Source organism: Cavia porcellus, unplaced genomic scaffold (genome assembly GCF_034190915.1).
Source record: "Cavia porcellus strain 051 isolate PalLab524CR breed Dunkin Hartley unplaced genomic scaffold, mCavPor4.1 scaffold_29, whole genome shotgun sequence".
Classification (NCBI taxonomy): domain Eukaryota; kingdom Metazoa; phylum Chordata; class Mammalia; order Rodentia; family Caviidae; genus Cavia; species Cavia porcellus.
Genome location: NW_026947512.1, coordinates 24547435 through 24619523, shown reverse-complemented (window position 1 = coordinate 24619523; position 72089 = coordinate 24547435). Strand labels below are relative to the sequence as shown.

At 36.8% G+C, this 72089-nt stretch overlaps 1 long non-coding RNA gene across 1 annotated transcript; it reads right to left on the bottom strand.

The window, feature by feature from the left end:
* Positions 1-21177: 21177 nt before the first annotated feature.
* On the bottom strand, positions 21178-50411 carry LOC134473874 (uncharacterized). Its single transcript, XR_010044354.1, has 2 exons — positions 50324-50411; positions 21178-44023 (listed from the first exon to the last, which is right to left on the bottom strand). It is a non-coding gene; the product is annotated as an uncharacterized LOC134473874 (long non-coding RNA).
* Positions 50412-72089: the final 21678 nt, after the last annotated feature.

The following is a 72089-nucleotide window of genomic DNA, read 5'->3' as shown; positions in this document are numbered from 1 at the left end:
CAAGAATTCTTCTTGATCTTTCAGTGTACAATATCCTTACTAAATTTAGATATCTTGATTTGGAGAACTGTCTTCAACTCACATCACTGGTCCCATTCATTCATTCATTCATTCACTTAACAGATCAGTCAACAAGTTTTACTAAGCATCTGTCACATGCTTTAATGACTGTAATACAGCTTTGTCACAAAAAGGGGTAAAATAATCCTAAAGGAACTCACCATCTAGGGTACAAATATAAAAGCTTTAATAAAGTACTTTTAGGCAGTCAAGGAAAGAATAAAGAATTCCTTTGGCCAGTGCTCCAGGTTTCACAGAGGACATAACAGTTACCCTGGGATTTAAAGAATAAAAATTCTATGAAAAGAAATATCAGTATATTTTATAGTGTGTTCTTTATGATGCCAATGAGGCCTTTCCTTGTCCCCTGTAAAAAAATAAATAAAATAAAATAAAATCATGATTATAAACTAATAACAGTGCTTTGATGTTTGGTGTCAAGAAATTCTATCTCCACTAAGTCCCTATTAAGCAGTAAAGGAAGTTAGCTCATTAACTTTTATAGGAGTCTCCTGTTACATCCCACACCTGGTATGAAGTTTGAATTAAACAATCACCTTCTTTAGAGTCTGAAGTACAATTCAAATGTCAGTGATTTGTGATCTGTTGCTATAAATCCTGGTAATATATTAATAACATCATTATTTATAGGGATTATTTTATCAATTTTCTGGTCTAGACAATATAACATGGAGAAAAGTGAAAAACATAAGTGGTTCAAAAACTATTATGTAACATCATGGTGGGTACTCTCTCAGAAAATCTTATTAAAGGAAATGGGCTTAAAGCTTGGCATGAAGAAAGACCCCTTTTGCACTTTTAGAGAACTAGCAAATATAGTCTAGGTTTATGATGTAGTTTAGAAATTTAATGGCTTTCTACCTGTTGTTGTACACTAGAATCGGGGGCTCCATCTTACACATGTATAAAAGTGTCATCTTATCCAAGACAGCTAATTTTTCCTTCTTCTTTCTTCTAAAACCATGTGTCAGCTACCATGCATGGAGTGATTCAGTGACTATTTTAAACACATAATCAGAATGCCAGTAATCTAAGGACCCAAAATTTTTCAAGAACTATATTCAAAATTTCAATTAGAAATGTCAAAGTAGTTATTTTTTAAAGTCTCTATTCAGCTACCTTTTATATCTTAGAATTGTTTTGTTTTAAACTACATATGAGAAGGGTGACACTAGAAATTTTTTCAGTGGGTTAAGCTCCACCGTACTATTCTATGCAGCCTGCATTCAGCTGGCTCTGGCAACAAGGAGCTTTCTCCTCAAGCTGTTAATGTCTCCTGATAAAATTTCCCACAACTACAAAGTGTTTAGCTCCAAGTCTTCCTGTCTCCCCATGTCACAAAGAAGATCAGAAAACTGGCCTCATGTTTTGAGGCATCCTAAGGGTTCCCAGATTGTATAAAAATCACTCTTTATTCTGGTGTAGAAGTTCTCCTAACAGAGCCACTGGTGCAGCGGACAGTAAAGCCCTCCATATATGGGAACAGAGTAACCACAGGTGAGGTGAGAGGAGTGCATTCAACAAGCACATCCTCCACAAAACCAGAAATAGCTAGAGTTCATCAGAATTTGCTTGGTTGCAAACCTTAGTCAGGAAATAACTGGAGGTGGAGTTGCAAGCAAACAACAGTGAGTGCAAAATTAAGGTTCCTGTCACATTTTTCTAACTATTCCCTGCCGCATTCAAGAGTTCCCCCAACCCCTGTCCTTTCACAGATCTTTCTTTTGCATCCACAAATGCTCCTTACCTTTGCTTCAAATCCTCTTAGTCATGCTCATGGCTCTTACCTCTATAAGCACTTCCCTTTTCTACTTTTTGGAGTTCCCTTTCTGGATCTTCCTTAATTTCAATATTGTGTCACAAAGGTCAAACAAGAAAGAATTGGTATTGACACAGCAGATACTTCCTTTGAGAGTATAGAGGAGCAACCCAAATGTTAAAATGTAAATGTTCAGTATTTTATTTTTTACAAGAAGTGATCTTTGTCTCAGCCTAGTTGTCAGGCTCTGAGAAGGCTAACTGTAAACAGGACATGACAAATTTTATTTGGATTTGGGTGATGCTGAGACTCTGTGACACTACCCAGAAAAGGCACCCACAGGACAGTTTTGAATCTAAGAATTACCAGTGTTCAGAGCTAACAATATGCCAGAGAGATGTGCAAGTATGATTTCATTTTTTCTCAGAGCAGTGTTACAAGATATATTTTGTGGCCCTTGCTTCATAGGTGAAGAAATAAGGGAAACTAAGGAGGGCTAAGTAATTTGCCAACTAATTATAACTGATGTAACATAAATATTCACATCCTGTAGTTTGCAAGCCAAAAGTACTCACCTTAAAGTCACATTATTTCCATGCTAGAAGAACTAACTCAAACCAGGAGGTCACATTAGAAACTGCAGTAGATCCTTGAATAAGCTGAAACTTCGCCAAATGCATTATTCACACATCTCCTCCCTTGTGCTAGAACTCACACAGGTGCTCCCCAGATTCCAGGACTATGTTAACATCAACAGAACTTTAAACAGTTCCTAGGAAAACAAAAGCTCTCTTAAGCTGCAAAAAAGCAATGACTATTCACTCCAGCTTTTAGATAGTTCAAGGCTACTCAAAGAAAGCAAATGCTATGTCTTATATCAAAAATATACCCTCAAGTGTCTCATATTTGGAGTTCAGAGCTGGTTACAAGAGATAGGTACCTGGGAATATGATCTAGAATGGTATATTTTTGCCCTGTCTCTTCTCTTCTCTCTCTGCTTCCTGCCTACCATACGGTAAACAGATTCTTTGAAATGGAGCCAACAATCATGGACTGAATAGTCTGTGAAATCACCCAAATAAGTCTCTCCTCCTTCCAGTTGTAGGGATTTTTGTCCCTAGTAGGAAAATACAGAAATAGGTGACAGAGAAGTGTGGCCATTGCTGCAAATGAACTGAAAATGTAGTTTAGAAGTCTTTGGAAAGAGTCAGGAATGATTTCAAAATGCTGACAGATATCCTCTATAATTCAGTAAGTCAAGCTTGTTGGGAGATTCTGGTCAAAGTTTAAAATACCAGAATGATGATAAGACTGTGTACAGTAAAGGACAGGCTCAGGTTTCATTTGGGAACAAAGATTCTAATGGCATTTGAACTACAGGCCATGTATATTCTGGCAGATATTTTGCCTTTTTGCCCATGTTCTGAGACTTTGCAGGAGAGTTATAGACTAATTAATCTAATGAAAGAAATTTGAATGCAATTCAATATTCAGGCTACAGCAAATCTACTGTGGGCTACTGTTGGCCAGATCTATCAAGACAACAAGGCTCAAAGGGCAGTTCCAAACTATATAATGTTTCCACGTTTGCTGCAAAGACAGTGCTTGCAAAATTGGAGACATGGAGATCATGGCCACTAGGATGATTAGAATGAAAAAGATTTCAAGTGTTTTGCATCAGGACAATAGAATAGAAAAAATGGTTTGAAGACATCTCAGGAATCAATGAGACTCCACCCATCACAGATCCAAAGGTACAAAAGTGTCAACTTTTCATGAAAAAAAAACACCCAGACACTTTACTCAAAGAACTTCTTAGGGAATTGGTTTCCCAGGATTTACTTCACAATACTCTGCCATCCAGGTGCTTAGAGGCCACAGTAGCTATGGTCCAAGGAGATTCAGGTACTGCTTGAGCTGGTGACAGACTTTAGTGTTATCCACATAGTGTTGTTTATATAGACATGCAGCATGCAATAGTTATGGGATCATGGAGGCCTCCTCCCTGATTTCAAAGGAGGTCCTGCAAGGCCAGGCAATGTGCCTCTGAGTTTCACAGTGTGTGACACTTTGAGTGTGAAGACTCCAAAACATTGGAGATATCAAGTGTAGAGAACCTTTTCCTGTCCTATCAGGTTCCAGAAAGGTTTATAATTGTAATACCAAGAAAAAGTTATTGGAATTCGAGTGAGTTAATTCCAATCTACCACTTCTAGTACAACCCATGGCAAGAAGAAAGACACTGAGACATTTATACAATTCTGGGAGCCAAGGTATCCTAAGTCCAGCCAATATGGTGGTTCACCAAAACAAAGGCCTCAATCCAGACTCTTTCCAGGTTTTATTAATTCCCCCTGAGAGGAATGGCTCAGGGATGAGTGACAGTGAGAGTGGCAGGAAATACTGTGACTGTGAGCTAGGCTAAGTAGGAGGTCTGAGATCACCTCTGTGATAAGCAGAGGGCAAGAAATGCAGAGAGAAATTTTGCATAACACAACTGAGGTAGCATCTAATAATTTGAGATCAGTGTTTCAGTTGTGATGCACAATCTTGTTTGCCCTTAGAAGTCATAGCCTCTTCCTCAAGGCTCGGTCCCAGCCAACAGTGTGGAACATGGCTCTCCATCCCATCCACCTCAATCACATATTTGGGGAGTCTCTGGGTGGGGTAACACTGACTTGTCACTTTGCTTTAGAGATTATACATCAGCTGCTCAGCCAGCCCAGTTCACATTTCTAAAGCCAACTGAAGGAACAAAGAGAGAACCTAGCCAGCTCTGTACATATCAATGCATGGATATAGCACCAAGTTTATCCAAAATGGAGATAGTTGCTCCGCTTTTCAAGGAGAAATGTCTCTGTGGCTCCCCACAGTCATGTACATGCTAAGTAACGCTACAGGCAGTGGAACAGTCAACTCAAGAAGAGATCATAATAGCTGCAATTGGCAATTCCAAAAGGGTGTCACCGCCCAAGTCCTTTGGAGCTCATGTCTCACCACAACTTGCCCCAAGTGCTGATAAGCAATACAGTATTTAATGTTGCCCTGTTGGTTTTTTGGCCAGATTCATTTCCATTCCACTATTCTTCCATTTTGGAATGAGAATATTTACCTTAAGCTTAAGTTTAATATTGAAAATATTAAACTTTCTTTTTTATTTTTACAGGGCCTCAGAGCTAAGAGTTTGCCTTGAGTCTCAGAGGAGACTTTGGACTTGGCCTTTGAAGCAATGCTAGAATTATTAATTAAGACCTTGGTGACTGTTAGAGCTGAACAGTATACATTTCACATAATGAAATGAACATGGGTCTTTTGGGGGTCAAGGGAGGATATTATGGGTTAGCTAAAAAAATATCTCCCCAAAGTGTTGTGTTTAAGAATGAAGCCTGGTTGGAAAAGGTGGGTCACAAAAGGCAAGGAAATGTAAAAGTGAATTCTTGTTTCTGGCTCCTCCTTTCTCTTTCTGCCTGCCATGAGATAAGCAGTTGTCCGGTGGCATGCCCTTCTACCATGTCATTTCTGACTTGGAGCAAGCTAAACATGGACTGAATTATTTGAACTGTGAGTCAAAATAAACTTCCCCGTCTTTCAATTATGGGTGTTGTTATGGATTAAAAACTGGTGGTCAACTTAATGCCAGCAAAATTATATCAGCCTGGTGCTGAGCATAGATGTTCTACCTGAGGAAAGATGCCAGCATAAATAGAAACATGGATCAGGAGAAGTGAGGCATTGTGGAAAACCCACAACGCCTTACTTGTTGCTGTTTTGAGCCACTGGTTCTCCTGGAGAAGCTCATCATGATTAGTTTCCCCCAGGTGAGTTCAACCATTGTCATCAGAGGGGCTCAGGACCTTGTTGGTGACAGTGGCTGTAGTTCACTTTGGTGAAGCTCTGATCCTTACATCAAACATTGCTTTCTGGCTCTGGAGAGGAAGACAAGTGCTGTTTAATCTCCAGGAGAAACACTGGCTTTCTGGCATGTGCTCCACTGTTCTTACCATAGGAGAAGCTGGGAACCTTTGTGTTGTTGAGGATGGCTGTGGTACTTTTCAGGACAGTTCTGGTCTTTATTATGAGCATGACGTTGGAGCTCCAGTATAGAACCCTCAGTCTTCCAGCACAGCTTCTTCTCTCCACTGGCGTAGACTTTCTAGCTTCTATCACTGATCTTTGGACCATTCTAGCATGAATCTGTAAAACAGACTGGCATGAGTCCTCGTGGGCTCTAGACCTTCAGATGGACTCATGGGAGGCATTGTCATAGGCTCTAGGTTTTCATCTTGACTCACATAGGATATTGCTTTGGTATTCAGGACTTCGGCTGAATATTCTATGTCTTTAGTGTTGTGGATACATTTCTTGCACTTTCTTGTTTTAACTCTCAGTGATCATCATAAAATAATACAATAAATTCTGTGTCCTGATTCTAATTGTTCTCCTCACGACCCCAATTGTTCTCCCTACAACAACAAGTATTAAGAAAGTGACTAATATAGTGATCTTTCTGTTTCTGCTTTTCCTTATTTCCTTAATTCAGATGGGAAGGTTCATTGTTTGCCTGGGGATAATGGGGGTTAAATCTCAATAGGCCTCCTGACAGCTTTAAACCAAAACAATAAAAAAGCTCCATAAGCCCTAACACCTTTTATATATTTTGCAGTTAAAAGAGAAGAAAAACAATAATGTGCCCTAGCAAGGCATATATATATATATATATATATATATATATATATATATATACCTTCTATTTCAATATTTCATTCTGCCCATATTTTCTCTATACAGACTGCTAGCATACCATTAAGAGTCACTATTTCTTTCATTTTAACATAAGAAATAGTATTAAGCCTCTCGTGCCCCATTTTTATAGAAGGGACAAAAAAATAATTAGTTAAAAAGCAGTGTGCATTGTTTTCCATACTGACATGATCCTTATAAAATCCAATTCACTGTATAATTAATGACCCTTTTCTCATGCTTTAGGGCATAAGCTGATTACCAGTCTGGGTCAGAGCAAACATTTCCTGGGTGTAGGATTGCACAATTAAATATGCTGTGAGGAATCTGTGCTTTCCTTTGATGCTTTGGTCTCTGCCACAGTAGGGGTCAGGATGCAGGGATGGGTGGGCAGTTGCTGCATTACAGTGTGCCATATCCTCTGTTTCTCCACACACGCTGCAAAATGAGCTGAGACCACCTGAAACACTCATCACATGGCCCTTCTCATGTCCCCACAGGGAAGCAGTTGTCTATAAGGCAGTAGTCAGGATGCAGCCAACTGAAACAATTTTTTATACTATGTGAAAGTTGATCTTTCTGGGAAAAAAAAAAAGGAATCCCTCCTGACTACATTTGTTTTCATTAAGAAGTTGCTGATGTTTCATTTCTTATATAGATTAAAACCTGTTTCTTTTTTAAACTCAAGCAAAAGAAAGTCAAATGTTCCCTGAAACAAAGAGAAAAACTATAAGGCTAGTACAAGTTACACAGGGAATTAAAATATTAAAGTGGATATGACTTGATGTTTATAAAAAGTTGGCCAAATTTTATTTCCCAGAGCATGACTGTCAGTATAATTTTCTGAGATCGTGGAAAGTCGTCTCTAGTTTTGCTGTTCTGTATGGAAGCCACTGGCCACATGCAGCTATTAGTCACTGGAAATAAAGCTGGTCTGTCCAAGAAACTGAAATTTCAAAGTAATTAAATTAATTTGATTAAATTAAGATGCTCATTTATTTACAGTTAAATAATCTCATCTGATTTGTGACTGTCGCATTGACAGTATAGTTCTGTGTGGCACAAATATTTACATTTCATGTAAAGAGCGTTTTGAAAGAATGCTAATAAGTCAATGTGATTTTCCCAATTTTGGTAAACATATTTTGTCTCACAAAGTCCTGGATTCTGCTTGTGCTGATGTGCAAGAAGAGGCACTGTATTTGGCTTTTTCTCTATCTGTGTCCTTGTCTTGAGGTGACTAAAACAGGGCCCATGAATGTTAAGAAATACTGATGTAGTCACTCTTTACCCATCTTCATTTTTCTATTTCTTTGTTAAACTAAGAAAACAAGTGCTACTTAGTATAGGAACTGTCTAACTGATTAAAAAAAGTCCCTATCATTCATTTCTACTATTCATGTTATCTTTTAAAAAATTAATGATATAAAGCACTTTTCAGGATAAAATAATTCCTCTCAATTTCTCCTTTTGTTAACTTTACTTTTCTTCATCTCTCTCTTCTGGAAAACTTTTCTTTTTTCTGGTTTGAGCCAGAAGTTGTTGCAGGACTGGCATAACAAAACTCCTCTGGCTAAGAGTCATACACAACAGAGATTCCTTCTCTTGCATCAAGGTACCAGCCAGATGGGGTCACTCTGAGGCCTCTCTCCTTGGCTTGGAGGTCATCACTCTTTTACTGCCTCTCTGTGGGGACTTTCTATGTGACCAGGCATCCTTAATGTTTCTCTGTCTGTTCTCATCCCTTCTTATATGATTGGGGGAGGACCCACCCTAATTGCTTGTTTTAATTTAATTACTTTTCTAAAGGTCCTATCTCCAAATATTTGGTCACATTTTGAAAGGATCTGAGTATGAGAACTTCAGTGTATGAATTTGAAGAGAAACACATTTCAATCCAAAACAGTGATTTAAGCCATATTGCATTTTTAAGGGTTGTCTATTTCTTAGTTTATGGGCATGGATGTTTCAATTAACAATCAAGAATCATCTCTCTTAGAGCATGATCTTTCTGACTACACATGAGCATATAGACTTTTAAAAACTCATAAAACTGAAAATTCTCTTGTTTTGTCTAATTTATTAATCTGGAAGTAGAGTTCTGTGTATCTTCCACATTGCTTTTGTAGCTACTTCATCTAATTCAAAAGTAAAGAGAAATAGCAAAGAGAGACAGCTTTTAAAAATATGCCTAATATGCTCAGGCTGGGCATAGTGGCACACACCCATAATCACAGCACCCTACGACGGTGAAGCTGGATCAGAAATTTGTGCCCAGCCTGGGCTACTTATGATTTGGCAAAACCCTATCTCAAAATTTAAAAATAAAGTCTGCTTTGTATAATCTTAATATTCATAATGGAAATACTTCTTTCTGTACACACATAATGTTTCAGTAGTGCAGGTTTATAAGCTGTGAATATGCTTAAAGATATAAACTATTTTTTTAATTGCCTAGTTAATTCTGTTTTGACATTGCTAAATATTGATTATGAAATATAAGAGTGAAACATTTTCTAACTGTAAGAATTACTATTTTTAGTTTCCAAAATAGGTATCATGACAGAATTGAGATAGTTAACTAATTTTTCAAAAGTAGTCCAAGAGGGCCGGGCATTTAGCTCAGTGGTGTAAGTGCTTGCCTAGCAAGCACAAAGTCGTGAGTTCAATCCTCAATACCTCCCAAAAAAATTGTCCAAGAAATTGTCAAAATTCAAACAATTATACTGAACATATAATATTTTTCATTAAAATACATACAAATCCATGAGAGGTTTTTTTTTTTTTAAACTGGGAAGCAGTGTAAATTAAAAGTGAAAAAGAAAAAAATCAAAATTATTTTAATAACCTCTACTGAAGCAATTTTTGGTAGTCAACTTACTCAGAATTATTTGCATATGTTGATATAATTTACAAGAATTGAAGTTCTCAACTTTACTCAATCTCATATCTTAAATGAACATCTACTTGACAACCCAGGAACATATGTTGCTATTTTACTAATCATTGTTCTTGGTTTCACATAGCTTTCCATCTCATCTGTTTTCAACTCTTAATCATCTAAAAGTAGAAGCTAGTCAGATATGGTCTTGCTATTATTACAATATGATACTAAAGCTACAATTTTTCTGAAGAATATATTTCTGAGGCACATGTCCTCTGTCACATGCAAGAGATATATGCCAAGATTCCCAGTGGTTGAAACCACAAATAGTACTAAACTCTGTATATGTATACTATACTATGCTTTTCCATGTACGTAGGTGTAGGTGTACACATCTACACCTACAATACAGTTTAATTTATAAAGTAGTCACAGTAATAGAGTTATTATAAAATAGAAGAATAGTAACAAATACTGTAATAAAAGATATGCATATATAATCTAGCTCTCAGAATATCTTCTTGCACTCTGTTCATCTTTCCTCTTCTTGTGATGGTGCAATATGATACAATGCCTACTGATAAGAAATGAGAGGAACAATGTAGTTGTTAAGATGTAATACTTGGCTCCTACTTGAGGGTACTGTGAACACACTGGTGCAATGTTGCAATAATTAATCTGCTCATCTAGGTGACTACTATGGGGCTAACAGGTACAGCATGGAGATGCTGGACAAAAGGATGACTCACAGCCAAGCAGGACAGAAAGAGATATTGCAAGATCTCAACATGTAACTCAACAAAGTAACAGAAAAGTGACTAACACAGTGGCACAGATGAGGACTACACAGCTATGAATTTTTCAAATGAGTACATACTGCTCAATAAATTTATCAACTATATTTTTAAGTGTTCAGTTTTCAGTGAATAAGTCACAAATTAAAACCACAGTATGACGATATTTTATATCCATCCACTTAGATGCCCTAAAGTGTAGAATTCTGGGGGTGAAGCTCAGTAGTAGAGTACTTACTTGCAAATCACAGGGTCCTTGGGTTCAATTTTTTAAAAAGTATACAAGAGTAAGTCATGTGCCAAAAGTTGATGAGGATGAGGGCTGAACTCTCATGTCCTGATGCTAGGAATGCAACTACCCTAAGTAATTATTTTGCATTTCCTTATTAACCTAACTATCAACTCTATGACCTGACTTAGTGATGATTTAACTTTTCAAAGACATTTGTGCAGTTTCTGTGATAAACGGATGGAGAACATGCTATTCACCAACTCCTGAAGTCCTGTCAGGTTTCAATAAAGCTACTCACAGAGGAGTGGTAGACTCTGGACTTCCTTTTAAGATTATTCTGTATTCCATACTATGGAACAAATACATGACTCCAGTAGGAGAAATCCTTCATTTGGCAGATGGAGCAGTTACTACAATTAAGGATCTTTGGAGAATGAACTAATGAAGATTTTGGACCTGATTTTGTTATCTTCATTTGAATGCTGGCTTTGATAAAAGTGAAATATCTAAAGAAGTAAGATTATCTTTTGTGTAATTGTGCATGACATAAAATATACTTCCCTGCTGGTTTCTATTCTAAGATAACTCAGCATTATAATATTAAATCTGACTTCCGGGAGAACATGGCGGATAGATAACAGCAACTACTGGAGGCTTTCTGAAAGGCTCGGCTCAGAAATCAGGAATGATGCGGACTAAGGAGACATGAGCCGGTAGAGATATGCTCTGCTGACTCAGGAATGAACTGGGCTGAGAGAAACCAACTTGGAATGCAGTCCTGGCGCTAAAAAAGGAACAGAAAAGACTCGGTGTGGAGGCTGGACCCCGCACCATTGGAAACCGCGGTTTGGATTTCCCGCTGCTCGGCGGCTGGCTGCCTCCACAGCGGCTTGGCAAGGAGAGATGCGCAGAAGCTCTGGGAACGGGAGTCTGCGAACGGAGTCGAAAACAGGACGGACAAGGAGGCGTACACGAAAACTGACTGGTGGCGAGGTGAGTGAGAGAAACTGACACTCTACCACAGTTTGACTCCAGCGGAGGACTTTCTGGGCTTGGGCAGTCCTGTAAGAGCAGGGCGCGGTGGCAACTCCAGCCACACATTCCTCTCTCGGATGGGATTGGTGAAAAGTGCCTGGCCTGCGTGACGCTGCGGGCGGACTTGGTAGGCTGGCCTAACCCAGATCCCAGAGCCTGACGGTGGCCCGGAGGTGTGACTAACTCCCGTGTAGGCAGCCTAGTCCATAACTCCCTGGTGCGCAGCGGTGGGCAGAAACACCTAGCTAGCGCAATTTGATCAGGCTGTGGCTGACAGGCAGGGAAGCTGGGCCTCCTATGTAAGCTTGCATTTTATAAGGAACAGAGAATATGGGGAAGGCAAGCAACAAGAAAGGCTCCTCGGCCCCCAATTTTGAGAAACAGGCAATAGCGGACACCACACCAATAGACATTAAGTGCCATATAGAGAGCCTCATAGACCAATTCAGGAATGAAGTTATCAACGACCTGAAGCTAGAAGTATGCAGAATAGTTAGAGAAATGCTAAGCACCACCCAGGAAAAAACAGATGGTGGAATGGAAGAACAGAAAAAGAGGGGAGAATTGTTTGATGGAGAAAACAGAGAAAGCATAGAGTACGTGAAGCAGGTTCAAAGGGACTATCAAGAAATTAAAAAGTCTATCCAAGACTGGCATAACAGTTGAAAGAAACTAAGGACAGACTATCTGAGCTGGAGGGCAGACTTGTAATATGGGAGAATGAAATGAAAAACTTCTTAAAAATAACAAAGAAACAAACAGCAATAATACAAAGACAAGAAGATGATAAGAGGAGCCATAACTTAAGGATTAAGAACATAAAAGAAGAAGTAGGGACACAAACAAGTGAACTACAAAAGCTACTCACAGAAATAATCCAGGAGCAAAAGGTAAAGATACTCAGATGTACGAGGCGTACAGGACCCCAGCTACCTATAACCCTAACAGAGAAACACCCAGGCATATAATAATAAAAATTCCAGAAATTCAATACAAGAACAGAATATTAAAAGCTGTCAGAGACAAGAAACAGACCACGTACAAGGGAACACCCATCAGAAGTACAGCAGATTTCTCTGCGCAAACCATCAAATCACGAAGAGCATGGGGGGAAATAATTCAAGCTTTGAAAGATAATAATCTCCAGCCAAGTTTGAGATATCCTGCACAACTGTCCCTGGAAATTGATGGAAAAACAAGGTGCTTTCAGGATAAAGAGGAACTGGGGGAATTTGCAACCACCAATTCAACCCTACAGAAAGTATTGCAGGATATTCTAAAAAAAGAAAAATACAAAGAACCCAGAAATAGTGGCGGGGAGGCCACAATGAATGGAGCAGAGAACAAAATGAAGAAGACAAACTGACAGCTACTGACAGAAATGAGACAGAGAAGATTGGATGATAGGAACAGCTATTTTAGAGAAAATGACATCTTAATAGGTAATACTGATTTAGTATCATCTTGTTTTCAAGTCTCATCTAGCTTTTGTTCTTCTGTCTCCAATGGAGAGAGGTTGTATCTTATTGGATTTTATTATGTACGATAGTATAAGCAAAAACCTTTTAAAGACAAAGAGATTGTACAGAAACCATTGTTCATTTTCTGTTAGTCGATTCTAAATACTCTGTAATGCTGTCATTCTCTTAAATGGTTTTACATTGTTTTGATATACTTAATGCTACAGTATACGAAGTTGTACTCAAGGACTTCAAGGAAAGAGTCAATATGGTAACTACTTTTAGGTCGGAATTATCTGGTGGTGAAACACTATTCTGCTTAAATGGTTATGTTTTGATCTGCGCTGTTTTGCTGTTATACCCTCTTTTTTCTCAATCTCCACTCCATTATTTACTTTTTTAATTTTTATCCGTTTAATTAAAGGGAAAAAATAGCAGGATATAATATAGTAACCCACTTTGACTTTCTATTATCTTGATTTGAAGCCCTGTATTACTCTCACCATCTTGTTTTTGACTGATGTTCCCCTATTCTGTTTTGATGGATAGTATCAGGTTCGAAAGTTTAGGCATCAGCTGAGAAGATAATGAGATTCATTATAACGCCCATCCTCGTTGACTTTTATCTACTTTTGAAGACCTACAATGTCTCCAATGTTTTGGTTTTGTCGGTTTTGTTCTTTACTATTTTGTTCAATTGTATTATAACTAATGATATAGGCAATTCTATTAGAGATAGCGGGAGGCATTATCATAACCATTGTTGATCACCTTGTATTATGTTTTTATATTATCTATTATGTCCACCCTTTTGACTTGACCGATTCTGTTCTGTTATGTCTCATTTGGTTTTACTCTCTTCCAAAAAAGCAATAAGAACCGTGGGAGCAATGAAACCCAAAATGTGTAATAGTCATTGTACAAAAGAGAGGAAAAGAAAGTGCTCTAAACTATATAACTGCATGTATATTTAAGTGTATAAGATAGAAAATGATATCACAGAGTTTTATTGGATCATTGAACAGAACTGTTTGCAGTATCATTGTTGGAATGTCCACTCTACAAGCTTTAATTTTGTGACTTGAACAATTATTTCTAAGATGGCAATATGTAATCCATTAACTAGTGATTTCCTACTGTTCATTTTTTTCTTCTGTAAATCTGTATAACTTTTACCCTTTCACTTTTTTTTCTTTTCTCCTTAAAGAAAAAAAAAGAATATTAAATCTTCAGTTTGTATTACTTACTGTATCAAATTCATTGAATAAAACTGTTTGCTTATATCATTGTCTTTATTGACACTGACCTGCTTAATAAATAATAAACAAAAATATGTTCTTGTATAATTTACATAATAGTTATATGATCTATAATTAAGTCGTATATAATTATATATTTCTGTTATATGTTTAATTTATACAAATTGTGTTCCATAATAAATCTGAACAATTTGTTGTTTATTCTTACAAGAATAAACAATTTGTTGTTTATTCTTGTAAGAGATGGTATGGAGTAGAGCAAACTGCATAGATTTAATAGCTTGCCAATACAGATTCACATGTAGCTATCTTTCCTAGCCATGGAACTATGAACACCTTTTTGATACTATTTAGGCTCTAATTTCCTCTGCAGTAAAATATAGACCATAATAATTAATAGCTACTTCAAAAAATTACTAATAGAATGGATGAAAATTGCTTATAAAAAGTATCAGGAAAACACTTTATGTAACTACTCTTTACTAGTTATTAGACCAATTGTATTTTTTTCTGTGTCCCAATTTTATATTTGTAATAGGGCTACCAAAAGTAATTGTAAGTTCCCAAATTATGGTGACACAAAGATTTCATGTTACATCTGTTACCCATCAATGATACTTAAGCTCTAGAACAGCTCAAGACCCAAATAAGTATTTGATGGACTGATACCTTAACCTTTACAACAAAGAAATATTACAATGGCTGACATTTATTGTACGTCATTAATGTACAAAATACAGCGCTATTTTACATGAAGCATATTATTTAATCCTTACAAGAGCCAATAGTATTGATTATATTAGTATCTCCATTATATAGATAAAAATTTAAAGATTTAAATAACTCATCCATAAAAAGATAGTAGGGTAGTAGAGAGAACTAAGACTAACTCAAGGCTCTTTGATTCCAGGATCTGAGAACATAGTCAAAATGCAGCAGAATTCCACAGGAAGACTATTTGACCCCAGGGAGAGAGGAGTGTACAGTACTGAACTCAGAGAGTTGGAGAGCAAGTAGTCATCTTAATTGAAGGAGAGTTCCAGTATTTCTGAATCCAGTATTCTGATTGCAGGAGCACTGCCTTATTCTGATCCTCAATGCCAATGTTTTATATAATTATTCACTATAATTTTATTATATAATAAGCCTGAAGACAATTTGTATTTTATTCCCATAAGAGACAGAATGAAATAAAGGAAATTTTGCAACTTTGGTAACTTACCTGACTCAATGCTAAAGAGATCTTGGTACACACTGTGTGCTCCTGTCTGCTTTCTGAACTGAGCATCCTGTTCTAATTTTCTGACCTGAGAGAGCTTCACTAAATCTCCCTGTGAGGACTAAACAAACCTAAATAGCAGTAGATTTGCATTGATAATCTTTTAGTTCATCTACTTTAATCTAATAATTCCTCCTCTCAGAATACACTCTAAAGAGAAATCAGTTGTGAGCCAAATTTGTTGTAAAAGAATATTTAATGCACAATTAAATTATAGTACACAACTGAGAATATGAAACTCAATAAAATGAGCTACAAAAATTGTGGGAAAACCTTAACTTGGAATACTACAGACATACACGTAATCATGCTACAATAGTTTATTTGATAACTGAAAAAAAAAACTTACAAAAAAGCCATTAAGTGAAAACCACTGTATGTGTGTTATAGGCAGTTGAGTTAAGTTGAGTTAGAAATATTATTGACAATCAGACAGTATGAGACCCTCGAAGGAGCCAGTGCAGAAGACCAGATACCTTGCAACTGTGGGGGAAACAGACACTTCCACTGTGGGCCAGACCTCAAGACAAAAGATTAAACAAATGCACCCACATACTTCATATGGATAAATATCATGGATTGATAATCTAAGTAGATCTCTATCACCCTAGGGAAACCAGAAGTCAATAACTCACCCTCCTGCAGGAAGAGCTCCTGCTCTATATGCATGCTTACCTGCTATGTGACTCACTTTCCCATTTGCCCCCAAATTAATTAATTTTATGCATGCAATTAACATTATTAATTGACCATAATATTCTGTCCCAATTCATGCTCATCTTGAGAGTTCCCATGTTTCTCCACCTTAGATCTACCTAACTTTATGGATTTGCCCTACAAAATTTCTTGGAAAAAAGTGACAACCCACTTAGAACCCCTTTTGTCTCTCTTAGAGAGAAGCTTTCTTTCCCTCAATAAATATATTCTGCCCTTAACCTCCATTGTTCCTAAAATTCATTCTTTGATTTTAGAGACTGTGAACTGGTACCAGACATCTAGTAGGTTGGGAATTTCTTTCCCCTATATCATGTGCAATGTGCCAGAGGGCCATTGCCAAAATGTAATATCACATATACAAAAATAAACAAGTATATAATTATAGATACAAACCTACATTTATAAATACAACAATAATTTGTTCTGAAATGTTGTCTTTCTTTTATTTTCTAATATTCTGAAATAAATTTATTTGCTTTGTAAATCACAAAAACAATCAAAATCACAAAATAATACCTTAGGCCCAGACTTTCCTTTCTTGCCATATAAACACAAGCTATTTGCCCTCTGGCTCATAATTTGCATTTCTGCATCCATTGGACACAATAATTCCTACTGTTCAGTATTGTTTATAAAATCAGAGATATCTCATATGAAGCATCTCAACTATTATAATTGCCCAGTGAATTACATGTATTCACATTGCCATTTATATTTGGCCTTAAATTATTATAGTTTAACCTTCGATGTCTATATTAATTAATTATAATGTCCATGGAAGGATGAGTATTATTTATACTCCCCCAACACCAAGCATAGATTAAACTCACAGAAGTGTAGCAAAGTAAAAATCAAGCAATTATCAAGTACTTGAAAAGCACTTTCCCTTTAAATATGGTCGATATCTACCTATGAGAGGAAGCTAATTTTCATCACTTAGCTCTAGCACACCCTCTGTTAGTGCCCTCTGACTTCACATTCCACTCCGCAGTAGATCTCCGACCTTTTAATGCTGGACAGCCCCAGATTTACATTCTTGGGTTTTCTCCTTGCTTTAACAAACTCATCCATTTTCATGGCATTAAATGTCTTTTAGATATGCTGATGAAACTCAAATTTTATCTCACAGACATTATTTCAAGCTCCATACTCCTTTTTCCAATTCTTTACCATCATATTGGCTTAAATGTCCAGCAAATGTCTTAACTCCAACGTGCACACATTTGACCTTCTATTCCACCTACTTGCCTACCTTAGCTCATAGCAATTTCATTTTTCAGTTGCTCAGGGCAAAAAGCTGAATGTCATTCTTGATCTTCCTTTTTAACATGTCATACCATCATCCAATCCTTTAGGAAACCTGTTGGCTCTGTACTCAGATGCAGAATCCAATAACTTCTCACATCTTTACCCAAGTCATTGTGTCTCTCCTTGAACTGAAATAGTCTCCTTACTAGTTACACTTCCATCAGTGTCCATTTTTATAATCCTTGCTAACAAATCCTTTGGCTCTATTATTGTCTACTTTTGTAGTCTTCTCTATCAAATCTGTATGGTCAAAATTCAGCAAAAGCTCCACATTTCACAAATATAAAAGCAAAAACTGTCATGGTGGTTACAATGCCCCAACATCATTTGGCTCCACACCAATTTGCCTTTCTGACCTTGTCACTCAACTCTCCCCCGCCAACAGGCCACTTTGTCACTGCTATACACCTGGCATGTTCTTGCTATACATCACTGCCCTGGCTATCTCATTTCATAGGTCACTTTTCTTTCAGATACTCGTGGTTCTCACTGCTTCTCCATTTTCAAATATTTGCCCAAATGCCTACTTAGACTTCCTTATTTAACTTAAAACTTCCCTACCTCCTTTCTCCTGTCACGTCTATTTATTTTCTTAACCTGTTATATCTACTCTTCAATGCTGTGGGATTTTCATCTTTTAACATGCTTTGTAATATGCTTGTCATGTCCAATGCCTGTCTCTCCCTGCTAAAATACAAAGTCTGTGAGGCAATCACTTTTAACTATTTTGAATCACTAGAACCTTGAGCAGTCTCTGCCACTTGGTTGGTAGCCTCACAGGAATTATTTGTCAAATGAACGGGAAGAGAAGAGATAGAACCACTTTAGGAACAACCTGCTCCACGCACAGCACCATACTGTGTCTCAAGATTTTCTGTCTCTATCATCACTTTTGTTTTCGTTCTTTAGCCTTATTCTCTCTTGCTACATAAAAATTTCTTCTACTTCATGGGGAAGGGTAGGTAGGGATAAAACCATGTAGTGTTACATTTATACTTCCCTAATTGTTGATTCAAAAGTGAAAAAGTGAGATTTTTTTTCTGTAAGAGATCTGATCCAGTTGGTCAGTTGATGAAACAATTGACAAGTCTAGGTCACAAAGTCATTCCTCTTGGAGGTGAAATTCTATCATTGGCAGCCTCTTAGCAGTTATAGGCACGAGCTATCTAAAGGACTAAAACTGCAAAAGATAATCACCATATTATCTTGTTCCACTAAATTTTTCTTTTTCTTTTTAACTTTTCCTAATGTCATTTTGTTCCTTCTCCTACAATGGCATATGTTGTTTATTAAAAGCATGTCTCTAATTGGAATATTAAAAATCTGGAAAATATCACCTCAAACTTTTAGAAGTAGGAAAGAAAGAAAAGATGTGAAGTTGAAAACTAGAAAAAGAATTACACATTCATTAATAGTGCATGCCTAATAAATTCCTCATGGCAATCACAACTATAACTTATCTCTATGTGACAGTGTATAAAATATATGCACATACTAATTATATAGCATGTCCCTTTAAGATAAGTCATTATTAACTAGAATTTATAGATGGCATATATAAGAGATGAAATGTTTCAAGGTTAGAAAGCAATGAAATGACATCTTAGAGGGCTGGGGATAGTGCTCAGTGGAACAAGTTCGTGCCTGCAAGCACAAGGTCATGAGTTTGATCTCTGGTACCAAAAAGAGAGGAAAAAATGACATCCTATATTCAAGTTGTGGTCCTCAGAACCCAAAGGTCATTAACTTCTTACTATATAGCACTGCTGCTCATAAACATTTTACTTGCAAGTAGCATTTTATCTGTCCCTTTAGGGTTTTCCCCTATTCTTATCTAGCACTCACCTGCATCATCAACAGTAGATAATATAGAAAATAAATTCTATAGAGTTCTCTCCATGCCAGACCAAGTTCAGTTCTTGGGTTACAGGGTCCAGTGAGGCTTTAATTACTTCCGTATCATTTATATGGGAGAGATTGAGGTGCTGGAAATCCATGGGTAATCCATGCTTTCTACTCAAGTGTTAAGAACAGTGTCCCTAGAAATATCTTCTTTGCTGTGCTGAATCAGTTCAAAATCATTAAGAAATGGAAATTCTTTCAAAGGTGAAGTAAGGATGGGAACGTTTAGTCACACTGTCCTATTTTTGTCCTCTCAGCTGCAATGATTCATCATAGTTTTAAGAAAGTGTTTCATGAAATGCTTTTATAAACAGCTTCATCCTGGCTTGGTGTATGAATGAACACCTCCCACAGATTCTGGGCAAGAAAACAAATTTCATGCAAAATTATACACTAGTTTCTAGATAACACTTCTTCCTACACAACAGTGAAAACACAGTCACTCAGGTACTGGAAAAATTATCAGATAATGGTTGATAATACATAGTCTAAGAGCACAATACTGGAGAAAAAATTTCAGTCTGTTGCATACTAACTGTGGGACTCTGAGCAAGTTGCTTGTCTTGGCATTGCCTCTCTTAATCTTAATGGTAATACATGCTACTCTGTAGGATTGCTGTAAGTTTTCAATGAATTATATTTAAAAGCATTTTTTAAGCACTTAAAACAACGTCATGAAACAAAACTGGCAATAAGGATTTGCTATCATGATTTTACCCAACTTGTTATTTTACAGATGAGGAAATAGAGACAACTAGGATAAATAACTTGCCCAAGGTCACAAATCTAGTATGCAAACATGTGCCATCACTTAATCTATTTGTTGTTTTTCACATCACCCTACCCTTTAAATACTGTTTTTAATACACCAAAAATGTCATTTATTCAGAACAGATGCTTAAATTAATTATTACATGAGAACTAATTTCATCTGGCTGGAATACATACCACAGTTTAGGTGGTAACTATTTCCAGTTATATAGGTGAAGGATTCTGAGAACATTCACAAGGCAAGTGATGTTTTAAAATGCTATTAGCCATCTTGATGAGGACAATGAGGGACATGTGTCTTGTGTTTCTGGAATGATGATTTCATTGCTTTGCATGAGTGAAGACATTTCTTTCCTATCCATTTCAGTTAATTTGTTCTGCAAATGGGTACCATCAGAGATACACTTAATAAAACATGGAAAACAAAAGTGGAAAACTCTGTTTCAACAGAATATATGTGAGAAAAACAGAGCACTCACTAGCTCTGGCCACGCATTCATCAAGGCGCAGTGACAAAGTCAATGTGCGTTAGAGTGAAAGATGTAGCATACAGATGCTGGCCTTGCCATATAAAGCAGGACATAGGAGAGTCCAGCGAACCATTTTGGCTATGAATTACTTTCCCCTTTTCTATTCACCACCTCCTTCCTTTTTACTGTAATAATAATAAAACTCTGAATTAGGTATTACATGTCAACCTAAGGCACAGGTCATCAGTGTCCTTGCATTTATCACCAAATACAATGCATACCACCCCAGTGCACATTTACAGACTGGGCTGCATTCCTGCCTGGTGCTATGCACAAGGACAGAGCAGAGGCTGACAATAAGGTACACTGATATAATGTGTATACTGTGTGACAGTGAATAAATTATGTGATAGAATGTAAGAAATCCTAAATTGAGAAGTTTGTTGTGTTAGACCGGTGTCGCGAGGAAGACTCCAAGGGCCTCGCTCTCATGTAAAAACAATGGGGTTTTTATTATTCCGTGTACACGGGGTCCTCCAAACAGGTGGAAACGGAGAACCCTGAGTTGGGGCAAGGCTGGTGTTTTTAAGGATGAAAACCGCAAAGCAAGCAAGCATTGTTACAGAAGCCAATCATAGCAGTTAGAGCAGAACAGTTGGTGATTTGTCCATTTGTGATTGGTCAGATCATGAGGGGCGACCAGTGGGTCAGAGTTGATTAACTGTCTTGTTTTGCACAGCTTATTTTTAGGTCACCTAGCTCCTGTGTGGCTTGGTTCTGACATACTTCCCAATCTTGATTAGCATAGTCAGCAGACTTTATCTCTGAGTTTCCTGACATAATTACCTTACTTTAGCACCACAACCTTTCTATTTGTAGAGGGCAACAATGGTTAACATATCAATTGGGTAAGATTTTACAATTCTTTACAGAAGAGAACATTGATTAACATATCAATCTTTTACCCAGGGAAAAAGGAAGACACACATTTACAGTTACAGGTATTACTATGATATAAACGAAGCTATTTCTGTGAAGAATGTACAATCTAATACAATCTGATGCAATTAACACAATTTGTGATGGGGCTACCAGATAGGGAAGACCCAGGATGTCAGGAGCTAGTACCTCAGGCCTTTGTTTTATGGCCTTTAGGAAGTTAAAACTTAACCTTGTTGGATTTGAAGGGAGAAGGGGAGGGGAAGCAGCAGATGGAACGAGCTTTCTTCGTCTCTTCATTCCCCCCCCCTTTTTTTTTGGATGACCTCTAATCTTAGAGGTTTGTTGTAGCTAGGGGTTCATATTGGTGACGTATGACCATTAATTTGACCTGAGAGACTTGTCCCCTTATGAATTGGGTAATCCAGTTAATGAGGCAAGGGACAATGGCTAGGATTAGGATTAAGGTCACTAATGGTCTTATCAAGGGAAGGAGATAGGGGAGAATTCCGTTTTACATTTTTTAAAGGGGGCTCCCATACAAAGATCTTTAACAATTGTTTTTTTTTGCTTACAGGGGGACCAAAGCCGCCATGTAAGGTCGGCATTAATGTTATTAAAATCAAAACAAGCAAGCTAAAACAGTTCATGACCAGCATAATCTAACTATGCTTTAGTCAATTTTTAACTTTAAGGGTTACCAGTCTGTTGTGTAGTCCACTGAGTATGTCCCTCGTTGTCTGCTGTTTTCAGTGGCTTTACATGAGTGTAGTGAATCCGCGCAGTTTTTCCTGCTACCTTGATGGCAGTGGGGGTACTGAGCACCACGGTGAAAGGTCTTTCCCAGTGGGGTTCGAGGGAGTCATGGTGATGACATCGAACCAAGACTGGAGTCCTTGAGGCCTTGGTCTTTGAAGGCAGGTCCAAGTGTTTTTGTCTAAACAGCTGGTGGATCCAGGCCAACACAGGTTGGAGTGTCTGCAGGGACTTAAGATCTCAATTAGTAGTTTTAGCTAATTTGTCTTCTGACAATCTTGGAACCAATGGCGGGGGCCTCCCAAACATGGCTTTAAAGGGGGAAATTTTGGAAACATATGGGGTATATCTAGCTCTTAACAGTGCAAAGGGAAGAAGGCTCATCCAATTATTGCCAGTTTTTGAAGACAGCTTAGCTAAAATGTCCTTGAGACTTTGGTTCATACGTTTTACTTGTCCTGAGCTTTGTGGCTGATAGGCACAGTGGAGTTTTAATTAATCTTTAATGCCTGGGCTAACTTTTGGGTGACTCGGGCTATGAAAGCCAGGCCATTATCGGACCCCATTGATAGTGGGAGGCCAAATCAAGGTAAGATCTCATGTAATAGCCTTTTAACTACCACTAAGGCTGACTCAGATTTAGTAGGGAAAGCCTCTACCCAGCCAGTAAAAGTGTTTATTAATACCAAGAGATAGCGGTGTCCCTGTAAATTAAGTTTTACCATGTCTATGAAGTTTATTTCCCAATGTTCTCCTGGAACAATTTCTTGATGTTGGGTGGTCTCCAACGCAGAGCTCTTGGCTGAGTTGACTAACAAACACTGTGGGCATCTGGAGCTCGAAGAGGTGGTCAGTTTGTAGAGTTTTGGAATAAAATATTGAGTTCTGAACAATTCTGCAAGGTGAAACAGCTCCCACCCTAGTGCCTCTAGTAACAGTACTTGTTTATCAGGTAACTGGTATTAGCCCCTTGGGGTGGGAGACTTTATTCTAAGTTGAGATGCCAACTGTAGGTCTTTCTTTGTGTAGACTAGTTCTGACAAGGTCAGAGGACTAGTATCAGAGCAGTTACTTTTTTGGTTGACCCCTCTGATGTGGTTGCTATTTTTCATCTCTGGTTGGGTGAGCCTTGTGAGGAATAGCAACCCATTGAGGCAGCCAGACAGCTGCCAGCAAATCTAGAATCTGTGGAGCATTTTTAGATGGCTTCCCCGTATATGTACAGTAGCAAAGGGATGTCTTCAGTAAAAAAAAATGTTTACCCTCTTTTCCGTGGCTAGTTTTAACCTCTCAGTCAAAGCAACAAGCTCCGCCTTTTGGGCAGAAGTGCCAGACTCTACCCGCTTAACCCAGAGTACCTCCTTTTTGGCGGTCACTGTTGCCCCAGCCACTCGTTTGCCGTTTTGGATGAAGCTGCTTTCATCGAACAGTTGTCGGCATTTCCCAAAAGCTGGTCAGTAAGATCAGCCTGTAGGTTCTGCTGCAGTTCGAGGATGTCAGCGCACTCATGGAGAGAGGTGTCCTTTGTTCCTCCGGATCATCATCAGGCATAAGGGTGGCTGGGTTTAAAGCTGAAGAAGTCTTGGATATCATTAACTCTGGGTCTAGAAGCAGGGCTTGACAGTAGAATTCTGGCATTTGAGAGCCTTTTTTTAGGAGGGGTTTTGATAAGAGTCTCTAAACTGTGAGAGGTTACCACAGAAATCACTTGCCCAAAGCGAGTTTTTTTGTCTCCTTAAGTAACATTGTCACAGTAGCTAGTATTCTTAGGCAGGGGGCCATACTCCTGTTACTGGATCAAGTCTTTTGGAGAGGTAGGCTATAGGCCTTTTTCAAGGGCCAATGTCCTGAGTTAGGACTCTTTTGGCAATGTCCCTGAGTTTATCTATGAACAAGATGAAAGGCTTGGTAACGTCAGGGAGTCCCAGGGCTGGGGCCTCTGTCAAGGCCCGCTTGAGCTGTTGGAAGGCCTGTTTACATTTATCAGTCCAGTTCAGCGAATTTTGAGTTTCTCCCTTATGGGAGTCAGTCATATAGAGGCAAGCTTTTCAGTAAAATTTAGCCTACAGTATCCAACTGCCCCCAGAAACTCTCGTCTGTTTTTTAAAAGTTTTTTTTCTCATAGAGCAATTTTAACACCTTGGCTATCTTTTTGTAAATTTTTTAGTTCTCAAAGACCTTTTTGTGCTATCTCTATTAACTGGCTGAGGGGCATTTTTTTAAACCTCTCAAACCTTTGTAATTTTTGTCTAACATGTGGGGCCGACTGAGTTACAAAGAGAACAACTGGCAATATTGGGAAACCTCCTTACCTCTGGACGTCCAGTCAGGGTGGCACAAAAGGAGAACATGGTTTTGGCATTCCGGATCAGAGAGCCGGCTTCATCTGGATGGCACACTGTTTTTTTGTCCAAGGGTGTCACGTGACAGGCCATTATTTTATTAAAATTATATTTTTAACAAGGGCTTTTTCATAGGTAACAAAATTGTGCTGTATAATCTCCCAGATGTTCACAGCACATGTAAGAACTTGTATCTTATTTTTAATATCACCTATAATCTCATTTTAATGAAAACATTTTGCAGCAAAGTACAATCTTATGTATACTTTTACCAAAACTGATCTAATACTGTCAAATTCTGAACACATTTACTTTTTGTCAAACCTGTTATTTGTAGTACTATAAACCAAGACAAATAAAATTTACATCCTCTTGAGCCTTCTACAACTTACAATAATACCTCTCAAACTAAGCTTTAATCTTTTTTTACATTCTGGCATAGCCAGACACCTTTACTTGAAGACCACTCTCTTTGTCCCTCTTTTTACTATTACCAGTCAATTACCTTTTTTCTCACTTCTCAGACAACATCAAAACTCTCAACAAAACCCTTGAAGTCACCTTTTAGTAGTCTAAAACATGCTTATTTTATATCTTTTTACCACATAAAAATGTTGTATTTTAAAAACAAAACTGTAACCTTTTAACTGGCTCAAATATAGTACCGCCTGGTTTTTACTTGGCAAAGTTGACATGACTCTTAACAACCATAGATATACATATATATGTGCACATGTTTACATTTTCACCAGAGAGAAAAAAATACTCCTTTTAAAAGGCATGCCGAGGTTGCAAGCAATCAATTGAAGTCTTACATATTAAACAAGGCGCCACAACATTAAAGACACAAACGAAGGGAGCTTCTTGCACAGTTTGGTCAGCTAAAGGAAATAATTTTTCTTATCATGAACCTTGAATCTAATAAGCCATATGGATCCTGCAACAGAAATGGGCAACAAGCCCCTAAGTTAGTAACAAGTTTAAACAGGCAACCAAGGAGAGGGCGGAGGAAGGAAGGGTTTTACCCACGGTGGGGGCTCCTCCCTGAGGTCCTGCCATACCAAGATGTAGGTGACCCAGTCGGGGTGGCTCTCTCGTCCAGGGCGGAAGATGATGTTCTTAACTGCTAAGATGAGGGGAAGGTGGAAAGTCCCCTCCGGTGGCCAATCCACGGAGAATGTGGGCCACTCAGACGAGCAGAAAGTCTGCCATTTACTTTTTTTAACCTGAAAGGAGAGATTGTGAGCCCTCTCTCGAACCTCCGACCAATGGTCGAGGGTGAGGGACAATGGGGACGATGTCGTTTGTCCCATGGTGTTCTGAAGACAAAGAGTGGTTAGCGTACGCGCGACACAACAAATAACGGATCACAACAGTCACAACACACAGGACAAACAGGCCGGCCACCTCACTCTCACGCATTAGTTTCACATCAAACGAGTCACCTTAGGGGGTGCCTCCAGATTGGCCTGGACGGACCACAGATTGGGAATGAAATTCCCCAGATTGGCCCAGACGGACCACAGATTGGGAATGAAATTCCCCAGATTGGCCCAGACGGACCACAGATTGGGAATGAAATTCCCCAGATTGGCCCAGACGGACCACAGATTGGGAATGAAATTCCCCAGATCGATAGGAAAATCCTATCGCAGACGGTGAGTCACGGAAAACCGTGTGGGGCGTCCCCCGATCACCCAAGAACAGAATTTGCCCGTGAAGTAGAGCCGGAGTTCGGCCTGGGGCGAAAGGAAATGGCGGATCGATCCAAAATGAAAGTAAACAAAAACTGGCCGTACTACTTACCCCAGAGAGGTGCCGTTGGGGTCTCCCTCTGCGAGGAGGTCTCTTCTCAGTTTGATCTCGCTAGGGCCTCCAAAATGTTAGACCGGTGTCGCGAGGAAGACTCCAAGGGCCTCGCTCTCATGTAAAAACAATGGGGTTTTTATTATTCCGTGTACACGGGGTCCTCCAAACAGGTGGAAACGGAGAACCCTGAGTTGGGGCAAGGCTGGTGTTTTTAAGGATGAAAACCGCAAAGCAAGCAAGCATTGTTACAGAAGCCAATCATAGCAGTTAGAGCAGAACAGTTGGTGATTTGTCCATTTGTGATTGGTCAGATCATGAGGGGCGACCAGTGGGTCAGAGTTGATTAACTGTCTTGTTTTGCACAGCTTATTTTTAGGTCACCTAGCTCCTGTGTGGCTTGGTTCTGACATACTTCCCAATCTTGATTAGCATAGTCAGCAGACTTTATCTCTGAGTTTCCTGACATAATTACCTTACTTTAGTACCACAACCTTTCTATTTGTAGAGGGCAACAATGGTTAACATATCAATTGGGTAAGATTTTACAATTCTTTACAGAAGAGAGCATTGATTAACATATCAATCTTTTACCCAGGGAAAAAGGAAGACACACATTTACAGTTACAGGTATTACTATGATATAAACGAAGCTATTTCTGTGAAGAATGTACAATCTAATACAATCTGATGCAATTAACACAATTTGTGATGGGGCTACCAGATAGGGAAGACCCAGGATGTCAGGAGCTAGTACCTCAGGCCTTTGTTTTATGGCCTTTAGGAAGTTAAAACTTAACCTAGTTGGATTTGAAGGGAGAAGGGGAGGGGAAGCAGCAGATGGAACGAGCTTTCTTCGTCTCTTCAGTTGTGGATATCTATGTGGTGGTATTGACCAAAAGATTTTTAGCAACAATGAACTTTTCCTGTCACTTGATATTTATTCATTCCTTTCATGATTCATCAAATGTTTACTTAGACCTCTGTATTGATTAGAGTTCTGTAGAGGGAATAAATAAAAACAATGTAAAAATATATATGTACATATGAAGGGGGATTTTTTAGATTGGCTTTATTTGTTAGCTAAGATCAGAATCCAGTTGGTCAGATAGCCATCTGCATTCAGGAGAACCAGAGGTTCCAGCAGCTATTTAGTCCAAGAAGCAAGAGACCTTTGAACAAAAGGAATGATGCAAGAACAAGAAGAATGCAGGGCCAGTCCAAAACTGAAGACCAGCTGCTCCGTGGAGAGGCCCTGGTGAGAGTCCATACTGAAAGGCTAAAGAAGCTGGAACCTGATATCCTCAGAGGATGGCAGTAACAAAAGATGTGCCAATTTAAGAAGAATGGAGCTGTTTAAGTGCATGCTGATTTCCTCGTACCTCAACTTTCTGTTCCATCTGGGTTATGAGGCTATTGGATGGTGCCACCCACCAACCCAGATGGGTCATCCCCCTTTAGCCTGTTGGCCCGCAGGCCAATTATCTGTGGAAGCACCCCTATGGATACTCTCAGAAGTGTGTCTTTACTAATCTGTGAGGCACCTCTTAATCTGATCAAGTTAGCAATGACAGTCTCTTGTCAATGTGAAAGGCCCTAGAGGATGGGGGGAGGCCACTATTCACCCCATGAGGTTCAATGACTAGTGAGGATAAATATAAGCAGAAAATTACAGTATACTGTTCCTGGAACACAGTGAGTTCAATGCACATGTCTGAATGACTGGCCACCTACGAATGATTAATACAGCTTCATATTTTATAGAACAGTAGCATAGAAATAGTAGAAAGGAAGGAAAAACTACCTCTGCCCTGAGGGTGTGAGAAAATGCTGGAAAGAGAAGCTATAAACAATAGGTCCTGGAGGATTGTTAGGGAGTCAAAAGGGAAGATAAAGAACGTTTAGTATACACAGGGAAAAAGGGCCTACAAGAGTATGTGACGTGTTTGGGGCTTAGTGAGAAACTCATAGTGTGTGTCTGAGTATATCATGGATAAGGGAAAGCTGGAAGAAAACACAGCCAATGGGATAGATTACAGACAGATTTTATTCCATTCAAAATTGTTTTTCCTTTCTTATGATCACTGGAAGATTAACAAATTTTTTAAGGAACAGTGTGTGATGTGGCATCAGGAGGAATGTTACCAGGTAAAAATATAGTCTTAAACTAGAGTCAGCTTAAAGCAGCATCGGGAAGCCACAAGTTAGGAGATGTTCCGAGCCAAAAGAATCCCAAAGTAAAGTGGAGCAAATGAATGTAAATGATAGATTTAGAAAGCAAAATCATTTTCCAAAAGTATATTTCCCTCTTTCAACTGAAGACATTATTATAATAGTATAGTAATGGGCTCAAGTAGTCTTTGTTTAGGGACTAAAAAAGACAGGTAGACAGAGATACTTAAAAAGACTGAGCACAGGGAGATTTTAAATAAAAGTGTTAACCAAGGAGGCATACATCAATAGCATCTGATGGAGCCGAATAAATCAGACATCTCAAAACAAAGTCTATGAGGTAGAATGTCAGTAGTAACAATCACATGTTTCTAAATTGCTTAGTAATGAATGAGGGGGCGGGTGTGACATGTTTCCAAGTCTCCAAGGAATTACTAAGGCTAGGCAGCTTGTTGTTTCCTATGGTAATGGCAAGATTGAAGCAGATTTCAGACACAAAAGACAAAACAAGTAGAATATTGTAAGAACACTAAGTCAATACGGCAGACAAGCAGATCAGAAAAAAGGGGTGCGTGAAGCAGCCAGTTGCCATAGACAGAGCTGACTGTCAGATCCTGTCATGAGTCTGATAGGTTCCTTGAACACGCAGTCACAATAGGTTGAAGTTAGAGGGTAAATAACATAAATTCCTGTGTTTATACATACAGAATCCTCTGTCTTCCCAAGCCCTTTCAGATAGGATAATGATCAAATTTGAAGGTATTCACTAGGAAAGTGAATAAATTTTGTCAAATAGTGGTGCACCTAAAAGATTTGTCTTCCCAAAACCTACGAATATGATGCTAGTTCTATAAAGGGTCTTTGCAGATCTGATTAAGAATTTCAAGGTCACACTGGATTATGGGAGGTACTAACTCCAATGACAGTTCTCCTTATAAAGGAAAAATAAAGGAGAAGACATACAAGGAAAAGAAAAAATGTGAAGATAGAGGCAGAGATTAGAGCGATACAACTATAAGCAAAGAGATGTCGAGGATTGTAGCTGACCACCAAAAACCAGGAAAGAGGCAACAACAGGTTCTTCTCCAGAGTCTTCAGAAGAAACTAGCCTTGCCAAAATGTGCATTTCAACTGAAGACATTATTATAATAGTGGCCTCCACACCTGAGAGAGAGAGAATAAATTTCTGTCATTTTAAGCCTCCTACTTTAAGGTGATCTTTTCAGTAGCCATAGGAAACTAACACCAGGGGGACTTGTTCTAATGCTTGAATTAGCAATTCCCAATTGAGCAGACATCGTATGCTCCACATTTGGGACTTTAATCTACCTGACTTACTCTAATGTGCAACTGCTGCTTTTAATTTGAGGGCATAATTAAAAGATTCAAAGAGCAAATGAATATTTTAAATGCCATGTGCAATTTTTTTTTCAGTATGTCCAATACAAATTCTGCCAGAGGTCTCTCCTGATTTCTCAGAAGTTCTGGTTGAACTAAGGTGCAGTCTCCAGGGAAGGAGAAGCAGAAAGGGAATAAACTCCTGGTCCCATCAGTGTCTGAGGAAGCCACAGCAGACCCTTCTTGTGTCAAGGTTGCCCTCGATTTTACTATTACATTTATAATGACTCTCATTACCCTTTCCACTTGTGACATTCCTATTTACCACTAATTGACCAAATTAATCAGTGGGACGGGAAATAATCACTCACTAGCTGTCAAGCAAACCTTGTCACTTTGTAACTTCCAAGAGCTCAAAGCCATTCAATTCAATTAGCTTCAGTGTTTTACACACAGTGTTATATAGCCATTTGCAAGATCCTTTCATATTTTGTTCTTTCTTTCTCTCTGACAGATAATGGCATATATTAATAAATATGCTAAAAAGAGATTCAGAACTGACCATGGTAAAAGTACTGCTTTTGAAGTATTTGGTATTCTCTGATTCAGAATTATCCAGTGCAAAAGTTCCGTCTCTCCTGAGTGCTCTTTTAATGTCTGGGGGGTGAGAGAAGCACAGATTTTCTGGTTGTCCAAAAAGATCAGTGGCTAATTACATCTAATTGCAGTCAACTTTCACCTCTTTGTGCTAATGGAAGGAAGCACTGATGCAGGCAATCCCCAAATGGCAACTCTTCCATTAGATTTCAGCAAGTAAAAGCACACAAGACACTTACGCCTAAAGGTTTTTCTCATAGGTCTTTGAGAAAACTCTCTGTCAAGTCAGAGCTTGACTTTCGATTGTCTAACAGTAACAACATGTTGTAACCACCTCTTTGTAGTCATACTTAGGATTAGAATGTTATCCACTGCTTGGTAGGTATTGGAAGGTAGGAGAATGAGAGAAATTCAAATGGCTGATGTGATTAGGTCATACACCTGTATGATGAACTTGGATTATTAAAAGTAAGTAATACCAGAACTACTAATGATAATTCTCATGGCTAAGTAAACTCAGTTACATGATAACCTACAATTCTGGTAACAATCCTGCAAGATATTGCTTTCTTCATTTTATGAAAAAAGAACTGAGGTTCAGAGAAGTTATGTGCCTAGCTTTGTGGTATCCAATTTGTAAATGACCAAATGTCTTACTCCATTGAGGCTCTATAACAAAATGTCCTGGTAGCTTACAGACAACAGAGGTGTCTTTCTCAGTTTTGGAGTCTAGGCAGTCCAAGATGAAGGTGCTGACAAATGCTATCTGTCGAGGATCTACTCCTCGGTATCAGCGACTTCTTCCTGCATGGTCACATGGTGGACTGGGTAACTGAGATGGGCCTACCTTCCACATGGTTTTCACTCGCATGAGTTAAACAACTCTCCCAAGCCATCACCTTGGTGATTAGGTTTCAACATATAAATTGGCAGACAACAGAAATATTAAGAACATGCACTGATGTGGACAATATTTGTGGATCATTTTTAAATTTTCTTGTTACAGTTTCAGGTGTCTGCTGAATGTAAAGATACTACTAGACTTATGATGGGGTGAATGTCCCAATAAACCTGGTGTGATTTAAATATGAAAAATCCCCTAAAGTCTCAAGTATGAGAGCACTAATTTCATCTATTGGGTGAATCTATGGATGAGTTCATAGATCAATGAGCCACGAAGAGGCAGGGCTCAGTTGGAGGAAGTAGGTCACTGAGGACACATCTCTGAAGGATGTGACTCCTCCTGACTCCTTCCTCACTACGGTTGTTTCTTTTCTGTTTTCTGGGTTCCATGAAGGGAGCTTCTTTTCTCTACCTTACCCTTTTCTCCATGATACTACTGTGCTGGAGCCAGCCAAGCATGAGATAAAACTTCTGAAATCATAAACCAAAATAAAACAAGTAGTGAGACATTTCTCCTAGCAACAGAAAGTTGGCTATATAAAACCGCCTCTTAGCTGAAAACATCATAAGTCAGAAATACACTTACCGCACCTAACCTACCAAGCATCACAGTTTAGCATACGCAGAACTGCAGTGGTTTGCCCTCAGGATTGCCTGGCTGGCTGGGAGCTGTGGTTTGCTGACACTGCTCAGTATCAAGAGAGATTATCAAAACATATATTAATGCTTAGGAAAATACCAGAACTCAAAATTCAAAGTGTGAGTTCTACCAAAGGCATCCGTTTTCACCATCACAATGTCAAAAAATCATAAATTAAACTGTGGTAAATCAGAAACTGCCTGAATGGATTAAATCAGTGTACAAAATTAGATGCTTGACTAATAAAAATACACTGACATCTCTCTAAAAGATAGGATTTATTGTATGACAGATGGAGCTGGAGGGCTTAGTTACTGAAATTTTTAAGGAATCTCATTAAAGATTTATTTAGAAGGCAACAGACAGAAAAGACCCTGGAAGGACTATTATATCAAGATTTTAGTATATAAGAGTGCCCGAATCTTACTGCCACGTTAGTTTAACCCACTGCCTGACTGAGTTTATGTCAAAATTCTCATCAAACTTAATTCATGAGTTTTTACTTGATATTTTTTCAAAAGTGGACTTTTAGGATGAGTTTCAGCTGAAGTTCTAGGGGGAAAGGTAAGTATAGAAATACTCAAGAGAAATAACAGATTTGCAAAATGAAATTATGATGACGTATTATAAAAAGTTTATATTCTCTAATAAGATCATTATTCTGAATAATATTGACACAACTGATAATATCATGGTACTATGGCCATGCTTAGATTATTTTCAGTAAAAGCCATTCTGATTTACAAACCAATTATGCCAGGTACTATGTTAAGTGCTACATTGAGGAAGTAATCAATAGCCTCAGACCACATTCTGATGGAGGAGATACATACTTACACAATTAATTATTTTGTAAGTATAGTTGCTGTTAGTGGCATGAATCACAATGTAGCCCCAAATATAATCCTGGAGTTCTTATCATTCCTCATTGTCTACAACCTCTATTTTCATTCATTCTCAATGTCTTGATAATTTAACATGTCTTCTCAACTTCTTCTCATTCTCACTTTCATTGACCAGACCAGACACCAGCATCTCTCACACCAGCTTCTCTGACAACCTTCCACAGAAACTTACCTACCAGCATGTCCACTTTCATATTTCTCCCATATAATTATCTATCTACAATGAACATTAAATCATTTGATGTTCATCCTCCCCTCTCAGATAAAGAATGTGTTCTTTATAAAAAATGGAAGGTAAAGCCAAGCTTAAATTTGGGAATTTCATTATTGAATAATAATAATTTCCATCATCCAGCATTAAATGTATGATCTTCTACATTACTTAGACTCTTTGAGCCTCGTTCTTGATGTGTAAATTGTTGATAATGCTATCTTGGAAAATCTTACAGATAAAATATAATAATGTGTATAACATACAAGTCATGTAGAAATCACTCAACAAAGAGCAAATTATCAAAATTCCAAGCTCTTTAATTCTGTATACACAGTCCTTTAAGCTTTAGCTACACAGAAATTCTTAGTTACCTGCAAATTGTGATTTACTGTGCCACCATGGTTTTACTTTTCAACTTGGAATGCTGTTTCTTTTTTGAAAGAACAGTCACCAGAAAGTCACCTCACTTGAGATCAGTCTTTCTGATGCAAGCTGTATGTACACATAAGATATTTGGGCATATAAGGGCCCTACCATTTTGGACCTCCTTATATTCCGTGACACATATCTTGTAATCTAAACTCTCTTAGCATCTTTGCAGAAAATTCAACCTGCAATGGCTAATTCCAGAAGTGGAACTTTGGTCCTGGGCCATTAGAATTCAATCATGGAAGTTCCAACATAATGTTCTTACCTCATCTAATCATTCCCAAAGTCCTATGTTTAATATTGGAGTGTAACTAATTTTCTACCCTCCTAATATCATTAATGTAAGACTTTAAGGATTAAATGCCTGAATGAGTTCCAAAATAACAACTACATGCAAACCATAGCAATCACTATATATCAGCTATTACTGGGCTTTTTCTCAATTTACATACAATAAAATTTTCTTTGTATTTTTGACATAAACCTCTATGAGTTTTAAGTAATATATAGAATTGTCTGACCACTTCTACAATCTGGTTACAAAACATACTCTCATCCCCAAAACTCCTTTTTTTACTAACCATTTGCAAAATAAAATTAAAATATAAAATACTTTTAAAGTCACTCCTGGATCCTAGATGTTAAAAAACACTAATTTACTTTCCATCCCTACAGATTTGCCTTTTATGAAATGATATTCAAATAGAACCTTACACTGTGTAACCTTTTACTGACTTCCTTTACATGTTTTTGATGTACATAAGTGTTGCTTCACGTGTAATTTCTTTTTATTCTTGAGTTGTATAATGCTCATGTTAACCAGTTATTAGTCAAAGATTATTAAAATCATCTCCAGTTTAAGGTAGTTATGAAGAATCCTTTTATAAAGGTTAACACACAGGATTTTATATGAATGTAAAATTTCATATTGCTGACAAAAATAGCTGGGAGTAGTATTGCTACATCACACACGGTGTATTTATCTGCATAAGAAAATGCCAACCAATTTGCAGGATGCTTCCTCTGTTCTCCATTCACACCAGCAAGGCATGCAGTTTCTAGCTTCTCAGCTTTATTTTCAGGACCACACAAAAGGGTGCTTATCATTAACAGTGTGTATGTTCTGTTGGTGTTTTCATCAACATGCTCTGCATCTTCTCATGTTCATATTTGTCAGCTCTAAATCTCCTGTAGGAAAGTGTCTTTTTCAAAACTTTGCTCCATTTTTAATTGGGTTCTGGCACTTTATATTCTTTCAGTTGTTTAGATAATTCTTTGTCAGATGTTAGTTTGTAGCTTGTTTTTTTTTTTCTTTATTTCTCTCAGTATTTTACAGAAAGCAAAAGGTTTTAGTTTTGATGAATTCAACTTATCAATTTTTCTTTCATGGAGCATGATTTTAGTGTCAAATTTAAAAATCTTTTGTATAGCTTTAAGAGTATGAAAAGTTCATCCCATATTTTCTTATATGCTTTTTAGTTTGGCATTTATCTCTGTGATATATTTTTGAGTTAATATTTGTAGAAGACATAAAGTATAGATTGATATTAATTTTTGGTCATGTTACAGACATCCAATTGTTTCAGTAATATTTGTTGAAGATCTTATCATTGGTTGATGCATATTTGGGTTGATTCCAAGATTTAATTATTACAAACTGTACTGCTATAAACACGGATGTACATATATTACTGTGGCATGATGCTTTTAATATTTTTGGGAAGATACCATGGTGGATTGATAACTGGTGATCAACATGTAGCACCAGCTGAACTGAATCAGCATGGTGCTGAGCACAGATGACCCAGTTGAAGACAATTGCCAAGATAAGAAGGAGACCTGGAGAGGAAGAGTGCAGTGTTGTTAGTTCTCCTGGAGGAGTATGTTGGGCTGCTTTTCTGATATGAAGTTGGCAGTTTTCATCATCAAAAGAGTTTGGAACCTTGTTGCTGAGAATAAGTGTGGTTCACTTTGAGGGAGCTCTATTCCTTTGAGCATTGTTTCCTGGCTCTGGAGGGGAAAAAGTGTGCTGTTCAGTCTTCTAGAGAAGCTTGTCATGTCGGCTTCCTGATATGAACTCAGTTGTTCTCGTCATCAGCTTGGGACCTCACTGTTGCTGAGCATGGCTGTGGTACTTTCCAAGGGAGCTCTGGTCCTTTGAATGTCACATCCTGGCTCCAATGCAGATCCTTCAGCCTACTGACACAGATCCTTTACCCTGTACTGACCTTTGGCCCTTCCCAGCACAGATCCATAAAACATACTTGTGTGAGTCATTGTCATGGGCTCTAGGATGTCAGGGGACTTGTGATCTGCAATGTCATGGGCTCTAGGTCTTCAGCTGAACTTATGCAGGACATTGCCATGAGATCCAGTCCTTGGGATGGACTCTCTCGGTCTTTAGTGTGTGGACAGATTTCCTGCACTTTCTTTGTATTTGACTCTTCAGGTGATATCATAAAATAATACTACAAATTATGTGTCCTGAATTGTCTTGTTCTTGCAAAACTTGATTACAACAGATACCAAGAAGAGGGATACCTGGATTAAATGGAATCTTTAGTCCTAGTTTTTGAGGAGTCTCTGTATTTATTTCCACAGTGGTAGCACCAGTCTATACTCCCACTGAGTGGAAATGTGTTTGTTTTTCTCCATAACCCCATCCAGCATCTGTTATTGGTTGATTTCTTGATAGCCATCATTCTTTCTAGGATACGATGAAATCTTAGTGTTGTATTATTTTCGTTTCTTGAATTACCAATATGCTGAACTTTTTTTCATACATTTATTTGCTGTTTCTATGTCTTCATCTAAGAAGGTTCTATTCATTTTAGGTGACCTTTTTCTGATTTGGCCTTAAGTATGGGGGGGGGGTTGTTTGAGTTCTTTACTGATTCTAGATTTTAGGCCTTCATCTGAGGAATAGCAGGAAAAACATTTTTCCTACATTGTGATTTCTCTTTACTCTGTTATCAGTTTCTCTTGCTGTGCAAAAGCTTTGTAAGGAGATGAAATACCAGTTATTGATGGTTTGTAATAGTAACTATGCAGTTGGGGTTTTGCTCGTAAACTCTTTGCTTACAGCAGCACCTTCAAGAACTATACCTATTCTATCTCCCAGCAGATTTAGTGTTTCTGTTTTAATATTTAGATCTTTGACCCATACGAATTTTAGTTTTGTACATGATGAAAAATATGAGTCTATTTACAATCTTTGACATTTGGAGCACCAGTTTTTCCAGCACCATTTATTAAATGTGCTATTTTTCATCCACTGAACATGTTTGACACCTTTGTCAAAGATAAGGTGGCTAAGTATCTAGAGTTGTTTCTGTGTCTTCTAATCTGTTCCATTGATCCTTAGGCTTTTTTTTTTCTGCCAATATCATGCTAGTTTTATCACAGTAGCTTTGTATTATTATTTGAAGCCAAGAATCGTGATGCATCTTGTGTTGTCTTTGTTGCCCAGAGTTGTCTTCACTATACTAGGTCTTTTATGTTTCCAAATTAATTTTAGGATTATTTTGTCTAATTCTGTAAGATACGCTTTTGGAATTTTGATTGAGATTACATTAAATCTGCATAACAATTTTGGAAGTATGATCGTTTTCACTATATTAATTCTTTCTACCCAAGAGTCAGGGATATTTTTTAATTTTCTGATAGTCTCTGCGGTACTCTTTTTCAAAGTATTGTACTTTTCAGTATAGAGATTGATGCCTAGATATTTCAATTTTTTGAATGTGTTGTGAAAGTTGTTGTTTCCCTAATTTCTCTGTCAGTGAGTGTTATTCATGAGTTAATTATTCCATGCTTTTTCTTTTTCAGGAAAGCTATTGATTTTTAAGTCTTGACATATCCAGCTACATGAGTGACTTTGATATTTAAATCTAAAGGTCTTTTGATGGAGTTTTTGATATCTTCAATGTAGAATACCATGCTGTCCTCAAATAATGTCAGTTTAAATTCTTCTTTTCTTATCCTTATTCCTTTTATTTCTTTCTCTTTTTGAATTTGCTTAGCTGTATTTCCAGAACTATATTGAATTGAAGTGACAAAAGTGGGCATTCTTAACTTGTTCCTGATTTTAGAGTGAAAGATTTCAGTTTTTGATCATTTAGTATAATGTTGACCATTGATTTGTCATAGATGGCTTTTATCAGATTGAGATAAAAATCACCGGTTCCAATTTTCTGTAGGATTTTTATCATGAGTTTGTGATGGACTTTGTCAAATGCTTTTTCTGCATCTATTGAGATGACCATATAGTTTTTATCCTTGTTTCTCCTAATATGGTGTATTATTTTTATTGATTTGTGTATGTTGAACCATCCATCCCTGGGAAGGATGCTAGTTGGTTATAATATGTACACTTCTCAGTGAAATGCTGCTTTCTGTTTGTCAATATCCTATTGAAGATTTTTGCATCTATGCTCACTAGGGAGATTGGCCTGTAGTAGTTCTCTTTCTTGGTTGAGTCCTTCTCTGGTTTTGGTACCAGGGTGGTGCTTGTTTCCAAGAATGAATTTGGTAGTATTGCTTCCCTTTCAATTTTATTAAAGAGTCTGAGAAGTAGCAGCATTAGATCTTCTCTACATTTCTTGTAGAACTTAGCAGTGAATCCGTCAAGGCCTGGGTTTTCCTTTGTTGGAAAGTTCTTAATTACATCTTCAATTCATTGACTGATACTGGTTTATTTATATTTTTTAAGAAGTTTCTCCTTTCATGCTCCCACATTACAAATCTGTCCTCCAGTTCACATAATCTATCCTGAGTTTCTTTCAAGCTGTTATGCCAGCTTTCAACAGAGTTTTTAGTTTCCTGGTAGTCTCTTTAAACCTGCTTCATGTATTCTATGTTTTCTCTATTTTCTCCATCAAACAATTCTCCCTTTTTTTTCTGTTCTTCCATTCCACTATCTGTTTTTTCTTGGGAGGTGCTTAGCATTTCTTTAACTATTCTACTTATATCTTGCTTTACTTCATTAAATACTTCACTTTTGAACTCGTCTATGAGGCTCCGGAGATATTGCTTTATGTCTATTAGTGCCGTGTCTGATATTGCATGTTTTCTGTCCTCATTCTCCTTTGCATTTACCTTTCCTGGATCAGTGTTCTCAGGATTGGGGACCGAGGACCTTTTCTTGTTGCCTCCTCTTCTCATATTTTTTGTTCCTTCCATACAGGCATATATAGGAGGCCCAGTTTCTTTCTTTGTGGGTTTCAATTTGTTTGAATTGTGCTGGCTAGGTGTTCCCACCTAGTACATTGCAGTGTACTAGAGAGACACAGACCTGGGCAGCCTATGCTGGGCCCACCCCTTCAGGTCAACCTACTGAAGACTTCACTGCTAGGGTGCACCACCAGATGCAGGGACCTGGTTTGGGCTAGCCTACTGGCTCTTAGTCCGCAGCATCACCCAGGTCAAGCACTCCCCACCAGTCTCGCTTGAGAGGGGAATATGTGACTGAAGTCATTGTAGTGTCCTGTTTCGGCTAGTTTGCCCAGTCCCAGTATGTCCTCTGTTGGAGCCTCCTACTCTATGGACGGGTCCCCATTCCTCTCACTCACCGCAGGTCGAAGCAGGACTCCCCGCCAGTTCTGCTCTCAATTCAGTTCACCGATTCCTGCTCTCAGAGCTTTCCATCTCTATCTCTGCTATGCCGATTCAGATGCAGCAGTGGTGGCAGGAAATTCAAATTGCAGTTTGCAGAGGCGTGGGTTCCAGCTTCTGTGCTGAGACTTTATCTGTTCCAGTCGTAGCACCAGGATTGCATTTTCAGTTGGTTTCTCTCAGCTTAGTTCGTTCCTGAGTCGGCAGGGAGTATCACTCCTGCTTAGGACTCCCCACACCGCACCATTGCTAGATTCTAAGCTGGCTAACTCAGAGAGCGTCCATAGTTGTTGTTATCTATCCACCATGTTCTCAATGAATCCCAGTTTACTGATATTTTTATATCATCTTGATCCAGCTTTACTAATTCATTAGTATCCAAGAATCTGTCCATTTCTTCTGCAGTATCTATCTTATCAGAATACAAATTATCAAAGTATGTAGAGACAGCCTTCTGGATTTTTGCAGGTGATTTCATCCTTTTCATTCCTAATGACACAAATTTTCGTCTTTTCCTTTTTTCTTGATAAGGTTGGCTAAAGATTTGTCAATTTTATTTAATCTTTAAACGAAGCAGCTTCTCAATTCATTCTTTATATTGTTTTCTTAGTCTTCAGCGCACTGATTTCTGCTCTAACCATAATAATTTCCTCCTTGTTACAAATTTTAGGCTTGCCTTGCTTCTTTTCTTTTTCTTTTTATTGTAAAGAAAATAAAACCCCAAAACACAAAGCAGAATAAAGCAAATCAAAACAAAGCAGTGAAAGTGGTACAGAACTTCAACACAGCACAATAGGTCATAAAAATGGCTACTATAATATATCTTGTAAACTTCACAACAGTTTCCATTCCCATAGAAAAATCAAATTTTTAAAAAAGCAACGAAACCAACCAAAATAGAGCATCAAATAAAACAAAACAATTAATTGGAACAAATCAAAACAGAACAATATTTGGATTTAAAATACATGATGGAAGAAAATTCCCCATTTTTGCAATATTGTATACTATTTCCCTCCCAATAGATGCTCAGTCCTTCAAAATCAATCAAACAACAAAAGCATTTAGTTGTTTTTATGCCTCGGTTGCTATCAACTCAGCCTGTGCTCTGAACCAGTCAGTTACTTATGGGAGCGGAGGATCTTGATATTCAGACCATATACCATTTGGCTCACAGATAAGGCAATGTGGCTTTTGTCTTCCTGGGCCCTCCCTGATCTGCAGGGCTTGTGGGAAGCTCAAACTAGTTTCTTGATGTGCTGGTCTCAAACCCAGCATGGGCTCTGCTAACTGATGGGAAAAGTGAACTGGCTTCTATTTTCCTACATGGTCTGCCTCTTTTTTTTTTTCTAGAAGCTTGAGGTTCAACATTAAGTTATTTGAGATTGCTCTGTTTTCCTGGTATTAGTATTTACCACTACAAATTTCACTTGTAGAATTACTTCATTGTGCCCCATAAATTCTGTTATGTTTCATAGGCATTATTAATTGTAAAAAAACTGTCTAATTTTTTCTTTAATTTCATCTGTGACTTATTAGTTGTTCAAAAGGGTATTACTTAATCTTCTTGTGTTTATAACATTGTCATGGTTTCCTTTGCCTTTGATTTCCAATTTCATTGCACTATGATCTGATAATATGCATGGAATAATTTCAGCTCCTTTGCATTTATTTAGGTATGTCCTATGATCTAGTTTGTAGTGTATTTGGAGAATGTCCTGTGTGCATGTAAGAAGAATGTTTATTGTGACACTGTAGGGTAGAATACTATGTAAACCTCTACTAAGTACATTTGTCAGAAATTTGGGGCAGTTCTAATATATCATTATTTTTTTTTCTAGTTGGTCTCTTTGTGACAGTGGGGTATTAAGGCCCTCCATTACAATTGTATTACTTTTTATTTGATTTTTCATGTCCATTAAAATTTGTTTTATATAGTTTGGTGTATTGCAGTTTGTTGCATGTATATTTATAACTGTTATCTCTTCCTTTTGTATTGCTCCTTTTGCAAGGATATAGTGACATTCTTTGAATCAGTCTTGACTTGAAATCCACTTTATCTGCAAATAGAATAGTTACCCCTGCTTTTTTCTGGGTTCGTGTTGCATGGAGTGCTGTTTTCCATCCCCTGACTTTCATTCTGTGGATTTTTTTCAATTAAATGTGTTTCTTGTATGTAACATATTGCTGGATCTTCCTTCCTGATCCATTCTACCAGTTTCCTTCTTTTGATTGGTGTATTCAGTCCATTAATATTCATGGATATACAGGATATGTATCAACTTGTCCTTGTCATGTTATTTTCCCCTTGTTGGCTTCCTTTTTCTCCCTCTGCTTAATTAGTTGCCTTGTCTGGTGAATTAATTCTGTTGGGTGTTCATGTAGTTGTAGTCCTGCTTCTCCCTTTCTAGAATGTCCTTCAGCACATTTCAGAGTGCTGGTTTGGTGTTCATTAATTAATCTTCTTTGTCATGGAAGTATTGGATTTCTCCATCAATTTTGAAAGGTGTGGCATACGTCAGTCTGGGTTAGAGACTGTTTTCCTTTATAGCTTGAAATATTTTACTCCAAGCTTTCCTTGACTTGAGGGTTTGTATTTAGAAATCTGCCATGATTCTGAGCGGTTTTCTTTTTAGATGATTTGCTTATTTTCTCTAACAGCTTTTAATATTCTGTTCTTGTGTTGGATTTCTAGAATCCAACCTGGCTATAGATTTATTTTTGATCATGGGTAACTAAAGTTCTGTATGCTTCATTTATCTGTACATCAAATTCTTTTACCCTGCCAGGGAAGTTTTTTGCCATGATATCTGTGAACAGATTTTTTTGTATGTCATTTGTGCTATCTCCTGCTTTTTCAGTGACTTGAATCAATCTTATGTTATTCTTCTTTGCATAATCTAGCAGTTGCTAGATTGATTTCTCATGGCTCTTTGCTATGTTTAGGGCATCTTTCTTTTCATGATCACTAACTGCAATCCTGTATTCTATATATGAGATTCTATCTTCCATTGGCTCATTCTGCTGTGGGTATTTTCAATGCAATTTTTAATCTCCTGGATATCTGTTTAAATCTATGTTATGAATTCCGCTGCTGTCCTATGTTGGGCATGCATGCTTTCCATCATTTTCCTAAGCTTCTCTCTCTCTCTCTCTCTCTCTCTCTCTCTCTCTCTCTCTCTCTCTTTAATCTGTGTCTGCTTTAGAGTTATAAAACGTGTCTTTCATTATGGTCACCATCACAGTAATTATCTGAGAAATTATTTCTGATTTCATTTTTTCTAAAATCTTTTTCATCTGCTTAGTAACTTCTTCTATTACCACTTTAGAGAGTCCAGGTGAGTGGCTTTCAAACTACCTGTCCTCATTGTCCCTTGGTTTTGCCTTTGGTGAACTGGAAATCTAGGGTTGCATCTTATTTAAATGTCTTCTCATTCTGTAAATTTTTTTAGTTAATTCATGGCTTGATGCTTACAAATTTGCCTCTAGTGAGTAACTTTATTGCTAGTATTTATAGACTTTACAAAATGACTACTTCTCAGAGGTATCTTCCAGGTGTTGCTGACTTTTGGGTTTAGAATCTATTTCAAGATCCTATCTCTTTAATTTATTGGGAATGAGAAGTTGCTGCCTACTTGGCCCAGCCTCTGATTCTTTGGTACTAGCCTAACGTATTTTTTATGATCCTTAAGCAATCTCAGTCTTAGTATACCAGGAAGAACAACTGATTAGAACAACTACATCACTTTAGTTAAAGTGATACAATCAGCAATAACAATATCATCAAACACAGATTGTAAATTGAGGTAACTATTAATTTGCCACATTTAACCATATGAATTAGATTTGTGGTTGTATAAAAAAATTTAAAATGAACCAGAAAATTGCACTCAGTAAATAAGCAACTATATAGTCAGTATATCAATTTTTCCATCAGGAGGAAAATTTAAAAGGGATTGCGAGAAAATAGAGAAAGAAGAAAAAGCAGGAGGAGAAGATGAAGAAATTAGAAGCAAGGCTGGAGAACAAAGTAGCATCATACAAACTTTGTGAAATTGTTGTAGAAGACAGGGGGTATCTGGGTCCTGAGCATACATGAGTTGAACTCCAGCACACAGGGAAGCCTGGGAATATCACTCTCAGGCAGGAAGACCATATACCACATCTGAAATCACCAGAGGATGCACGGGCCCTAACTGGCCCATGCCCAGTGAACTGCAAGTGGATGGCAAGGACTGGAATTGAGTCTCGGGCCCTGAACATGCACAGATTGAATCCCAGCACATAGGGAAGACTCAGAACTTTGCACCCAGATGATAAGACCAGGCCCCACATCTGAAATCCCCAGAGGACATACAGGAGGTCCTTGCAGGCCTAACTGTGCTATGCCCAGGGATCACCAAGCAGCTAGCAGGGGCCTGAATTCATTCCCAGGAGCTGAAGGTGCATGGGTTAAATCCCAGCACACAGGGAAACCTTGGAACATCGCTCTCAGGTGATTAGACCATGTCCCATGTCTCAAATCAAAGGAGAACACACAGGAGTCCTCATGGGCCTAACTGACCCACTCCCCGTGAACTCCAAGCAGCCAGCAGTTGCCTGCCATCTTCTCCAGGAGCCAAAAGTGGGCCAGGTGATTCCCAGTGCCTGAGGGAAGCTTTGAAACATCGCCCAAAACCTGAAAATAAAGGAAAATGACAAAATGAAAGAGCAAAATACAATCTCAAACTTCCAGTCCAACCCAAGCAAGCTTAGAAGACATGGAAACAGCAGAAAATATAAGCCACACACATGAAATTTCTGAAATGATAACAACTAAAGTAAGGAAACAACGCCAGAAAGCTATAGAAGAACTCAAATCAGAAATAGTCTCCAAGTTAAAAGAAGAAATGATAAATGTAATGAAAGAAATGCTGAACATATCTGAAGAAGATATAGTTAAAAAATTAGAGGAACAATGCAAAAAGATGGAAACTCTGAATGGACAATATGAGAAACAAACAGAATTTATGAAGCAGATTCCAAGCGATATACAGGAAATTAAAAAGTCCATAGTAAGTCAGCAAAACTGCATCAATGAAAGTGAAGATAGAATTTCAGACCTCGAAGACAAGATTGCAGCTAGTGAACAGGAAAGGAAAGATCTTTGAAAAATAACAAGGAACCAGGAAATAACAATGCAACAACTACAAGATGATGCAAAGAAAAACAATATAAGATTGATAGGTATAAAAGAAAAGAAAGGTGATAAACGATATCAAGAGGCTATTTAGAGAAGTAATAGCCAAAAATTTCCCAAACATGAGAAGGAAAATTGACATACAGAACAGTGAAGCATATAGAACTCCAAATAGCTATAACCAAAATAAAATTACACCCAGACATATAATAATCAATATCCCAGAAATCCAACATAAGAACAGAATATTAAAAGCTGCTAGAGAAAAGAGACAAATAACCTATAAAGGAAAGCTATCAGAATCACAGCGGACTTCTCAACACAGTGAAGTCAAGAAGAGAATGCAATCTCTAAAATCAAATGACTTCCAATCCAGACTGATGTACCCTGCAAAACTGTCATTCAAATTGGATGGAGAAATAATATACTTCCATGACAAAGAACTACTGAAGAACGTCATGAACACCAAACCAACCCTGTAAAGAATACTGAAAGACATTCTAGACAGACATAGAAAAAACCCACTAAGCAAGGCAAACAATTAAACAGAGTGGAAAGGTAAAAAATCAACAGCAGAAAGATAACATGTGAAAAGTAAACCAATATATATTTGTTATAACCTTTAATGTAAATGGATCAAGAAACAACATCCAACCATATGCTGTATACAGGAAATCAATGTAACCCAAAAGGAAACACACGGACTGAAAATCAAATGATAGAAAACAATACTCCATGCAAAAAGATCTCCAAAAAAGGAAGGGTAGCTATTCTGTTTGCAGACAACGTGAACCTCAAACCAAGAATGATCCATAAAGTTAGAGATGGCCACTACATACTAGTTAAGGGAAAACTTCAAGAGGAAGAGATAAAAATCTGAAATATCTACGCACCAAATTTGGGAGCACCCAGCTATGCAAAAACACATATTAACAGAAATGAAAAATCAAATAAACAATAACACAATTATAACAGGAGACCTTAACATGCCTTTGACACAAAGGGACAGATCAACTAGACAGAAAATCAGCAAAGAAATAATAGAACTGAATCATACCTTGAACAAATGGACTTAGTAGATGTATACAGAGTGTTCCACCCAATGACATCAGAATATACATTCTTCTCAGCAGCATATAGAATGTTCTCTACAACAGACCATATACTAGCCCACAGGACATGGGTAAGTAAATGTAAAAGAATCGAAATTATCTCATGCATGTTATCAGATCACAGTGCCAGGAAACCAGAAATTAATGACAAAAGAAACTTCAAAAGCCCCAAAAACATATGGAAATTGAATAATACATTGCTGAGCAATCAGTGGGTCACAGGGGAAATTAAAGAAGAAATTGAAAAATATTTACAGGCAAACGAAAATATAAATACATCTTACCGAACCTATGGGATGAAATGAAAGCAGACCTCAGAGGAAAATTTATTGCGGTGAACTCCCACATCAGGAAAACAGAATGAACACAAATAAACAACCTGATGCTACACCTCAAACATCTAGATAAAGAAGAGCAAGTCAGGCCCAAAGTCAAAAGAAGGGAAGAAATTATAAAGAGCAGAGCAGAAATCAGTACAATGGAGTCTAAGAAAACAATACAATGAATCAGAGAGTTGGCTCTTCGAAAGAATAAATAACATTGACAGGCCTCTAGCCAACCTTATTTTAAAAAGGAAAGAAAAAACTCAAATTCATGCAATAAGGAATGAAAAAAATGAAATCACTACAAACCCTAAGGAAATACAGAAGATCACCAATACCTATTTTGAAAACCTCTACTCTCATAAGCTTGATAATACAGAAGAAATGGGCAGATTCTAGAAACATACTAATTACCAAAGGTGGGTCAGGAAGATATAAAAATGCTGAATAACCAAATTTCAATGAATGGAATTGAAAATGTAATTAAATCCTTACTAACAAAGAAAAACCCAGGTCCAGATGGATTCACTGCGGAATCCTACAAGAAATTGAAAGATTTAATACGGACACTTTGCAAACTTTTCAATGAAATTGAAAGGGAAACAATTCTTCCTAATTCATTTCTGGAAGCAAACATTACTCTAATACCAAAACCTGAGAAAGACTCAACCATAAAAGAGAACTACTGGTCAATCTTTCTAATGAACACAGAGACAAAAATTCTCAATAAAATTTTGGCAGAGAATGCAGCAAATCATCAAGAAGATTACACATTAACCAAGTGGGATTCATCCCAGGAATGCAGAGAACAGTTCAACGTATACAAATAGATAAATGTAATCCACCATGTCAATAGAGCCAAAAATAAGAACCACATGATCATTTCTATAGATGCATAAAAAGGTTTTGATAAGGTTCAAAGCTTATTCATGATAAAAATTTTATAGAAATTTGAATAGATGGTCTTAACCTCAATATGATAAAAGCCTTCTATAACCCAACAGCTAGCATCATAGTAAATAGCCAAAAACTGAAAGCCTTTACCCTAAAATCAGGAAGAAGACAAATATGTCCATTATCACCACTCCTATTCAATATAGTGCTAGAAATACTAACCAGAACAATTAGACAAAAGAGAGAAATAAGAGGAGTAAGGATAGGAAAAGAAGAAGTTAAATTATTATTTGCAGATGACATAATACACTACATAGAAGACTTCCAAAACTCCATTGAAAGACTCCTAGGTATAATAAATAAATTCAGTAATGTAGCTGGATACAAAACCAACACTCAAAAATCAATAGCATTCCTATACACTAGCAATAAAACCACTGAGAGAGAAATAAGAGAAACCACATCCTTTACAATAGCACCCATCAAAATGAAATACTTAGGAATAAATCTAATGGAAGAAACAAAAGATCTATTCCAGAAAAATTATTATATCTTGAAAAAAGAAATCGAAGACCTCAGAAAACAGAAAGACATCCCTTGTTCATAGATAGAAAGAACAAACATTGTGAAAATGGCCATTCTCCCAAAATTGTTATATAGATTTAATGCAATCCCAATCAATATGCCTCTAACATACCTCACAGAGCTAGAGAAATCACTCCTAAAACTCAGAAGAGTCCTAGAATAGCAAAGGCAAGGGAGGAGGCATCACAATCCATGACTTGAAGTTATACTACAAAGCAACTGTAGTAAAATCAATATGGTACTGGAATAAAAACAGACCCAAAGATCAACGGAATAGATTAGAAGATACAACTACAACTACAAACACACTCTGCCACCTCATCTTTAATAAAGTGGTCAAACATGTCCACTGGAAGAAATATAGTCTCTTCAAAAAATGGTGCCTGAAAAATTGGCTCTCCATATGCTGAAAACTAAAACTATCCATGCCTATCACCATGTACTAAACTAAAGTCTAAATGGATCAAATATCTAAATATTAAAACAGAAACACTATATTTGTTGGAAGACAAAGTAAGCAGAAATCTTGAAGACATAGGGGTTGGTAGAGAATTCATGAACAAGAATCAAACTGCATGTGAAATACTTCACAGAGTCAATAACTCTGATCGTGTTCTATTAAAGTTTTTGCATGTCAAAAGAAATCTCCAGCATAGTGAAAAGGAAACCCACAAATTGGGGAAAAATCTTAGTGAACAATCCCTCAGACAAAGGACTTCTGTCCAGAACATATAAAGAAATAAAAAAGTCAGATCCCCAAAATTCAAAGACCCAATACAAAAATGGGAATCTGACATGAATACACAGTTCTCAGGGGAAGAAATGGCAAATAAATACAAGAAAAAATGTTCAGCATCATTGATGATTAGAGAAATGCAAATTGAAACCAAACTGAGATTCCATCTCACTCCAGAAAGAATAGTCAGGATAAAGAAAACCAACAACAACAAATACTGGTGAGGCTGAGGGGAAAAAGAAACTCTTCTGCACTTGTGGTGAGAGTGTAGACTGGAGCAACCATCATGGAGGTCCATCTGGAGATTCCTAAAAAAGCTGGGATTGGAGGTCTCATTTGACCCAGTTATTCCACTTCTGAGCATATTCCCAGAAGAATTGAAAACATCATACCACAGTGATAAATGTGCACCCATGTTGATAGCAGCACAATTTGTAATAGCCAGATCTTAGAAACAACCTAAATACCCATCAACTGAAGAATGGATAAAAAAGATGTGGTATTTTTACACAATGGAGTACTACTCTGCTATAAAGAATGATCACATTGAGATTTTTAAAAGTAAATGGATGCAACTTGAGACTATACTCATAAGTGAAATAAATCGAGCTCACATGTGTAAATACCATTTCGTCTCCCTAGTGTAAAAAATGATAAGAGTACATAAGATACACAAACTCAATTACAGTGAAACGATAAGAATCTGCTTAAAGGGGAAAAATAATATCTCAGGGAAAATGAGGAAAAAGAAAAAGAAAGGGAAAAGAAAAAATGTCTGAAATTATATAAAAACTTTTAGGATAGCTAAGATGATTATGCTACAAACTCTATAAGTTCTTGGAACAAAATAGTTAACATTCATAGGATTGGAACAATTGTGCATATTATTGTATGGTGATCTGAGGAACTCTTGAAGGTCATTATGTAAAATAACAACCCTAGTTACGCTCATACCACCTTGTTTTGAAGGCCTATATTGTCAGTTTTCTGGGCTCTTTGCTGTTGTTGTTTATGTGCCTTTTTCATTTCGGGTTTTTCTAAGAATTTGTTTTGTTTTATTTTTCCCTCTAATACAGAAAGGATTGGTGTACTGTAGAGACTCGAGCATGTGTGGAACTTCTAAAAATTTTATGAGAATCAATTATATAATGCACGATAAAATGAACAGCTACTTTGAAGGAAAAGAGACATTAAGTACCCAGTGCTGATTCCATAGTGCCATGATGTGAAATCCAGCAATAGTATTATTCTTTGTTCATAGTGATTTTAGTCTGTTTTGTTTAATTTAATTTCAACATTCATAAAGATATGGATAGCTATAGAACAAGAGACACGATGGCAGCCATTATTGACTTCCTTATTTTCTGGTCTTGAAGACTAAAATGCCTTCATCATCCTGTTCTGAACAGTTTTTTGCATGAATTCTCTGTATGTGAAGATATGGACAACTATTTGGAAGAAAACAAGGGACAGTATGATAGTGAAGATCCCCGATTGTCATTCTTTGAAATATATATCTCTTGCATGATTTTCTTATGATCTGTTTTGTTATGTTTAATTTTATCCTCTTTAAAAATAAAATTTTTTTAAAAAGACAGGAGGGAAAGAGAGAAGAAATAAAAAACAAGATCACAGCAAAACAGCAAGACTCCTGAGAAATTATGTTCATATTTCTACAAAATTAAGAACAAAAAAATGAAGAAGAAACAAAGGCAGAGAGACAGAGACAGAGACAGAGAGAAAAGAAAAGAAAGGAAAAGAAAAGAAAAAAGAAAAAAAAAATGTCCCTTCAAGGTTTGTCTCTGCTGCCCCTGGTAGATGATGTGGGCAGACAGAGTCCAGATTCACACTGATCAGTCCTACCAAACCAACAGCAGCTCCAGGGTGGTAAAGGATGGCCTCAGTGAGCCTTCACCCTTGCACTGAAGTTAAGGCTGGCCTAGGCCTGTGAGACTGTAACCCACCCCACCAAGGTTCCTGGAGTCCCTGATCCCACTGCCTGTTTGAACTCAGCTGGGAGCCATTAGAGACAGTTAGCACCCTCTCCAAGCCCCAAGCTCAGTTGTCCCCATCTAAGATGGCGCACAGCCAATCACCCCCTCCTCAGAGGTCTGAAAGAAACAGCTCATCCACTATCCATTGCACTCACTGCGGTTTGCTGCATCCGCTGTTCTGATCCACTGGTGCTCTTCTCTATGGAGGGCTCTGTAGTCTCCAGCACTCACTATGTGTTTTCAGTTTCAAGTTGACCCTCCCATGAGCGAGTTTGTGCTGGGGGGGAGGGCATCACATGCTTCCTCCTTCTTCACTGAAATTTTTCTCTTTGCTCTGTAAGCTTCAATTCTTGTTTTAGATCCTTCCTGGTCTCAGAGACTCATTTCCCTCTTTTTCTTCCTCATGTTAACTATATTCTAGTGTTTGAACACCAAATCTTGGAGAGACTCTGCTGCTTATCACTTTCCTCTGTCATAATTCTGAAATACCTGGACATTATGCAGAATATCACACTGATCTTTGTAACAATGATAGCTATGTGATTGAACAGAATGAAGTAAAAGAACTATTGGGCTATAATCCTTTACAGACTTATGTGATTCAGAAAGTTAGAGATAAACCCTATTGAAGATTCAGGAAACTGGTACTTCAGTAAAGACTTTAGGTAGCAGGAGTCAGAAGTGTATTAGGACATCTCCTCCAAGGTAAAAGGACAAATAAGTACATGTTACGCTCCCTAAATAAAGAAGCTCAATGACTGCTTTACCTTTTCAAATTTTGGAGGTAACACATTCTAATAAATAGGATTGTCCTGGCCCTATAGAAATTAACATAGAAGGGTAACAGCTTTAGGTGGACCTACGCTAGCATAAACAGCTTTGCCACTTGAGACTTATATAGTTCCAATGATGTTGGCAGTATCAATAGTGGAAGTGGACGCAACATGAAGATTAATGGAAGCCCCTGTGGGAGAGATATGCAATGACTCTGATTTAGGAAAACTCTGAGTGGGGAATTAAATGGCTTTTGAGTAGCAGCTTTTAGATCTTTTCAGTCACTGGTGGAAACAGACACTTGACCCTGGAGCACTAAATAAGCATGTGTCAGAAACTTCTCATTAGGAGGCGGATCATTTTCATACCAGTAATCATAAAACTTACTGAATTTGTCTTAAGCTCAATGGAAGATGAAAATGTCACATCTGGAATCCAGCCCAATAGCAGCCAAAAGGTGTTTATAAACTGTATAAATAGTCCATGTTACATCTCAAAGTTCTTTGGTTTTTAGCTAAGTCAATGTGGGAGTTTCATAAGACCAACTGAAAGGAAAGGATCTGGTCTTTATTCATCTATTAAATGTATACATGTATAAGTGAAAGACAAAAAATACATGATGACTTCATTACAGACACATATATGAATGGCCTTAAAGAATGGTAGAAATAGAAAATTTTCATAAGTGAATCAAGAACTGATATACCTTCCAGGTTATCCTTGCTGCATGGAAGTATATTCTTGGCTATTATACAATGGAAAGAGTATAAAGGCAGCCATGTAAAGTGTCGCTTAGAGATCCCTTCAAGAGAAAATCCAATTAGGGAGATTATCTAATTGCTTTGTAGGCTCCCACTGCTGCACCTTAGGATTCAACACAGGGCTCATGCTTTGTCTGCACTTCTCCCAGTCAATGACAGCACAGTGGGTGCTGAGGAATAGGAAAAGTACTGGAGAGTAATCTTTTCTTCCCCTAAATGGGACTCTTCTCATTGGTCATTTTCCTCTGGAGCCCCTCCGCCCATAATCAAGACATTTCCAGAGCTATACTGCAGTCTGGGCTCCTCCTAATTTATCCCCATCCTTCCTTTCAAAGTGCTAGCTCTCAGAAGCTTCCCTCCCACTCCTGCTTTCTTTCCTCTTCTTCGTTTACTAGCACATCTCTCAATAAATCTCTTGCACCTCTCATTCTGTCTTGGCTTTGCTTCAAAAAGTAGAATCAATTTTACCTATTTCTCAACTCTAGGTCTTTGAACATGCCATTTTCTCTGCCCAACTAACTGTCCTTCCTTTACCTGACTGGCTTCAACTTTGACCACTGGACCATGAACAACAGATATCAGTTTAGCTATCACCTTCTCCAATAACCTTTTTCTGACTTCCCACCGTTTAAGAGTTATTGACACAGGGACTATAGCATCATTTACAATACTATGTAGCCCTTTACACTGTGATTCGTAATTTGCTTTCCTGTGGTTTCCTCCACATAATATAAATGTCATGATGGATGGATCTGTACTTCTTCATCATACCTAATGGCAACCACAGTGTTTCAAGATGTTTGGGATGGCCGAGGATTCAACAAATGCATGTTGGACCAGTAACTACACACAAAGAATGAGAAAGAAAACTAAGGGGAAAAAAGAGAGAGGACTTATAGAGGAAAGATGAAAGGAGAATGTAGAAAATGTCCACTGACTCAAACAACTCTCCTCAGCCACTTTTAATAGGCACCCTGTAGTTTCAGAAATGAGTAGAGTAGGAGTTATTAAGGGCAGTGACCCAGCTCTGACACAAGTCTTCAGAACACTGGAGTCCAGCCACAACATTTCTTTTATTGGCAACATGGTCAGCTCTTGCTGAGTCGGGATTGAAGTTGTTACTGAATGCTGGAAGTCACCCAAGTCAGATAATGCCAGATATGGTAACTCCCAGGAGTAATAGCTTTATTTGGATCAATGATAAGCACCACACTGTAAGAGGAAATTATGGCAATAACTCAGATGCATAAAGATTTACATTGGCTACCTCGGGAAAACCTTAAAGGAAGTTCTAGGAAGTCACTCCTCAAGACCTCTTTTCATTTATGCTTCCAGTTTTCTAGGTTCCTGTACTCATTGCTGTCAACTTGACCCCAGATTCTAAGTTTTATATTCCAGAGTAGTTTTTTGACACAATTGAAATTGTGACTTTCTGAGTTTTTTCTGTCAAGGTCATAAAAATTCTTCTATGTTCTAGGGCTTTTTGTGTCCCAAATATTCCTTAGGTCATCTTTACTTTGAGTGATGATTTTCCACTATTTCCCATATAAAATGTAGCCCTTATTCTTACAATAACAGAAGTCATTTCATTTGTTGATGGTAAAAAACCATAAGAATGTTTATTTTAAAAATCTACCATCCAGAAGTCATGGGAATTACATTTGCTGTAAAGAATTAAATGCATGGGTATGAAGTCAGGTCTGCTAAATCAACAATAGTTTAAGGTAGTATGAAACCATAAGAAACCAGTGTCACTTCAATTAGACACCAAATTTGACATGCCCAGAAATGGAACTTATATAGTGGATTTTTATTATCATGAATCATTTTGCAGTAAATTCTCAGAAGGATATTTGTTACAAAGAGAAATAATGTTCAAAATGAAGAGTATTTTCTCATAATGGCTTATCTTCCCTTCCCCAGCAAGAAAGCTGTGGTTTCCCAAGACGTTACACAGCCCAGGGAGGTGAGCAGAAACACATCTTAAGTACTGATGTAGCACCTTTCTTAGGGGAGAAGTGAAAGGATATCTAAATAGAGCTTTCAGCTGATTTTAGGCAATACAAGCACGTTCAAAGTTAAGGTAAAGAACAAAGGCCTCACAGGAAAGGAACAGTGGGTTTAAAAGGACAAGTAACACGAGGGACAAAAAAAATATATTACAGACAATAAATCACAGCCACAGCCCAATCCAAATGTCAGTTTATGGTATTGCAGTAGCCACTGTGTGGAGAGGTTAGTGAACTACATTTAACATGTGTGCATTTCATTTTATTTAATGTTTAAGCTCTTTAATTCTTTGTGTCTATGAAAAGGCTCAGTCAGAAAATCCAGATGGACTATATTAATCAGAGCACATAATTTTAGTGGTAGACATGCTTATTCCCAAAGCCTGGATATATTCCTAGAGCCTTTGCAATGCCTCGTTGTCTCGAGGTAAGAAATATGGTTGGCTCGGCAGCATTTGTTAATTTATGTAAGAAGGAAAATGAATCACATATAAACATATGGAAATAACCAAATGCCAATTTTTTTAGGTTAGCTTTTTGTGTCCTCATTTTCCTTTTAGTTTGGAATTGGCTACATCAACTTTTAACATTGAACAGACTCCTTGCTTTAGTGTGTGTGTGTGTGTGTGTGTGTGTGTGTGTGTGTGTGTACTTCAGACCACGTAAAATTAGTGTTTTCTTTGCACAGAAAACTGACAAAGGATGGGAAATCTTTACTTTAGGATATTACAGTTAAGGGTCAAGAACATTTAAGCAGGAGTTACTGCCATCCAGAGGCAGAAAGCCATGAACTGCCATGTCCTATTTCAGTGTTACTACACAGGAAGTAAGCCAAGAAAAATCGTGTAGGTTGTTGCAGTTTTGCTCATTAAATCATCAAAGAATAAAAAATACCTAAATTTGAATGTCACGGGTCTGTGGTGTCCCACTGTCGTCATGAATGATGGAACATATTTACCATTCTTCAGAGGTAGTCATAATGAAAGAGAATGCAGTTTTCTGTGATCTCAAGCTGTCTCGCATACTTCTCCAAGTGTGAAAGTGTAAAACACCTTGAAAATGAACTCATCTGTATTTCCTTAAAAATACATTTTTGTTGTTCCCAAACCACACGCAACTTCATCTGAGACATGGAAATTAAGGTTTTTAGTGGCTGGTCAAGGCAGCCCATTACCTTTCAACACAAGTAAGATATATCTTGGCTATGAATTGTCTTTTAGGAAATAAGAATTTCCATTATATTAAAAACTCCCAGCATTTGAAAGTGAGCTTCCAGAGATGTGCACAGTAATTACTTTTAATAGCTTAGTAAGAAAAATTCTGGAAAAGTACCTGTAAAAATTGTGCTGGGATTATCATAAGAAGGTTCTTTTTGACACAGAGATTTGCAGTTAGGAAAAACTGTGTCATACTAGGACTCTGACATTAGTGATTACTATTTGACTGGATAAAAGGAAGTTTCTATAGCATCTCAAAAGGGCAAATTTCTGCTGGCAACAAATAAATAAACAAATACATTAATTCTGAAATTGTTTATATTTTTATGGCAATCCATAACACCTGCATTAATTTTGCTTTTTATGAACAGGAGCAAATGACTCTAAACTATGTTTGCTATTCACAAACATTTTAAAGATCCATGACAAATATAACTTTGTGAATATTTTTAAAAATACACAGACACATGTACAATTCTAAAACCAAATAAAATGAAAGTACAATCTCTGTCAGTCAAACATAGTTCAATTTTCTCAGCAGCTTCTGCTTATCCAAATGATTTCAGTGTGCAACCACTTTGATTCAAATAAAATAATTTACAAATTGACCATAAAATATTATTAAAAAACTACTTTTTCACTCTACCAGAAAAATATGTTAGAATATTTTTGGAAGCCTACATTCAGATGTGCTAAAGGCTTGACAAGAAAGGCTGCACAAATTAGTAGTGTAAGTAGTTTTAATTTACAAAAGAGACATCAAAATAAGAAATCCTACGTTTCTGTAACGGCACTATGCACCAATCCCTATCTGAACACCTGCTCTCGTGTCGATTTTTCCTTTGGACTTCTTGCATGAGCAGGGTTATCAGCGCCCTCTACTGGTTTTCTGCCTGAAATGCAAAAAGAAAAAAGGGAGATGAAACCATCCTTTGAATTCTGGGACATTGCATTGCCCTAACTCAACAGAAAGAAGAAAGACTTTTCTATGATGACATTATTTTTTTCTCACCTGTTGTCTTAATAACCTATACCGAATATATGATGTGAGCACTTGTTTCTAAGAAGTTTCAAATCATTGCAAAGTTCTACTTCGCAATGCAGAGCAGGAGGCAGCAATATAGAATAAAGAGAAACTGGTAAACTATTCTTTTATATATAGACATAAGCCTTCTATAGATGAGATAGAACAAGGGGAAGGGATGCATACACGTTAAACTGTTAGCAGCGATTACCTCTGAAAGACTGGCATTAGAAACTATGGTATGGGTCAGAAGTAGGTATTTTTAATGCCTTAGTTGAGATACACATTCGTGTTTAACATTTTAACAAGCATTTGTATCCGGATCCCATCATTTTTCATCTGCTCTTCTGCTCCTCTGTGACAGGCTCCAGCCTGCTTTCTCTCCGCCCCACTTGCCCTCTGCCTGAGCAGCCTCCACGGCGCAATCAGAGCGGCATTTCTCAGGTAGAATTCCTATCATCTCTTTACCATCTTCAAACGCTACCAACGGTTTCCTGCCATGTTTAGAATAAAGCCCAGTCTATTTTGCACCCTGGATTCTCCAGAAGCTGCAATAATGCCCGGCATATAATAGGTGCCTGTTAATGAATTTTTAAATGAATAAATTAAAAACTGAGATGAATAAACTATTGTTTTGTAAAATTTAAAAGAAATTATTGAACTTGGAGAATAGTAAGGACTGATTACTGACTACTGAATTCATTTTACCTCCCTGAAGACCATTTAACACAGACAAAAAAAAAATGATCCTATATCTAAATTGTTAATGATCTAAAGTCTCAGATTCTTGAACACAAACCCACACACACATGTGTGCTTATCATAGATGAGGTGCTACCTTAACAATCACATTGCATTCTACCCTAATAAGAGTAGGTCATAATATTGAGCATTTGCTATGTGACTGTGCTACACTAAGCACTTATAAATTTATTGAGAATGTAAGGCTTGTTTATTCATTTGTACTTCAAATACCTTTTGATGTTATTATTCCTTAATTTGAAGATGAGAAAATAAGACACAGCATAATTAAATATAATTCCCAAAGCTATATAGTTAGTAAGGACACATTAGGATCCGTACTCTTCTCTCTGAGTCACTATGTACCAGTGATAGTTCTGAGAGGAATGGCAGGTTCTCTGCCCAGCCAACCTGGATCCTGACTGTAGGACTGGAAACATTTTCCCTAAATCACACAATGGACAGAAAGATTCAAGTACAGAATATCTTCTGTTAGAGATAAACAAAGAAAGAAGTGGATGATCTGCAGGACACAACAGTATTTTTTAGAAAGCAAATTTTGTTAACAGCATTACTTACAGGGGAAATTTAAATGATTCTTTAGCACAAAGGTAAAATATGATGACATATGGAAAATGATAGCAACATTGAACAAGGAATTTCAAATACATAATTGTACAGAAAGCACTGTAATTATGCAAAATTATACAAATGCATGGAAAGAATGCGAAAACTGTATATATTTCCTTTCCAGTTTTAGATCTTCATTATTTCTGATTCATTATTTTTCTACAGTAGCAAAGAAATCCAGTATGCAATGAAGATGAAATCCAGCATTCATTGTGAAACTTCTAAAAACCCACTCCAGACAAATAATCTAAATATAACATAGACTAAGCAGCAACTAGAGGAAAACTACAAAAAAGTTTATCACATAATGAAAATATTGATCCTCACAAAAAGCATACAATTTGTATATTCTTTTTTGTTACCTTTCCAACTAGCATTTCAGGTCTTGTCTCTAATGTCATACTTCAAAAATCAACCCATAATGTTTTTCCTGGTTAAAGTCATCTGAAAGAATGTATTTCTTAATCTCATGACTTATTAGCAATCCTTTGCAGGAAGTGTGTCACATTAAGTTTATCATTAAGGAAATGCTATGAAATATCACATTTTGTATGGAAACTATCATTGGATTAATATATTAATGTTAATATAATTTGGCCAGATGGGGAGAAAGATGAGAGAAACAAGAAGGCTTAGGGTACAGAGTGGAGGGGCCACTTTCCTGTTATTATAGGCCACAAATTTGTAAAAACCTAAATTTTAAAAATTAGAATTGCATTGTTTTCTTGTAATTCTTCAATATATGTATGTGGTTTACTGACAATAGAAGTAATAGATTGAAAATTGATCTAGACTAATGCAGAAAACTAAAAAGGCTAAAAGATTTAAAAATATGAATAAGAAGTTTATAGACTTGGAAGACAGAACCTTTATGTGGACTGAGGCAGCAGACATATAGAACAGAGCAGTGGGGGAGGCTAGATGCAAAAACCTATGGCTGAAAATATGAGGGGAGAATCATAGTGACATACAATCAGGATGTAGAAAAACTCCACACCTAGAAAGTCAGGAAAATTGCACCATTAAGGAAAGACATTATTAAGTAATCTACGAAAAAAGACATATGACTACAAAGTTATGACTACCAGCATAACTTTTAACAATAGAAGCCAGAAGACCATGGAAACATCCTTGCACTATTGAAATACAATAGCCTAGAAAAAAACCTCCTAAAATTCATTTGGAAACAGAAGAAATTCATAATAGCAAAGGCGATTCTGGACAACAAAGGCAAGGCAGGAGACATCTCAATTCTTGACTTGAAATTATACTACAAAGCAACAGTGATAAAAATCAGCATGGTACTGGCAAAGAAATAGACCTGAGAATAAGTGGAACAGATTCGAAGATGCAAACACAACTACAAAGACACTCAGCCACCTTATATTTGACAAAAGTGCTAAATATGTTCACTGGAAAAGGGATAGCCTCTTTAATAAATGGTGTTGGAAAAATTGGCTTATCACATGCTGAAGACTGAAATTAGACCCGTGCTTATCACCATGCATTAAAATTAAAGTCAAAATGAATAAAGATCTAAATATTAAAATAGAAACACTAAATCTACTGGAGGACAAGATAAGTAGAAGTCTTGGAGACATTGGGGTAGGCAGAGAATTAATGAATAAAATGCATACCACATGAGAAATGCTTCAAAGAATCAAGAACTGGGATCTCATATTATTGCAAAGTTTCAGTGCTTTAAGAGAAAACACCAACAAAGTGAAAAGAAAACCCACAGAATGGAAAAGAATTTTAGCTAACAATCTCTCAGACAAAGGACTTATATCCAGAACATATAAAGAATTGAAAAACATCAAGACCCTCAAATTCAAAGACCCTCTCCAAAAATGGGCATCTGAGATGAACACACATTTCTCAGATGAAGATATACAAATGCAAATAAATACATGAAGAAATGTTCACTATCACTGGTCATTCGAGAAATGAAATTAAAACAGCATCGAGATTTCATCTCACTCTGGAAAATATGGCTGCCATCAAGAAAGAAACTGATAACAAGTGTTGGCAAGGCTGTGGGGAAAAAGGAACACTGCTCCACTGTTATTGGGAGTATAGACTGGTGCAGCCACAATAGAAATCAACAAACTAGGATTAGAAGTTCCATTCAACCCAGCTATTCGCCTCCTGGGTGTTTCCCCCCAAAAACCAAAAAGGTCTTGTCACAGTGATATATGTACACTACAGCAGCACAATTTGTAATAGCTAAATCTTGGAAACAATCAAATTGCCCATCAACCACAAAGTGAATGAAAAAGATGTGATATTTTTATACAATGTAATATTACTCAGCTATAAAAAGAACATACTTGAGGCCTTTATAGGTAAAAGGAAGCAACTTGAGACTATCCTGGTAAGTGAAATAAATAATCACATTTGTAAGTATCACACTTGTCTCTGTAATGTAAAAAGTAATAAAAACTGAAAGTAATAAAATCCAAAATGTATAATAGATATTGTAATAAGGAAAATACTCTAAAGGATATAACTGTATGCATGTTTAAGTGTGTGAGATAGATGACCATATTACTAAATTTCTATTAGATCATTAAACAGAAATAGTGTTTGTCTATCCACTATTTATGCACTGATTTTGTAACTTGAACACCTCTTTCTAAGAGGACAATATGTAATTTGTCAACTAGTGATTTCTTAGTGTTATTTTTTTGAAATTCTGTATTATTTTTATCTTTTCTCTGGCTTGTTTTTTCTTTTTTCTTTAAATAAAAAAGAAATGCAATAGCCTAAAATTACATAATCAGCTATGTTATGATTTAAGAATCAAGAATAAAACACTTTTTATTAATCCATCTCAAAGGGTTTACCTATAAGAGTTCTCCCTAAATCAAACTGTAAGGGACTAAACTGAAAATCATTTTAAAGTGTATGAAATGACTAAAATGAAACAACATCAGGAAATATTGACTATACAAGACAATAATAATAGCTGGGCAAGGTGGTGCATGTCATGATGAAAGCAGTCTTTTAAAAATGCCAGGGGGCGGGGCTGGGTGTGGTGGCACATGCTAGTAATCTCAGCACTCAGAAGGCTGAAGTAGGGAGATCACTGTGATTTTGAGGCCAGGCTGAGCTACATAAGCAAGTTCAAGGCTCGCCTTCACTACATAGCAAGGCAAGACCCTACCTCAAACACAGAATAAATAAATAAATAGACTTGGATATTTATTCCTATTCTTTTCCTCTTCCTTTTTTCCCTCCTCCTCTCCCTCTTTTTGTCTTCCTGCTCTTCTACCTCTTCCTTCTCCTCTTTCTCATCCTATTCCTCTTCTTTCTCTACTTATTTCTCTTCTTCTCCTTCTCCTATTCCTGTTCCTTGGCTCTTCCTTTTCCCCTCCTATTCATTTTCTCCTATTCTTTTTCTCTTTCTGCATCTCTCTTCTTTTCCTTTGTTCTCTCTCAATCTGTCTCTCTGTCTCTGTCTCTCTCTCTGTCTGTCTCTCTCTCTCTCTCTGGTCCTTCAGTATTTTTTGTAGGATTGGATTGGTGGTAACAAACTCCCACAGAAAGTAAGAAAGGAAGGAAGGAAGGAAGGAAGAAAGAAAGAAAGAAAGAAAGAAAGAAAGAAAGAAAGAAAGAAAGATGATCAGTAGAAAATACTTAAGACACGATGGATAGGAATCTGATCATAGCAACAGTTACTTTAAATGTGGTTAGTCTAACTGATGCAGAATATCACAGTAAATTTTAAGAAAAGTAACCCAACTGTATTTTTCTACAAAAATTCCTTTAACTGTAGCTCAAACTGGTTAAAATAAGGAAGATATACCATAATATTATTCATAGAAAGTTGGAACCCCTATACTAATTTAAGACAAAGTAGACTTGACAACAGAGATAATTACTGTGTTTAATGAGGACTACACAATAAGAAAGCAGGCAGTTCTACAAAAGGACATTGAGTCTTGAATATATATGCACCTTACAACACAGCAACAAAACACAGTGGGCAAAAAGTGTTAGAATTGAAAAAGAAAAATCCACCAGGCTAGTTAGAGGTTTCAACAATCTGTGTATTTGTATTAACAAGTCAAGCAAAGACCAATAAGAAAACAGATTATCTGAACATCACTACTAGTTTACATGATTTAATTTTAATTTGCAGACCACTCCATTCCAGAATAGAGGAATATACATTCTTTTCAATCTCATTTAATACATTTCCACAGTAGATCACAGTCTGTTTCCTAAAACAGATTTACAATGAGAAAAATCATGCAAAATATATTATCAAGCAACAAGTGAATTAAATGGAAATTAGGAATAGAAACATAATAGAAAACATCCAAATATTCTGAAATTAAGCAATTTACTTTAACATTTTTGGTGAAGAAGTTGTAAGAAAAATTTAAAATATGTAAAACTAAATGAAAAGGTAGCAGTGAAATTTGCTGGATGAAGTGAAACTTCTTGGTAGAAAACTTACACTAGTAATTACAAAATTCATTATTCTTATATTATCCAATCAACTAGTTATCTTTTAAGGCAATTATCCAACTAATTTTAAAGCTTAAATTTACACAAGCAATTTCATGCAAATGATTACAAAGCTTTAAATTGTACCTCAATAAATTTAATTTAGAAAATCAATATATAGAATCAAATTTATTCCTGTATAAGGCCAAATTATCTTTCTAGAACTCTAAATGAATGACTCTAAATGAATGGTAAAATATACGATGCTCATGGAATATAGTAGTCAACATTGTTAAGCTATCTATTATTCAAGCAAATACAATAAATTAATACAATCTAAAAATATATAAAATGTAGAAAAATGTCCAAGATGAGACGTACCTTATGTAAAGGAAAACATAAAATGTATTAAAACAATTTACTAAAATAAACAATGTGTTATGTTCATTAATATAAATATATAATATATTTAAATACCACCTCTTTCAAAATTATAAATATAATGGGAAATCTCAAATGAGGCTTTATAAAATCTCTAGATTGACTTTTACATCTGCATGTGAGAAACAAGATCCAAAGTTATTTCTAAAGAAGAAACTATTAGCAGATTAGCCCTTACAGTGGATCATAAATGATCAAATAAAACCAACAAAACAGAAGAAAAAGCCTAACCATGTTCATGGCTATGTGTAAACGATGTGCCATAGACTTGTGCTGTGAGTCTGAAAAGAAATCACGAAGTGGTACAATTGGTTCTGTTTCTAAAATTAAGCTTGAATGCCCTGCCTCACAAAAAGATAAATCCCAAAAATATTCTAGACAATCAAAAGCAAAAATCAAAAATGGATAAAAATTCAAAATTCTAAAAACAGTATAAAAATACACTTATTGTATAGTAATAAAGGAATTCTATTAAAAACAAAAAGATCAGGTGGTGTGGTAGCTCACACCTCTGAGGTAATTTCAGCACTTGGAAGGCCGAGCAAGGAGATTGGTGTAAATTCAAGGCCAGCCAGGGTTACCTGATGAGTTCAAGAAAAGGCTGACCTACATAGTGAGACCCTGACTCAAACACCACCCCCCTCACACACAGAGCATGACCCAGAAAGAAAAAAACAATTTGCCTATATTCAAATTTTAAAGTGTCTATTCACCAATATATGCCAACCTCAAATTGGAGAAATAAAGCAGGATAGTCATAAAACAGAAAAATAATTAGTACTCAGAATCAGTGAAGAATTCCTATAAAATAGTAAAAAAAAAAAAAAAAAAAAAAAAAACATTCAAAATCATCTCTTTAAAAATGAACAAAAAAGGGGCTGGGGATTTAGCTTAGCGGCATCAGCGCCTGCCTTGCAAGCAGGCAGTCGTGAGTTCAATCCCTGGTACCGATAAAAAAGGAAAAAGACAAAAAAATAAAAAAGAAGAACAAAAAATGTCAGGACGCAATTTACCAAAGAAGAAAGCAAATATTACATAAGTTTTAAAAATTGCTTAACCAGCAACATGGAAAACATAAATAAAAAAAACACATTGAGAAATCTAGTCACACAGTAAGATTTATAATTCTTTTTAAGAAAAGTAGTTGGACAATAGCAGCTGATATTAGCAAATGACAGAAACAATGGTGGTGTGAACATAACCTATGCCATATTCTTAGAATGGGCTACAATATAGGATTTAAAGGGTTGAAAAGAAATCTTCACATCAACAGACAAATCTCACAAGTGAGGCAATTGTTTGATATACATTATATTTATATATATAAATTTGTAATTTATATATTTTAAATATTTAATTTAAAGCAACACTATACAGTCAGAAATATATTAATATGCATTAAATAAATATGAGCACTACATAGTCACAAAGTTCAGACAAAGGCCACTTCTGGTAGGAAAAGAAAAGGTGATTAGATGAGACAAGAACACAGAAATTTAATTATAATTGTGGTGTTTCTATCACTTAAGTTAGTGAGTATATGAGAATTTATTATGTTAGTTTTATCATCTTTTTATACCTAAATTTTTTCACCAGACTAATAAGCATAGAATGTAGAAGCAAATGTATATCCCTTCATTGCTATTTCTACTTGTAGCTAACAGATCCATCTGAGCTTCAGTAACCTGATGTAAAAATAATTACACTAATATCTTACTTAGAGAGATAGGGTGAGAATATAGCATTATTAACATGTATCAAGTACATCATGCAATTCTAAGTGCAGAAATCATTCCACAAATGGGGGATATTATTGCCTGCATGTGGCCCATCCCCTGGGGAGTCGGCTCTTGAACCTAATTATCAGAAAATCATGTCTATATTGTAGTGCAGACAGGGTTTTCTCAAGAGAGGATACGCTCATTACCATAAAGCTTCTGGGGCCTCTCCTTCCTTGTCATTCATGTTTTTCATGGGGAAAAAAAGTTATCACATGTAAGCAGTCAAATAACATTGAGTTGATTTTTAATATACAAGAACATTATCAGAGAAATTCCACTTCTTTGTTAATTGCAAAATAAACAGCTCTCTAGTCAAGAACTAATTCTAGGCTAGTATTTAAGTAAAGTAAATGAGCTATTCATGGAGCTTTAGAGGTTTTTAATAACTCTCCTCTTTTCCAATAAATTAATGTGTTGCTCTTGGAAGTGTTTACACTGTGCCCTAACAGACAACTACTTTTTGTAGTGTACTGTATTTCCTAAAGAAAAGAGAAGAATAAATATCCCTTCGCAAGGAGAGCAAAGTCAACAGAAGACATTCTTTCTTTTTTTTGACCTGGTCTGGTCCTCAAGAAATATTCCACAGTGAATTAAAAAAAAAAAATAGTCTTTTACATGCTTCATGATTACTGCAAAATTTGGTATTTTGGTTATTTGACTTCATTTATACCTAAAAAAGAAAAAGGTTTTTTTAATATCAGCATATCAATCACCATGGTATTCTCTTTGTTCTTGGTCTATTAGTCTCAAACAAAAACTGTATATTAATGAAGAAAAAAATTTAAATGACCTCTAGATATATACATCTATTAAGTTGAATGTCAAAGGCAAAGACTCTTCTGTTGGGTGGTAAATCAATTGTATGTGTACATCTCATCCTTTCCAAATCCAGAGAAGATGATGGATAAAAATCTTCAAATGACTAAATGTTAACTAGAATATTTTAATAGCTAATTTCAATCCCAGTATTTCTCTTTCCCCTTCACTTTCCCAATGCGCAACCCCCCCCCCCCCACACACACACACAATTTGGAGACAAAAGGGATACTTTCTGTCCTGCAATTGTGTAGTCTGGTTGGAATATAAGACTAATCAGGCAATGACTGAGAAACACAAACAAATAATATAACCTGTAACTCTATTGGCCAATTGTAAATGACGTCACTTCAGGTGGGACTGTGCAGCATGCACATCCCAGATGGAAAGGAGACAGCAACTCATGCCATCCACCTCCCATATTCTGCTCTTCAGCCAAAGCATCTCACGTTTTAAGGCTGAATGAGCTCCCTTTTAGTCTATGAAAATTGCTAAGTCTGTAGAACAAAGACATTCAACCAAGTGCCTATCTAAAACTAAAAGCATGGTTCGTTATATTGACATTAGAAAAAAATATAGATAAATGAATTAAATAGCAGAAACTACACTATAATTTTGAAGACTGCAATTCACAATGAAGAATATGTAACAGTCATATCTATATATTCCACACACAGTGACAACTATTGCATAATTCTCCAAGTACCAGAAATAGAAGAAACATAGTGAAATACTAAGTATAAAGGATTTTAAATGTCTCCATCAGCACAGAATAGATATCAGTACAGAATAGATTTAATGACAAGATTTAGTAAATACAGAGCAAATTTAAAAGTCATAATCAGTTGGGCATGGTGGCACATGCCTGTAATCCCAACACTCTGGAGGCTGAGGTGGTAGGGTTGCTGTGAGTTTGAAGACAGCCTGGGGTACATAAGCAAGTTCAAGCCCAGGCTTCACTATATAGCGAGACCCTATCTCAAAAAAGTAAAGAAAAATAAAAATCATAATCAATAAGGTAAATATTATAGGTAAGTATTGTTCCAGCGCTTTGACAGTATATAAACATACTTTTTTTTTAAATCTGTGAACATAGAACACTTATAAAAACTGGTTACATATAAACCAATGCAAAAGCCAACAAAGTAGAAAATTAAAAATATTAATATAGTGTGTTAAACTGACAGTTGGTGGTAAACTGAATCAGCATGGTGCTGGGTGTGGACGGCCCACCTGATGATTGTTGCCAATGTAAAAAGGAGCACTGGTTGATTCTCCTGTCACCGTTGGTTTTCCTGGAGGAGCTTGTTGATCTTTTTTCCTGATATGAATTTGGCGGTTCTCATCATCAGAGGAGTTTGGGACCTTGTTGTCCCTGAGGATGGCTGTGGTACTTTTCAGGGGAGCTCTGGTCCTTACACAGAGTGTTGCTTCCTGGCTCTCGTGCAGATCCCTCAGGCTGCTGGCACAGACTTTCTAGCTTTCACCACTGACCTTTGGGCCTTCCCAGCACAGATCCGTGGAACAGACTTGCATGAATTATTGTCATTGGCTCTAGGCCTCCAGTTGGACTCATCCCATTGCCTTGGGATTCAGATCCTCAGCTGGATTTTTTGGATCTTTAGTATGTGGACAGATTTCCTGCACTTTTCATATGTGTGTTTGACCTTTGGGTGACTATTATGAAATAATTCTATCAATTAGGTGTCCTGTATTAAATTGTTTTTCTTGAAAATCCTGACTACAGGGGCTGGGGATTTAGCTCAGTGGCATAAGCGCCTGCCTTGCAAGCAGGCAGTCATGAGTTCGATTCCTGGTACCGATAAAAAGGAAAAAGACAAAAAAGAAAGAAAAAGAAAAAGAAAATCCTGACTACAACAAATAGTATAAATAATATCTTTTATTATAGTACTATTAGAAACTAGAAACATAAAATTTTAAGAGACTTTTCTATACAGTGCTTTCGAATGGGTATTATACAATATTCGTATTAGGAGAAATACCACAAAATGAAAGGTAGAGTTTCTTAAAAATGACAATGAAACAATGATTCTATACAACACTGCTAAAGTAGTTCTCAAAAATAAATGAGTACTTGCATCAATATTAAACAAAATTAACTTATTTTTTTAAAAAACTCAGAAAGCTAAAAAAGATGAAGTGAACAAAAAATCACAGGAGAGCCTAAAAAACAAACTTTTTAAATCTAAGAGTTAGCAAGCTAGAAAATATAAAAGGAAAATAAATTACAAGACCAATTGTTTATTAAAGAGAATATAAAATATATACACAAAATAAGAAATTACATAATCAAAAGGTACAAAGTTTAAAAAATTACTTTGCATGATTCTATGCAAATAAATTTGATGATATAGATTGAACTTGTTAATTCAAATGACTTTCAAATATCAATGATCACAAAAGAAATATGTGATATTTAAAAATTTTTGCCCTCAGAAAAAAGCACCAGAACAAATGATTTCTTAGACAAACTCTATTGAACTTTCATTTTTTTTTTTTTTTTTGGTACCAGGAGTTGAACTTAGGGGCTTATGCCACTAAGCGATATCTCAGGCCCCATAAAGCTTTAAAAAAAAAATCTTAATTCTTAAGAAGATAATTGGAACTTTAAAAAAAGAAAGTAATTACTGATATCTTAATTCAAGGAAACTATTGATTCACATTCTGTAGAAGAATGCACCCCATCTCCTCTTCACCCCTTCCTATATATCAAGCTAGTTTCACTTATGAGTTAATTAAGAAAACATAAATATTGGTAAATTTAAAGGTAAAATTTTAAAAATTAATAAATCATGACCAAGTAGGAATGTAAAGGTGGTTTAATATTAAGTATTAATAATAGATCCATGGTGAATTATGACAATCTCCATACCCAGTGAAAGGACATTTAACAAAGGTCAACATTATTGGGGAAAGGCACAAAAAAAAATAAGAGAATTTAGCAAAGTAGTAGGATATAATATGCATAGTCAGATATCATTAGCTTTAGAATGGATGAATTGAGTAGAACACATAATGAAGAGATAAACTCTTATATGATATCTGTAAGTTTAGGAAAAATATAATGGAAAATGTGAAATAATTCCCTGAGGAACATAAACACTGCTAAGTATACAGTGTTCTAACAATAATTTTCCCATAATTAAAGTAAAATTAACACAATCCAAATGAGATACCTCTTATTTTCTTTTACAGACCTACATAAGTCACAATATAGTTCTTATAAAAATAAACAAACAAGGATAGCCTGAAATATCCCTAAGAAATTTGTTGTATATGGAGAGATAGTCTTAAAAATATGAAAGCATACTATAAAGTCACCATAATTAGCTGGGCATAGTGGTGCATGCCTGTAATCCCAATACTCGGGAGACTGAGGGAGGAGGACATTTGCAAATGTGAAACCAATCTGGGCTACAAAAGTGAGCTCAAGGCCAGACTGAACTGCACAGCAAAACCCTGTCTCAAAAAGGCAAAAAAGTCACCATAATTAAAATTTAATTAAAGTTAAGGTGATATTGTGTGGCATAGATGCAGAAATAGATTACAAAACTGAAACAATAGAAAAATGAGTATAGACTTACTTGTCTTCATACACAGTAAAGCAGGTTTTGAAACAGGTGAATGAAGCCTGACTTTCTAATAATGTTGAATCAACTAGAAAATCATATAGCAAAAAATAAAATTGTACATTTTTCACACAGCACAATAGGGTAAATTACATGTGAAGCACAAGTACATGTTAAATGCTTATAAATACACAAATTCTAGGGAAAAAAATATGTCCCTAAGTATACATGCCCTTAAATCTGGAAAGAAATATATATATAACTCAAAATTCAAAGGCAACTCAAAGTACATAGTAAATTTGACTATGTAAAATTAATAGCATTAAATGAAAGCAAAAAGTAAATGATCAATAATCAACTGGAGAAGAAATTATAGTTTCCATGAAATATTTTCTATTGATAAGGTCATGGGGAAATAGGTCTTTCACATTGTCAGTGGGCATGAAACATTGACTTTTTCTATAATTTTATTGGAGGGAATCTAGCAATACCAAAAATTATATATATATATATATATATATATATATATATATATAATCATATATGTATCACATATATGTATATAGGGTCTCATTTGTAATTATCTACCCAAAGATTCATTGGAGGAAGCACTATTGATTATAACAAAGAGCTAGGAACAACCCAAATATTCATTACCAGGATAGTGGCTGAATAAAATATAGTACCTCAGCAAACTAGCATAGCATGCAATATAAGATGAAGAAAAAAACATAACTAATACATATTTGTCTCCAAGCCTTATCAGTAGTGAAAAAGCAACCTTCCAGATTACCACCTCCAAAACCAAAATCAGTTTTATTTATTTACTGTTACATAAAATGTTACTCCAAAAATTAATGGTTCATAAAAATCATCTCACAATTTCTATGATCAGAATCTGAGCACAGCTTACAGCCTTTGCCAGATTATTTCTTCTGAGGCTGTCATCTTGAAGTTTTTGACTGAAGAAAAATCCCCTTCTGGGATCACTCACAATATTCATGGCTTCCGGTAAAGATGCAGATGTAAGAGCAGATTACAGAGGCTTTCTGAGACAGTCAACTTAGATGCTGAAATAACACAGCATGGGGAGTCCTGGACAGAGGAAGATGAATGCTCTCGACCCAGGAAGAAACTAAAGCAAAAAGAACCAGTCAAATATGCAGTCCCGGGGCTACTATTAGAATAACTAAGATTCAGTGCTCCCACTACAGTGCCTGAACTCATGTGGCCATGATTCGTGAGCCATCTGAACTGACTCACTGGAACTGCAGTTGTACTGAACTGCAGTGGTACTGAAGTCAGAGGTCAGTGAGCCCAACAGAGAACAGAGCTGGCAAGGGACCTGTCTCAACCTGCAGTGAGTGCTGGTAATAAAACCCTTCTATGGAAAGGGGCACCAACAGGATGACATTTTGGAATTGAGCAGGACTGGAAAGAATATGGAACAGCAGGGACTTCAGTCAGTAGTTCCCTTCCCAGTCAATATTGGTGGGGTATGTTTGGTCTAGGTCACTCCCCTGGCTGAGACTCAATAAGTCATCCCAAACCAATTCCCTATGCATGACACACACTAATGCAGTGAAGGCCTCAGCAGGTTGACTGACCAAGAGTGGAGGGGCCAACATACACCATCACTGTTTGCACCTCAATAGCACACTGGAATGGGCAGGATCACCTAGCCAGTATGCTTCAGAAGAATCATAACCTATAAAGAAAGGGACTGGGAACTGCTCTGTATGTCTGTGTGGAAGAAACAAAAAATATGAGAAGAGGAAGCAACATAAAAGTTCCCAGCCCCCAATCCTGAGAACATTGATCCAGGAAAGGTAAATACAAAAGAGATTGAGGACAGCAAATATGCAATATCAGACACAGCATCAGTGGATGTAAAGATATCTTCGGGACCTTATAGATGAGTTCAAAAGTGAAATATTTAACCAAGTAAAGCAAGATGTAAGTAGATTAATAAATTCTAAGCTCCTCTCAAGAAGACACAGATGGAAGAATGGAAGAGCACAAAAAAAGAGAAGAGAAACATTTGATGAAAGAATATAAAGAAAACATAGAATACATGAAGCAGATTCAAAGAGAGTATCAGGAAATAAAAAACTCCATTGAAAACTGGCAAAACTGCTTGAAAGAAACTAAGGATAGATTACACAAACTGGAAGACAGATTTGCAATGTGGGATCAAGAAAGGAAAAATTTCTTAAAAATAACAAGAAAACAAGCAGTAACAATACAAAGGTTAGAAGATGACAAGAGAATCTAAAACTTAATAATAAAGAATGTGAATGAAGAAACAAGGGTACAAACAAAGGAACTGCAAAGGCTAGTCACAGAAATAATTAAGGAAAACTTCACAACCATAGGAAAAGTAAATGATATTTAGATGTATGAGGCATACAGAACTCAAGCCTCCTACAATCAAAACAGCTACACCCAGGCATATAATAATCAAGATCCCAGAAATTCAATAGAAGAACAGAATATCAAAAGCCATTACAGACAAGAAACAGATTATAAAGAAAAACCCATCAAAATCATGGCAGAATTCTCGACACAGACCATCAAATCCAGAAGACCTTGAAGCAAAGTACTCCAAGCCCTGAAAGAAAATAACCTACAGCCCAGATTTATGTACCTGAAAAACTGTCTCTAGAAATTAATGGAGAAACAAGAAGCTTCCAAGACAAAGAGGAACTGGGGGAATTCACGACCACCAATCCAGCTCTACAGAAAATACTGCAGGACATTCTAGAGAAACAAAAGTACCAGGATTCCAATAACAGTGGCAGAGAGGCTTCAGTGAATGAATCAGAAACTGGAATGAAGGAGAAAAGCAAACAACTAATTGCAGAAAAAGAGCACAACAGAATGAGGCAGAGAAGTTTGGCTATAATCTCTAATATAGATGGCCTTGATATGCTAAAAAAAAGAGAGAAACCGAGGCAGAGTACATCAGGAGGTAGTGTCCACCGAGATGCTATTTATAGGAAATATAATTAACCTGAAAAAGGGTTCATGGACCAAAAATTAAATATGAGAAAACAATGCTCTATGTGGCAGGGAACCAGACAGAAATAGGGGCAACTAGACAAGTATTTGTGGATATGTTGGAAAGACAGGCTCTAATAGATAAAGGAATACAACTAGAGATCAAGTCCAAGAGGGAGAAGGTTTGGAACCACTTAGGTAAATAGCATCTTGTCCCCCCAATCTAAAAACCGAGGGTGTTGGTGAGACCCAAAAATGCACAGTGCACCCTGGGGGAGTGAAAGGGAAGGAATAGTCTTTAAAAAGATGGCAGAATATATTTTTAATAGTATACCAGGATTTAAAACCCATATTACTCTCATCACTCTACTTAGATAGATTTTATTCTGTCCCAGTTTATCTACTTGCACTAGAACCGAGGGCACAGACAGCTATCCAAAAAAAATCAGGATATAGTACAGTAATCATTTTTAATTTCCTATTAACTTAATCTGGAGCCCTGTATAACTTATACTGTTTTATCATGACAGATCTTAGTTAAATCTGGTTTGTTTGATTGCTGTTTGGAATAAATAGATTTTATTCAGAACTGATATGATTGATAGTATCAAGTCTGAGAGTATAGGAAACTACACTGAAGATGACAAGATTCACTGCGATACCATTCTGGTTTGATTACTAC